Here is a 72,089-nt window from a genome sequence, read left to right as displayed (position 1 = left end):
TAAATGCTTATAGTAGAAAAAATTCTCAAATCAATAATACAAGCCTCTACCTCAAGAAACTAGAAAAGTCAGAAAATTAACCAAAGTAGGCTTAGTGACTAAACAACAGGGCTAAATGAGCGAGATAATAAATATAAGCATGACTTGCAAATGAAATTGAAAACAGAAAAATAACAGAGAAAATCAATGAAATCAAAAACTGGTTTATTGAAAGATAAATAAAAATAACAAACCTCTTACAAACTTGACAAGAAAGAAAAAAAGCCTATATCAGGAATGAAAGAAGAGACAGATAACCTGAATTGTTCTATAACTAACTGCTAAATAAATTGAATTAGTAGTTTAAAACCTTCTGAAAATAATTCTGCAGACCTGGATGGCTTTGCTGGCAAATTCTACCAAATAAAAGATGAAATAATATTGATTCTACCCAATCTTTCTCTGTAAAGAGAAAAGGAGAGACCACTCCTCAATTTACTTTATGAGACTAGCGTCACCTTGATTCTAAAACAAGGCAGAGATAACACAACAAAGAAAACTACAAATCAATATGCTGCTGCTGCTGCTAAGTCGCTTCAGTAGTGTCCGACTCTGTGCGACCCCATAGATGGCAGCTGACCAGGCTCCCCGTCCCTGGGATTCTCCAGGCAAGAACACTGGAGGGGTTGCCATTTCCTTCTCCAATGCATGAAAGTGAAAAGGGAAAGTGAAGTCGCTCAGTCGTGTCCAGTTTTTCATAAATGCAAAAATCCTCAACATAATATTAGCAAGTCAAATTCAGCAATATGTATAAAGGATAATACACCATAACCAAATGAATTTTGTCCTGAGAATGCAAAGTTAGTTCTCTATTGATAAATCAATGTAATCTACCATATAAACAGTTTAAAAAAGAAAAACCATATGATGATACCAATTGATGCAGAAATAGCACTTGAGAAAATTCAACATTCATTCATGAAAAGAAGTCTCAGCAAAATAGGAATATAAGGAAACTTCCTATTCCTGAAGGGCATTTACAAAAACCTACAACTAACATCATACTTAGTGGTGAAAAACTGAAAGCTTTCTCTCCAAGACCAGGAAAAACGCAAAACTCTCACAACACTTATTCAGCATTATATGGAAGTCTTAGCCATTGCAAGAAGGCAAGAAAAAGAAATGAAAAAGTCATATAAATTGGAAAGGAAGAAGTAAAACTGTCACTATTTTCATACAACATGATTATCTATAAAGAAAATCCCAAGAAATACATCCCCAAAATTAACACTCTTAGATCTCACATAAGCTCAGCAAGATCACAGGTACAAGGTCAACACATAAACATCAATCATATTCCTATACACTAGCAATGAAGAATTGGAAATCCTTCCCCCTCAAAAAATTCTTAAATACCATTTGGAATTCCAGTATTCCAAAAAATTGAAATACTTAACAAATTTTTTTGGGACCTGTATACTGAAAACTGCAAAACACTGGGGAAAGAAGTCAAAGCAGACCTAGATAAATGGGGATATACATCACAGTCATGGATCAGAGGACTCGCATTATAAAGATTTAAATTCTACCCCAAGGGATGTTTAGATTTACTGCAATATCAATCAAAAATCCAGCAGGAATTTTTGTAGCTATAGACAAGCTGATTCATAAATGTATATCAAATGGCAAAGAACCAGAACACCAAAACAATTTTGGAAAAGAAAAATCACACTGGAGAAATCTAATTACACAATTTAAAGACTTATTACAGGAATAGAGACAGTGTGGTATTGGAGGAAAGATAGGCATATCAATTAAAGGACAGAATATAAAGTCCAGAAATAGATCTTAACTAATTTTGATAAACGTGCAAAGGCAATTCAATGGAGAAGGGACAGTTTTTTCAACAAATGGTGTAACAATTGGTTAACTGCATGAAAAAAAGTGAGGGGGGGGGACCTTGACCTAAACCTTTATATAAACATTAACTCAAAATGGACCATAATCTAAATGAGATATATAAAATCATACAATTTTTAGAAAGGAATACAGTGGGGAAATAATTGTGACCTGAGAGTAGGCAAATATTTCCTAGACAAAACACCAAAAGTAAGATGCACTTACAAAATAAAAAATTGGATTTCACTGAAATTTCAAAAATTTTGTTTTGTGAAAGCCACTCTCAGAATAATGAAAAGTCAAGCTACAAACTGGTAAAAAAAAAAATTGGCAAGTCACATTTATTACTCAAAAACATAATTTAAAATGGGCAACAAACTTGAACATAAGCATCATTAGAGAGGATACACAAATGGCAAATAAGCACATGAAAAGTCTTTAACATCATCAGCCAGTAGAGAGACACAAATTAAAACTACAGTGAAATACCAACACACATCTAGTAGAATAACTAAAAAATGAAAAAAATCATAAAACCCCAAACAGTAAGAATGGTTTATCTGCTTCTTATAAAATAAATGAAACATCTACCATATGACACAACAATCTCATTCCTAAGTAATTACCCTAGAGAAATAAAAACTCATGTTCACACAAAAACCTATACACGAAAGTTTGTAGCAGCTCTGTTCATAGCCACCAAACATGAGTTTATTCAGTGAATGGGTAAACAATGGTGGTTCACCCACACAGTGGAATTCTACTGAGCAAAACAACTTGGATGAATCATAAGACATTAAGCAGAATGAAAGAAGCCAGTCTCAAAGGTTCCATACTGTATGATTCCATTTATGAGACATTGTGTAAAAGACAAAACTATGGCACGAAGCGCAGATCACTGGTTGCCAGGGATTCAGGGTGGGGTAAAAGTGTGACTACAGTCAAAATACCAACAAGGGCTTGCTTTTAGGTCTGGTAGTTCATTCTAAAGCTCAATAGAAAAATAAACAACCAAGAGTTGTCAAGAACATTCTGAAAATGATGAGTAATAAAGGTGGACTTGCCCTATGAACATGAAAATGCATCATATAACTACAATAATTTGGTGTATATCAGTGAAACACAAGTAAACTGACAAATCATTGAAAAAGTATAGACCATCCTCAAATGGATCCAAATACAATTGGAAATTTAACATATGGCAAAGAGAGGACATGAGCTTCACTGGTGGTTCAGTGGTAAAGAATTCACCTGCAATGGAGCAGACGTGGGTTCAATCACTGGGTTGGGAAGATTCCCTGGAGAAGGAAATGTCAATCCACTCCAATATTCTTGCCTGGGAAATCCCATGGGCATAGGAACCTGGCAGGCTGTAGTCCACGGGGTCATAAAAGAGTCGGACACAACTTGGTGATGAAACGAGAGGACATGTTCATAAACAGGCTAAAAAGATTTATTCAATAAATAGTTTGGGAACACTTGAGTATCTCTCTGGGGAAGAAAAAACTGTATCCACTTCCTCTACATCAATAAATTTCAAATCAATGAATGATTTAAATTAAGAATAAAATGAAACCATTAAAGTTCTAGAATAAGTTTTTTATAATTTTAGAGTGAAAAAGGCATTTTCCACTATGCCATACACATCAGAAGTCATAAAAGAAAAGACTAATATATTGGGCTACTTAAATGTTTTTTGAACTGGTAAAATAAAAAGGTTTTTAATCAAATAAAAATTCAGGAATTACTTAAGATACATATTACAAAAAAGGGGCTAATTTCTGTAATATATAAAGAGCTCCTAACTGATAAGAAAAAGACCAACTATCTAATACAAAATTTTATTAATATGAGAATACACAGTTAATATAAAAAGAAAATATGTTCAACTTTCTTAATAATAAGATAAATGCAAAATAGAACTGTAAGACAACTACTTGTATATGCCAGACCACATGAATAAAATAGTACAATAGTATAATGTTTGGGTAAGAATGTGAGGAAACAGACACTTTCATATGATGTTGCTTGGAATGTAATTTAATTCAGCATTTATCCATCACCAGAGTGTTGATTAAATCAAGTGTGGTTACATTCATTCTGTTGAATACCAGCTCTCGACTCAAGCCTTTTCTTTGCTGTCTTAAAGGAAAACTTCTCTCCTGGAATTCCATAGGGACTTTTGTGCTCCACCAGCTCTTTGCTTATCTATCACTTTCTCAGTGGGTCTTTCCTGGTCTCTCAACTTAACATTGCACCCACTTCCTTGGACACCAAGGAGATAAAATCAGTCAGTCCTAAAGGAAATCAACTCTGAATATTCATTGGAAGAAGCTGAAGCTGAAGCTCCAATACTTTGGCCACCTGATGCAAAGAGCCATCCTATTGGAAAAGAACCTGATGCTGGGAAAGATTGAGGGCAGGAGGAGAAGGGGATGACAGAGGATGAAATGATTGGATGGCATCATCAACTCAATGGACATGAGTTTGAGCAAACTCCAGGAGACAGTGAAGGACCGGAAGCAGCAGGCTTCCGGCATGCAGCAGGCCATCATGTTGCAAAGAGTTGGACACGACTGAGCAACTGAATAACAACCTCTGTAGTTTCTGCTTTGTTTCTCTGAATGGTGCACACCACCACCTGACTTACTATAGATACATTTTTCATAAGTTATTGTCCATGTCTCCTCTCCAGAATCTATCAAAAAGATCTACTCTGTCTTCGGCACCTAGAATGATGCTCAGGCATATAGTAGCTGCTCAGTAAAGCTACTTATTAAGAAGGAGGCAGCTCTGTATGTACTAATAGAAAACAATCCATAAGGTATAGTGTTACACTGAAAAAGTAAGATACAAATATATGAAGTATGCTACATTGCACAAGAGAAAAGAAAGGAAAAAGGGTCCTTCACTGGAAGGATCCATGAGGAATGGTAACATGATGACCTCTGGGGAGCTGATTGGATAAAGGGGGGTGGGAAGTGGGGGAGGTAGATTTCCTTTTTACTGTATAGTTTTTCTACCTTTTCAGTTCTTTATCTTGTGTTACCCCTTCAAAGTTTGCATGATGTATAGTTTAAAAATACATGGCAACTTTATTTTTTTATTTTATTATTTTTTTCAGAGACAAATGAATTTTATTACAGGAAAATTGAGATGTAGTACAGAAAACAAAAATCTAAGTACAACTTCAACTACTGAGAAGTGACTTTCTTAAAATCATAAGCAAAAACATTCTGTAAGGGAAACAGAGTTAAAAGGTGGACATTGATATGACTTCATCTAAATATCAATTCAGTTTCAATGATCTATCTACAATAAAGTGAAAATATTAAAGTCCTCTAACCCTCAATACCAGTTCTAGAAACTTATCCTAAGTACGTAAAAACTGCTCAAGAATTATCATAGAAATATGGATAGGAAAAAATCTGGAAACAACACAGTTACCCAATAGCAGTTTGTTGTTGTTCAGTGCTAAGTCGTGTTTGACTCTTTGCAACCCCATGGACTACAGCATGCCAGGCTCCCTTGTCCTTCACTATCTCCCAGTGAAAGTGAAAGTCACTTAGTTGTGTCCAGCTCTTTGCAACCCCATGGACTATATAGTCCATGGGATTCTCCAGGCCAGAATACTGGATTGGGGAGCCTTTCCCTTCTCCAGGGGAATCTTCCCAGCCCAAGGACTGAACCCAGGTCTCTCGCATTGCAGGTAAATTCTTTGCCAGCTGAGCTACCAGGGAAGTCTTACTATCTCCTAGAGTTTGTTCAAATTCATGTCCATTGAGTCAGTGACACTATCTAACCATCTCTTCCTCTGCCAGCCCCTTCTTCTTTTGCCTTTAATCTTTCCCAGCATCAGGGTCTTTTCTGATAGTGGGTTAAGTCCTTGCACTACTACTGTACAGTTGTTAAAATACATGTATTTGTGCTGATTTAAGGTTCACAGTATTTTCCTGGCTCAAAATGATACTTTTTGAGTGTGCATGAAAATGTGTGAGTGTTCCCTGGATTTAGGGGGGATATTTACTATCTGCACATTTTTGTACTGATAGCATTTTTATAACAAATGCCTTTTGAGACCAAAACAAAGACAATGGGAAAGTCACTTCTTCAACAGAAAATTTTATAAGATAAAACATGCAAAATAAATTATTTCTCTTTATAATTATTTTAACTGTTTCTTTAAATTTCCAAGCTACCAAAAAAAAAAAAAATACTTTCAGGTTACAGAGAAAATACAATGTCTCTAAATACAATGTCTCTTTCATTCAAACCTTGCAGTGTTGAAGGCCATGCTCTTCAACCAAGAAAGAAAGCACTCTTGCCATGATCTCAGCTATTAATTTTGGGCATAAGACAGCAAGAAATCAAGTAATAATGAGTGTGGTTATAATAGTTAACATTTACTGCATGCTTAATTTGTGCCAGGCACTGCTCTAAATTAATGCTTTTATGCACAGGAACTCATAGAATGTCCCCAACAGCACCAAGAGGGAGGCGGGGATACACCCACTCCCCCTCACAGATGAGGAGAATGAGACAGATTTTTCAAAAATCATCCTTAGACCTGCACAGCTTCTGGGTACCCTTCTCCCTGGGTCTCACCCCCTGCACTGCCATTACCTGGTAATCTGTCCATCTCTCTGAACAGGCCATGCAAGTTTTCAAAATCCCAGTTAGCCGTGGATTTCCAGCCTAGCACAGTTCGGAAACACAGCATATGCTATTGAACCTTTGTTTATAGAATCCATCTGAATGACAACCAAAGGAAGAGCTCCCCACCAAGGCAGCCCAGCACCTGAGAGATGCTCCCTGCAGGATTCCCCTTGGAGGAAAGATCCTCAAAAAGGACTCCCAGGAGAGAAGCCCAACCTGCACTCTAACTAGGAAACACTGTGGAACTGTGAAGTTCCCCAGCTCCTCCCAATTTATAGCATATGCATGCAGAATTACAAATCTTAAACCTGCAGATATTAGAGGCGCATATTTCATTACTCTCGGCGTTGCATATTTATAATTTAGCGGTGTGTAAAAATTTATAAAGGCACAACTAGTGGTTGGTTAATGACAGTTACTGTGGCAGCCCATATTTAGTGTATTTTTCACGTCACAGAAATCTGGCCTGGGAACAGAATGCCACATTCATAAAACAGGTGATGAAAACGGGGAGGTAAACGGGCTAGAGGCTTTGTGACAAAACGCTGCTGGACTCACAAAGGCTGCCCCCTCTATTGTCAGTGGGAGGCAAGCTGCTCCAAAAAAGAGACCTGAGGGAAGGTTCAAGGGGGAGTCAGAGGCATCTCTCGATGAGCCAGATGCATGGGAGCCCACTGCCAGCCCGGCTTCAAAAAGAAAAGCTTTCTGATGAAGAATAATTAAAGCGAGAGACCCCCCAAGAGAAAGCGGTCGATGCTATTGCTGTATTGACAAATGCATAATTTTATCCTGGAAAAAGAAATCCCCTGCCTTTCCAAAAGTGAGTCCTGAAATAGCTGCCTTTCAAGGACCAGCGTCCTAATTGAGTTTTTATTCATCAGTGGCTGCAGATGAGCCAGAGCTGGTCCTGGAAGTTTATCCCCAAAACCATGGCTCTGGTCTCACAGCTCATCAGTTCTAGGCATTGGGTGACATGGGGCCAGGCCCAGGGGCCAGGAAAGCCTGCGGCCCAGCCCCATCATGGAGCTCAGAGCAGCTCAGCCCTGGGTGGGGCTGGGAAGGCGGGGGTCTGATGCTGCAGGAGGTAAAAAATGGCTGGGCGGCAATGAAAAAGGGTATGGAAGCTTTGCAGCAGACACCCCAGGAGCATCCCTCCTGCCCCCAGCACCCATCGTCTCTGCCCTGCCCTGTCCCCCAAAGATGATGAAGAGCTTTGGCTTTTCCTGTCCTATCCATACTAGCTTCCTAGATGTCTCAGTGGTAAAGAATCCACCTGCCAAGACAGAAGATGCAGGTCTGATCCCTGGGTCAGGAAGATCCCCTGGAGAAGGAAATGGCAACCCACTCCAGTATTCTTGCCTGGGAAATCCCATGGACAGAGGAGCCTGGTGGGCTATAGTCCATGGGGTCACAAGAGTCAGGCATGACTTAGCAACTCAACAACAACAGAAACAACATCCATACCGTGGGGAAGAGGTGAGGGGACTTTGGGCAGATGTCATTACATTCATCTGTAGCCTAAGCACTGCCAGGCTCTGCTCAGGTCACCCTAGGTTTTCGGGCAGCACTCAAAGTGCTGCCTGTCCAGGCTGAGAGGGATTCACCCCAGGTCCCACCTGGCAAAAACACTATCATTACTGACGAGGGCTGAGAAACCATAAGACCCCCTTGTACTCCCTAATCACAAAGTCAAGGGATTTGATAAACAGATTCATCTACTTTCACTTAGTACAACAATTAAAGCAGATCATATTTTCAAACCATCACCCTTGAACAAGTCAAACCACACTACAAATCAAAAAAGAATAATTAAAACCTACACTTCTCACAATACCGCAGAGTAAGGCAATTACAAGGCACTTCTAATGAGCAATTTATGTAATTTAAAAAGTCAGACCCATAATATGCAAAGAATGCTTGAGTGAATTACTGCTGGTGATTCCATGCCCTTTGATCCTCCTGCCTGGGCTCTGCCCGCTGTGACTTCTCTGTCGTCTTCTGCTGGTATTTCCGGGCGTCTGGATAACGGCCACAGAAGGTTTTCTGCATCAGCTGAGACTGTGCCTCATACTTAGAAAGCACATTTAATATCGAGTTGTATAAAGGATGGTGGGTAATTGCTGCTCGCATCCAATGCGAGTGCTGTATCTCATCTATGATATGCAATTTAGAAGCTATATTCTAGTAAGAGAACTTTATGACTCGCTGTCATGATAAATAAAAGTTTATGGCATAATGGAATTAATATTTACTTTGAGTGCAACACAGACTATTCAAATAAAGTTGTTCTGGAATCACTTTATACCACGAGAGTTGGAAAATGTCGCCAGCCGACAACAGGACTTGAATTCGCTCCCCCTTATCGCCCCGCTGATGACTGACAATCTTTCCGTTTTCTGGTTCAATCTGTTTCTGGACAATTTTGTAAACAATGACTGTAGTTAAAACGTTGGTGTTGGGTATGATGCGTGAGACGTGGAAGGGGGTCTGCTAAGCTGGCAGCACGTGAAGGGGAGGGGCAGGAGGAGAAGGGAAGAAAGAAGCGGGGGAAGTGGGTGGAGCTATGGGAGGGCTGGAGCAGCCTCGGAAGAAGGAAAAGGACGTGTTCTGAGTGAGTCTCTCTAATGCCACTGTTTTCAGAAGGGCCTCTGTGACCCACTGGACATTCAGTCTGTTGCTTTTTTGTGAAGGAAGTGTGTTTAAAAAAGAATACTATCTCACATCTAAATTCTGCAGCGGGTGCTGAATTCTCACATAACAATACAGCAAGCAGTTCTCTTACTTATTCCTAAGTAAATAAGTAAGAAATTACTTATTCCTAAATTATAATCTACCAAAGGTGCAGGAAGCAGTTAGAGCTGCTCTGAAGTGAGTCAGAATCATGGCATGTTTACCATGAAGCTCCTAGCGCCGAAGTTCTAGGACGTCCCCACCACCCCCCAGCCCAGTGTTGCATGGACAGACCCCTTTCAAGATGCCAGGTCTAATTTTATCTCCATTATCTTGAATTTATATAAGACCCCCAATTGTACTAGCTTCACACCCCATTAAATTGGCATCTGCCCCTGATCAGAAATAAACTCACATTTCAAAGCAAAACACAACAAACCCCTAAGAGGAGTGGGAATCCTATCCCAGGGTGGGGCTGGAACCTCTCGGGGTCCTTGGCATGGATGTTCTTGATGACAGGAGTGGGGCTGCTGCCTGAAGGTGATGGGAAGGGAAGGAGAACCAGGGCTTCATCTGAAGGGTCCAGGAGACTAAGACACAAAGGCCAGCTTCTGGCCCAGGGGAGCCGCCGGCTGCCAGGCATGCTGGATGCTCTCCGAGTCTGAGTCATCAGCAGCAGGAGGCAAGTTGCCCAGACTATAAACAAGTGGAGAATTCCAGAGAAAGCAGGAATTAGTGGGGCGGGCCAGAGTCCCCACCCTCTTCCCCTGCCTAGTCCCTATGAGTCACATGTAGGATTGTCGTGATCGAGGAGACTGCTGAGGATGCTGTCACAGGGCCAAGTCTGAAGCTCTTGCTCAGACATCGAGATGATTTTAATAATATGTGGATATAAAAAGTGCCTTTAATATAAAGAAATCAAGTCATGGTTTCATATACTTTTTGCTATGAAGAATAGTTTTACTCTTGGTCTTCTTAAAGACCAATCCATAAACACATAGTGAACTGGGTAAAGATCTGAGTCTTTATGCCTCTAGCTCATTTTTTTTAAATTTTTTTAAAAATAATTTTTTTATGTATTTATGGCTGTACTGGGTCTTTGTTGCCGCAAGGACTTTTCTTCAGTTGCAGTGATCAGGGGCACAATCAGGATAGTATTTAGCTGTGGTGAGTGGGCAGCTCATTGCAGTGGCTTCTCTTGTCTCTGAGCACAGGCTTTAGGGCACCCGGGCTTCAGCAGCTGTGGTTCCCAGGCTCTGGAGCACAGCCTTAGTAGTTGTGGTGCGCAGGTTTAGTTGTTCCAAGGCATGTAGGGTCTTCCCAGACCAGGGATTGAACCCATGATTCCTGCACTGGCAGACAGACTCTTTACCACTGAGCCAGCAGGGAAGCCCCAGTTCATAGTGTGAAATAGAATTTTCAGATATTTTGAAGATGGGGAACCCAGCCCAGAGAGGGGACAGTACTTCTTAAGGGCACACAGCAAGTCGGTAGAGAGAGGCAAGATGCAAACCGGAGGCATCTGACTCTACTACAGTGCTGTTGTTCAGTCGCCCGGTCACACCCGACTCTTTTGGACCCCATGGACTGCCAGGCCTCCCTGTCCCTCACCATCTCCGGGAGTTTGCCCAAGTTCATGTTCATTGCACCGGTGATGCCATCCAGCTGTCTCATCCTCTCACGTCCCCTTCTCCTTCTGTCCTCAATCTTTCCCAGCATCAGGGACTTTTCCAATGAGTCATTTGTTTACATCAGATGACTAAAATACTGGAGCTTCAGCTTCAGCATCAGTCCTTCCAGTGAATATCAGGGTTGATCTCCCTTAAGCCTGACTGGCTTGATCTATTACAGTAGCCCCTTCCTTAAAGCAAGTCCTCTCCTGAGGACACTGCTGGAGAAAGAAGGAGCCAGCTGTGCATTCAGACATCCATGGTTGGCCATGGAGGAAACTGGAATGCTAACTGCTCAGGAATGCCCGTTTTGCATGCTTTGGTGTTTCCATCTCAGCACATGAGTCCAGACTCACCCATCGCTCTGAGATGGTCTCTGAGTACATTTCTGAGGCCCTCAGTCAAGGATTTGCAGATTCCAGAACCTAGCACAATGCCTGGCATATCACAGGTGCTTAATAAAAGTTTGCCAGATAAACAACTTAGTACCTATTAGGTGGCACTAGTGGTAAAGAACATACCAGCAGGTGCAGGAGACATGAGAGATGCAAGTTCAACCCCTGGGTCAGGAAGATCCCCTAGAGGAGAAAATGGCAACCCACTCCAGTATTCTTGACTGGAGAATCCCATGGACAGAGGAGCCTAGTGGGTTACAGTCCACGAGGTCGCAAAGACTTGAACATGACTGAAGCAACTTAGCACAAACACATAGAATGTATTGATACCTCTATAAAAGATTCCTCAGAAGTGATAAAATATACAACAGACTTTTGGTACTCCAGGGCCATTAGGGAACAATGCTCTAGAATTTCCTCTGTAGCAAGTGAGAGGAATTCTGAGCCTGTAGATGAAAAAAGGTACCTGTGTGAACAGACTCCCAGGAGAGAGGGTGGCACGCACTTTCTCAGAGAGAGTTACCAGTCCCATTTCAATTAACAGGCAGAGAAAATTGTCCTCTCAGACTGAAAAAATCTATTCCTGGCAACCCCAGGAGTCCTAGGCAGAACCTGTCTGTGGCCCTTTCTAGAGAAAAAAGCATCTTTGCTACAAGGAAGAGGGGAGCTGTATTGCAGGTGAGCATCTTGGAGTCAGGGGACATGCATCTCTGGGGAAGGCCAGGAAGAAATTTAGCTCCCACAGCTGTGCTCAAGTCCCCTGCCATGTTTCCCTGACTCTTGCTGTGGACCTCCCCCAAAGGAAGCATACCCATTCCTCAGCCCTGGAGCTCTCTGTCCAACCACATCCCATTGAGTCTTCCTTGAGAACTCTCCCCTGTAAGTTCCCTACAGACACCAGCCTAAAAGTGCAACCACGACGTCTTTACAATGGTCTTTGTTTATTTCAGATTCCAATATGTCTGAGTTGATTTTATTTCAATGAAAAGGACTGCTCTGCATCACACTACAGGCACATACAGAACTGTCCCTGATAAAGGTGATGATCTGGTACAGGGGATGGGAGGAAAAGGTAAACATTAAATCAAAGTGACTTGGCTTCCAGCCACGATGAAGTGACTGATGCTGGACCTGCCCTCCCACTGGAAACAAACATAAAACTCGATGAAAATATCTGAGGCTACTCTTTGCAGGCACTGGATGACAGGCAGTTCAGGACTGTGATCCTATAAGAAACAAAACACACAAGGCAAGCCCTACATCGGCCGGATTTCTGGACCATTATGCAGGGAGTTAGGGTCCTAGCTCAGCGTGGCAGCCAACCTAATCAGAAAAGACGAAAATCAGAATTTGGGACTGCTGAAGCAGACAGAATTTGTAGGTCTGAGCCCTGGAGAGAAGGGAGCTGTATAGAAGGAAGTCTGCTTGGAGGTTCCTGGGTGGGAGGGGGTACCGAGTTGAGGGCAGAGCTGCCCATAAGCAGGGCAAGATTCTATTAATAGATACTATAGCCTTGAAAGCTAAACAGTGGTACTGGAGGTCATGCAGGGCTGCGGGGACCTTGAGTTATGAACAAGCCAGATGTGAGAACTGTCACTGGGGACCTGCAACATTCACTGAAGACTCCAGAAAGCCCAGGCTTAAGAGAAAGGACCACCTACTTGCATAAGTGGCAGAACCTTCAATTAGGTGCAAAGCCAAAACAGACCAACCCTAACAAAAGAGTAAAACCAAGTCATCTGTCAGAACAAAAATCAGTATGCTTTACTGAAAACAACACAATCCAGACTCCCTACAACATAAGTTCCATACTATCCAGAGTATACCATGTTCATAGGTTGAAACTGGCCTACAGACTTAATAATCATAATCAAAAACAGCTTTGGGGGCGGGATTGCTTTAACAAAATTAGGATCTTTCGGAATATAGTTTTGCAGTTTCTTTTCCCATTGGTCCAAACCATAATCCCATCAGGCATCTGGCACAGCTAACCACTTCCTCTTCAAAGTTCCTCTCACTTTGCATCCAGGTCATCACACTTTCCTGGTTCTCCTCTCTCATGGGTCCCTTTGTCCCCTTTTCCTGAGCTGGCTCTCCCTATTTCTTCCAGACTACCAAATGTTTTAGATGTCATAGTGTTTCAGGCTTTGGACATTTTCTTTCCTTTGTACTCCTTCTCTGAGTGGTCATCCATGGCTGATGCTTATAAAAGTCTGTATCTCTGGTCTGACTGCTCCCCTAAATCCAGATCATACCGCCAATAGCTTACTCAACATCCACACTTGGATGTTGCATTTAATGTGGTTGAAACATATCTCCTAATTTTCTACCCCAAGCCCTCTCCTCTCTTATGATTCTCTATGTCCACTAATGGCACCATCCTTTGTCCAGTTACTTAGTCTGCAACCTGGGAATCATCTTCATAGGTTTTTTCCCCCTTTATCACACATTCGAGTTATCCACAAGTTCTACCAACACTATCTTCAAAATGTATCCCCTGTCAGCTCACTTCCCATCACCTCCACTGCTGCTAAAGCAACTGAGCCACCGTCTTCTCTCATCTGGAATACTTAAAAGTGGAGCAGTAGTATAATGAGATAGAGGCATGGACACTGAAGTCAAACAGCATGAGGCCAAACACTTGACTTGCCACTCGCAAGCTGCATGAAGTGAAAGTGTTAGTTGTTCAGTTGAGTTTGACTCTTTGTGACCCCATGGACTGTAGCCTGCCAGGCTCTTCTGTCCATGGAATTCTCTAGGCAAGAATACTGGAGTAGGTAGCCATTCCCTTCTCCAAGGGATCTTCCCAACCCAGGGATCAAACCCAGGTCTCCTGCATTGCAAGCAGATTCTTTACCATCTGAGCTACCAGGGAAGCCCCACTCGCTACATAACCTTGGGCAAAATACTTAATCTCTCTCTGGCTCATTTTCTATCAGTAAAGTGGAGATCCTATATAGTACCTACCTCACTCAGAAGACTGGAACAAAAGACTCTGAGTCAAGGGTCCTAAAAGACTCTCTCCCTGTGACTCTTCTCACTTGCTCTGATGAAGCAGGTTGCTGTGTTTTGAGTGTGAGCTACAGAGGTCCACACGGCAGAAAAGTGAGGTGGCATTCAGAAAACAACTAATGAAGAACTGAAGCCCTCAGTCCAACAGCTCGTGAGAAACTGAATCCTCCCAATAACCACATGAATGAACTCAGAAGATCTGGGCCCAGTTGAGATGACTGCAGCCCTGGCTGTTACCTGGACTGCAGCCTTGGGAAGGACCCTGAGCTGAAGGACCCAGCTAAACTGTGCCTGGACCCAACTAAACTGGCTGCTGTAAGTCACTGAGTTTTGGAGTAATTTGTTACACAGAGGTAGGTAACTAATGGGGCTTCCCAGGTGGCACAGTGGTAAAGAATCTACCTGCCAATGCAGGAGATATAAGAGGCACAGGTTCAATTCCTGGGTTGAGAAGATCCCCTGGAGTAGAAAACAGAAACCCACTCCAATATTCTTGCCTAAAAAATTCCATAGGTAGAGGAGCCTGGCGGGCTACAGTCCATAGGGTTGCAAAGAGTTGGGACAGGGCTGAGCACACACACACATAGGTAACTAATATATCCTGCCTTCTTTGAGGCACTGGTCATTGTTTCTGTCCTTTATCAGTCTCCCCTGCTGCCAGTAAGCTATACAAGGGCATGGATACTATCTATTTCACTTCTGAATCCCCAGGAACGAGAACTGTGCCATGGCAAGCACTCAATAAATATTTGTTGAATAGATGAATAAATATCACACAGTGATCACACAGTGGGCCTTTTCCTGTGTGACTGTGTGATGTTGAAATGACAAACACCTGGAAGTAATTTGGAAAAGAAATCTTAATCTACACCCCTGATTCACAGTACCACTAGCCATTCAATCAGCCAGTGTGGATCAGAACTCTGCCAGGCACCACAGTGCAGCCTGGAAAGAAACACGGAGCAAACCTTCCCCTGAAGGAGTTACAGTTTGGTTTAAAGGAAAAAGCTCATGAAAACGTGTAGAGGGGTTTAGTTTTCAGTCCTGGGCTGCTGACAGAAAGATTTTACATGGAGATGCGTGGGTCCTCTGGTGACACTGAGCCACTGGCATCAGCCCTGTGCAAGTGCTGGGCACATGCTGCCCCATGTGTGTAAACCTCCTACCCCCGGAGAGGTAGGTACCACTACGATCCCCGTTTTACAGACAGAAAAACAATGCAGAAAGGAGTTAAACAGCTGCTCGTGGTCACAGGATGGGTAAATACTGAAGCTGGTGCTTTGACTCCTGAAGGCTGACTGTGAGTCCAGGCCATGCCCCGCCCACACACGATGATTGGCCCATGGCACCCCACACACACACGATGATTGGCCAGGCACCCAGGTGGAGGTGGGGTGTGAGCAGAGGAAAGTTGACACCAGAATGACCTTGGAGACCAGGTCAAGTGTGGAGAGAAGTTATGGGGCAAACCTGTGGCCTCAGAGGCCATTAGGGAAAGGACTCTTAGAGTTGCTGCCCAGAGATTTTACCCAGGTCCTCACCTGCAAGTGTGATGGCAGAGTTGGAGAGAGGCTGTCTCCCCTTTAACTGGGTTCACAAGGCACAGGGATAAAATGAAATACTTGCTTATTAACGTCTGACAAGAAATCACTACTCCAGAGACCAGAAAGTTGTATGATTTAGAGCATTCTCTTAGGGACAGCAAAAGAGAACAGGTGGGCTCTGGGCAGACAAGGTCAAGGCAGCCCTTCCTCTGTGGGGCTGGTCTCACCACGGACTATGTATGAGCTGGCTGCCGGCCAAGACTGCCTGTTCCTCTGACAAGCTCTCCTGTCCTATGGACACCTACCATCAGGCGCGGTCCAGTTCTGAGGGCCTAAGACCACTGTCCTTTAAGGTGACTGCACATCTCTGCAGTTTCACAATGATTTTTGAGGTCTATTGAGTTTCCCTTCTTGCTGCTCCCAGGAGAAACTCACTGTAGCCCCAAATGCCTACACTCAGCAGGTGGTCAATGGTATAAACCCCGCTGGGGTGAAACCGGGTTGAACAACACAGCCCCATCCACACACATACAAGGAAGACCCCACCACCTAAGCTCACCTCCACATGCCTCCTCTGCCCACTCCTGAGCACCCCAGTTATTTGTACTTCTAGGGAGAGTTTGTTCAGCAGTGATATGCTCAGGCACCTCCTCTAACAAGCACTCAGGATCAAAACTGGTACCCTCTGTACAGAAATGATAGAAGCTTGGAATACTCTGGGCTTGGGGCTCAACCACTTCCCCTGGGCCATGCCTGCTGATGGTATCTTTGCAGGCTTTAACACGTGGGAAGCATGAGCCTGCTGGCATGGAGCGGAAAAAAGGGATTACAACTGCCAGATACTCAATACTATCAAAATCTCCTGCAACTACCTCTAAAGAGGCCCCAAGGGTGTTTCTGAGTTTTTGGAGAAAGATGAACCTATTTGCAGGGAAGGAATGGAGACACAGATACAGAGAATGGACTAGTGGACACAGTGGGGGAAGGAGAAAGTGGGACGAATGGAGAAAGTAGCATGGACATATATACAATATGGTGTGTAAAACAGATGGTGGGTGAGAAGTTGCTGTATAATACAGGGAGCCCAGCCTACACTCTGTGATGACCTAGGGGGATAGGGAGGCTCAAGAGGGAGGGAATACGCATGGCAGAAACCAATAAAACTTTGTAAAGCAATTTTCCTCCAATTAAAGAATAAAGTTTTAAAAAGAAAGAAGGGTGGGAGGCACGACAGAGCTCAGGACCTTGGACAGCAACATTAGCGCTGATGTTGGCCAGAACACCTGATCTGATCATACTCCTGTCCTCATCCCCAGGGGAAGTCCCAATACTTTGAGGCAACAAGCTGGGGTAATCCATGTCTGAAGTGCTCCAACCAGAGTCCTAAGTGGGATGTGCTCCATTTCCAACCCCCACCTCCACCCCCGCTTCAACAGCATTGAGCAATTTGTTATAACAGATGAAAGCAGACCACCGCATTATGAAAGCTGTAGCGATAGATAAATTTCCTGGTGGATGGTGAGAAAGCAAATGACAAACAAAGCCAAACAGGAAGATGCGCATGGATCACAGAACAACCTGGGCCTTCAGCCACAGCGTTCTGTCTGCTCTATAAATCGGCTCATCATGACTCTTCCGTCTCGCCTGACGAGCAACCAAATGGGCTCTGCTCACAGAGAGCCAGAGAAACGCTGGCCCAGGAATGGCCTCCAGGTGCAGGCAGGGATGGTTCTTGGGGGCTGGCTGCCAGCCAGCACACGTCATCCGGGTTGCAGCGGGTCTCAGAGGCAGCTTCTGGAACTGGAGGCCTCTGGCCACTGGGACAAGCTGCAGCTGCATTCTCCATCCTTTACCAGACCCCCCAGCCCCAGCTCCTCCAGTCCAGGCCTTCCCATGTCTACTGGGAAGCAGCCAATATGTGAGGTGCAGCAGAAATATTACCATGAAAATCAGCTGGGCTTCAGAATGCCCAGCAACCCAGTTGGACCCCACAGCCAAATGTCTGCTGCTTCTTAGGGTGGTTCTTCCCCAGGATTCCCATGAGAACAGGTCAAAGACTGGCTTTCCAGTGGGGAAGGATGTCTGTGTGGGGATGGAGGATGGGCCTAGGGTAGGCCGGTGCTCTGCAGGAACTCCTGTGCAGCTCCCAGAGGGAAGCAGAGCTGCAGAAATCACTTGGCTTTGAACTGGGAGTGCTCTGGAAAGGAGCTCTGGGCAGCATGGCAATCATGCCAACTCATTTGGGCAGAGTGACTGAGTTTCCTGACCTGGCAAATGCACACCAGGCTGTAGGGGCCCCTAACAGGATGGGAAAGAAACAGTAGCCCTCGGTGATTTGTAAGGGCTGGAAGGGGTTTAACTCAGAAGGATTTCAATCAAGGATCAGTTGGGATCCATCAGGGTATATGAGCTTCTTGCCCCTGAGTACAGAGAGTGGGGGACCTGGCATCTAGACTGACCCAAGAAAGAAGCAGTACCATGAGGTATCGTCTTTCAGAAGACAATGCAGTCCTCAGAGTGGATGGCCAGGCTGGGATAGCAGAGGTTGGGCATTTTAACAGCACCCCACCCTCTCCACTGTATTCAAGCTTCCCAGAAAGATCAAAAGGGACGCACATTCACCAGAGTTCAAACCCAAGGTGGCTTCCAGAAAACACAGAATATTGGCCCTGCCTGCCAAATAAGTTCTTTCAAATAACTTTCCCCTTCCCCTCCTTTTCAAACCACTAGCATGTGAGTCATTCAGAATTGGTCCCCAGAGAAGGCTCTGTCCAATAAACTTTGCCTCTAGCTCACATCCCAGGAAGCCTCCGAACAAGCCACAGCTTCAGCAATTTAATCTCCATATATTTTATTTTTAAAATATTTCATTTCTGGCCACCAGTCCTTAGATCTCCAATTTGATTTGGTTTCTATAAATGGATTTTTCATAGTGTTGGTAGAAAGTAGATTTAATTTCAAATTTCTGCAAACTAAAATATTCAATATAAACGTCAGAGTGTGTACGGGCTATCCATCCTCCCTGTGATGCACCCACCAGCTTTGAGATGGGCGTGCGTGCCCTTGGATGGTGTTCTCAGATGTTTCCATTTACAGAGCCCAGTCCAAACAGTGGGGGAAGCTGGCATCTGGTTTTCTTCCCTGCACCACTTTCTGTTTCCAGACAGTTGTTGGAAATGCGCCTCTAGAATTCCAACTAAGAAGCCAAATTTGGGTGATGACCAAAAACGTCTGATGCATTAGCATTACCCGCCAATGGAGCACATCCAGGCTGGCTCCCCTGTCTACCCTGGTCACTGTTCCTGGGGTAAGTTCTCTGTTCTTCCACTTCTGCCAGCACAGAAGAGTGAAGCATAAAGCCAGGCAGGCTGGAGCTGTTCAGGCAGCTGAAATAACCCCAGGAAGCATCCTGCCAACAACCGCTAATTCATCACCAGGAAATAACTTGGGCTACAAGACAAGTAGACCATTCACTAGGCATGGTAGGAGGATGAACTTAAAGGAACCACCAGCCTACCAGGAGGAGGCATCTAACAGACACCTTCCTTCAACAACTCCTAGGAGTTACACAGTATTGATTCTATTTTAGATGAGGACACTGAGGATCAAAGAGGCCCACTGTGGCTGCATAACTCCTCTGTGGCAAAACTGGCTCAGGCTGGCTCCACAGCCCATGTCCTCCTTACCGTAGAGGCATTCTGTCGGACACAGGTCTCGCGAGAGTCCCCAATGCAGCACGAGGGTAGTCCTGCCAAAGGGCAGCTTACCCTGTGTCTCTCTACTGGTTTGAGTCTCCACCTCTCCCAGTCATGGGGCACTGCATCTGCTCCTAGAGCAAAGGCCCATCTGGAGCTTTCAGCGGGTTCACCATGAAGAAACTAGACCTGGCATTGCATACAGCTTCCAGCATCTTCCATGGCCCAGAACAAGTCCATGGCTGATAGCAGACTCAGGAGAACATGAGAGCCCATATCGTGCACTCAGCACCCGAGAGTCAGGAGTCGGTTCCCATCCTGCCTTTGAGAGCTGGGCCACCTTGGGAGAGTCATTTCACCTTGAGGCCCTTGCCTCACCTCCACATCAGGAGAAATTCCAGAACAGTCAAGTCCAAAGGGGCCTCAGAGAACATGCAGGCAAATGCACAAACTGAGAAAAGATTGCAGGTTTCCCAGTGATTGGGACTTTGATTCCTCTGGTCTCTTCAATTGGGAAGGACAAGTGAGAGCCACTGTCCCACCCGAACTGAGGCAACAGCAGAAAGACAGACGGTGATGATGACGACGGGGATGACAGAAAATGGATGAGAAGGATTTCCATTGACTCAAGAAAATATAAGCTGAAGACAGCAGCAGTTTGAATGTGAGGAAAACAGTTAATACAAGCTAGAAGATTTAGGCAGTCAGCACCTTGATGAAGCAAGTTTCAGCACTTCCATTTGGAAATACCGAATGGACTGACAGAGGCCAGGGTTGTTTCTTACGAAAGCCACACACCCCAGTTACCCTCCCAGAAGGAAGGCAGGGCAAGTGCAGTAGCAGGAGCCCTGCCCCACAGCGCCTGCAAACTCTAAAAGTGAAGCAGATGAACTGCGTCTACCGAAGCTGCAAGCAACCAAGAAGGGTTTTATTAAATCACCTAAATCCAGAGAGTCTGCACTTAACTTAGGAGGAAACTGCCAAGTTGAGGGAAAGCATTTTCGAAGGTGGGCACTCTGATGTCCCTCCCATCCACAACTCACCTCGGTGCAGCGCTGCCTGACTTTCCCTCTTGTGATGACTTTCACGAAAACACCACACATTTCCTGGCAAGTGTACATTTCCCACTACTTTCAAAGGCATCTCATGTGTTTGCCACTATATTAACTCCCTGGGGGCTCTGTACAAATGACTGCAAACTGAGGTGAGGTGGGGACTTAGAGCAAAAGAAATGTATCCAGACATCCAAGAGCAAGGTGCTGGTAGGGCCTGTCTCTGTGTCTGTCTTCATGTGATTTCTCTCCCAGTGTCAGAGTCCAAACCTCCCTCTTCTTCTAAGGACACCAGTCACTGGATGAGAGCCTCCCTAAGCTAGTACAAATTCATCTTGACTTGATGAATCTGCAAAGGCCCTGTTCCCAAATAAAGATCACATTCTGAGCTTCCCTTCTGGGGGCAGGGGAGATACTATTTAACCACAGACACCCTAGTAGCTCAAACAGTAAAGAATCCACCTGTAATGCAGGAGATCTGGGCTCAATCCCTGGGTTGGGAAGATCCCCTGGAGAACAGAATGGCAACCCAATCCAGTATTCTTGCCTGGAGAATCCCATGGACAGAGGAGCCTGGTGGGCTACAGTCCACAGTCTCAAAGAGTCAGACAGGACTGAGAGACTAACACTTCCCTTTCCACCCATGGTAACCTTGAGGGGTATAGGGAGAAGTACCCTCCTTTCATGGATAAGGGATCTGGGTCCATATTCCTCTCTTTCACCTGTCTCAGAGAAAAGGTTGTCCTTTCCTCTCCAAGGTCAACCATTCACCTCTGACCATTTTGAAAAATATTTGTTTATTTATTTGGCGGCATTGGGATCCTCAATACCCACTGTGGGATCTTCTGTTGTGGCACATGGAGTCTCTAATTACAGCACACAGGCTTAGCTGCTCTGAGCCATATGGGATCGTAGCTCCCTGAACAGGGATGGAACCCATACCCTTACATTGCAAGGCAGATTCTTAACCACTGGACCACAGGGAAGTCCCCCACCTGTGATCTTAACCGCTTGCTTCCCTGCATCCTCTGGGACTGGCTCTCAAAACCAGCCCTTCCCCTTAAACCTTCACTTTTGCCCCCTCTACTCATGTTCCCTCGCACAGACACACATAGAAGACCTCACCTTGACTTTGATTCTTTTGATACTTCTCCATCTCTTCTGTTAATACCAGATGTCTGACAAGAGGAATCGGTACCCACTGGCTCCACCTCCCACCCCTCTCCACCCAAACCCTGGCACTCTGGCTTCTGTCCATCATGTGCTGTGTTTTATAAGGGCACCAATAACTTCTTGGTACTGTTCTCCCCCAATACTCCTCCCCTCCCTGATTCTGCTGCATGCAACACAATGAACCACCTCCCCTTTCCTAACCCTGGCTTTGCCCTTGGCTTTCCTGCATCTGGTACACTGCCCTTCCTCTGGGTCTTCACCCAACGTCTTCTTGCTTCTTGTCCTGCCCCACCCTTCCATGCTCACAACCCCAAACTCTCTATTGACTTAATGACCTACACCATAGGCACTCCATTCAGCTAGTGTTCACTAAGGACATTGCAGAGATGCATATCCAACACTGATTCTGAATCTTAAAGTTGAATAGAGAAGATAGATTGAATAATCATTGTTGTTCAGTCTCTCAGTCATATCCAACTCTTTGCAACCCCATGGACTACAGCACACCAGGTTTCCTCATCCTTCACCATCTCCCGGAGATTTCTCAAACCATTTTCATTGAGTTGGTGATGCCATCCAACCATCTTGTCCTCTGTCATCCCCTTCTCCTCCTGCCTTCAGTCTTTCCCAGCATCAGGGTCTTTTCCAATGAGTCACTTTGCATCAGGTGGCCAAAGTATTGGAGCTTCCGTTTCAGCAACAGTTCTTCTAATGAATATTTAGGATTGATTTCCTTTAGGACTGACTGGTTTGATCTCCTTACAGTCCAAGGGACTCCCAAGAGTCTTCTCCAACACCACAGTTCAAAAGCAACATTTCTTCGGTGCTCAGTCTTCTTGATGGTACAATTCTCACATCCATACATGACTACTAGAAAAGCCATAGCTTTGACTAGATGGACCTTCTAGTTTTAATAGAGACTAGTAATGTCTCTGCTTTTTAATAATCTGTCTGGGTTTGTCATAGCTTTTCTTCCAAGGAGCAAATGTCTTTTAATTTCATGGTTGCACTCACCATCTGCAGTGATTTTGGAGCCCAAGAAAATAAAGTCTCTCACTGTTTCCATTGTTTCCCCATATATTTGCCATGAAGTGATGGGACCAGATGCCATAATCTTAGTTTTTTGAATGTTGAATTTTAAGCCAGTTTTTTCACTCTCCTTTTTCACCTTCATCAAGGGGTTCTTTGCTTTCTGCCATAAGGGTGGTGTCATCTGCATATCTGAGGTTATTGATATTTCTCTTGGCAATCTTGATTCCAGCTTGTGCTTCATCCAGCCTGGCATTTCGCATGATGTACTCTGCATATAAGTTAAATAAACAGGGTGCCAGTATTCAGCCTTGATGTACTCCTTTCCCAATTTGGAACCAATTCATTGCTCCATATCCAGTTCTACCTGTTTCTTCTTGACCTGCATACAGGTTTTGCAGGAGGCAGGTAATCATAATGTAAAATAAACTAGAGGTAAAGTGTTCTGAGTGTTCTGGACAGAAAGCAACCCTTTCATGTTGGAAGGCACTCTGGGTGTGAAGGTCTGCATGTGGGCTTGTCTGAGTGTGGACCTGAGAGCTATGATTCCTGTTCCTGAAGCTTGACTCTACCACTTACCCACGGAGGTCAGGTAACCTGTCTGTACTACATATTTCTCTCTTACAAATAGGAATAATAGTGGCATTAAATCCATGGGCTTCTTTGGAAAAGGAAGCAAGATAATACAAATGTGGTGGAGATTCGCCAGATGTCCATCAAGGTCATTTCCTTCCCCTGAGCCAAGAAAGACTACATTTCCCACCCTCCCTTGCACTTAGACTGGCAACATGACTAAGCTCTGCCCAACAAAATGAGGCTAAAAGTGATGTATACCACTTCTGGTCCTAGCTCCTTCTCTCTTCCCTGTCCTCAGAGCTGTGAAAGGAAGCCTATGAGATGGTGGAGCCATGCAGTGGAAGGATTGGGATCCCTGAGTCACCAGCTGGAGGAGAGCCACTCTGAAGAGGTATCTGCTCTACCAGGGTTGAGTGTGAACGAGAAGTAAATTCGTATTCAACCACTGGTGTTGCAGGGTTTATTTGTTACACAGCAAAGTCTCAAATATCCTGACCAATACAACATAAAAAAAATATTAACTATGGTGATGACGAAGAAGGAGGGATAAAGGAAGGTGGAGGACCTTGGTTAGAATTGCCCAAGCCAGTCCCAAGAACAGTTTGGTACACACATCTTAGAAATCTCATGAACCCAGGCCTGCTCAGAGATCTTTGCTCCCAGATGACTACCATGCCCCATGTCTGCACCATCACAATGAGATAAGACCAAGCTGGAGTCCTAAAATGAACAAAGACTGATGTCATGTCCAGCCCTTCTCATATCAACATGCATTCTGCAGACACATGGGTGCCCTTGCCCTCTCAGGAACTGCTCACTTTGCTCCAGCTGCTTCCAGTCTTCATCTGGAACATCCCCCTCCCCCAAGTCTGTTCTCCTTCCCAAGTTTTTCATGATTAAAATAACCTACTTTCCCCTCATTTTCTAATCTTCTTTGCCCCTCCGCTGCTGTTTCTCAGGGAAGGCTGATCTCAGCTAGGTAGTATCAGATGGACTGAACTTATACTCATGGAGTAGGTCTCACAGTGACAGTCACAATTGTTCTGAACACTTATAGAAATGAGAACAGGAGTAGCAGTTCCAGCTTCTATTCACTGAAGGCCAATTCATTGAAAAGCCCTGGGCTGAACTCTATACCCACAACCTGAAGTCCTGAGCACACTTCTGCCCTTAGAACCAAAGGAGTAAGCTAAGGCTCAGGAAGTCCACTTAACTCACCTGAGGTCTCACTGCTCTTGAGTATGAGTCTTTCACTCTGACTATCTTCTTTCCACTTAGCCCCAAGAGTCCCTCAAATCTCTAACTTGTAGACTGTTAGACAGAAATATTTGGGGTCACTTAACACTCTTCCCCCTGGACAGTGAGATAAAATCAGTCAATCTTACAGGCAATCAACCCTGAGTACTCATTGGAAGGACTGATACTGAAGCTCCAATACTTTGGCCACCTGATGCAAAGACCTGACTCTTTGGAAAAGACCCTGATGTTGGGAAAGACTGTGGGAAAGAGGAGAAAGGGACGACAGAGGATGAGATGGTTGGATGGCATCACCAACTCAATGGACATGAACTTGGGCAAACTCTAAGACATGGTGAGAGAAAGGGAGGCTAGCATGCTGCAGTCCATGGGGTAGCAAAGAGTTGGAACAGACTGGGCAACTGAACAACAGTAAAAAAGACCCTTCCCACTCGGAGCCTAACATACTTGGAGACTTGAGAGCCTGTCTCTAGCCTGCTGGTCTCTCTAAGAGTCTCCCCTCCCCTCTCAAGAATCACCGCCCCCTAATCACTCAGGCTGCAGGTGCCCTGAGGGCAGAGACCAGGTGGCATTGGTCCTCAGCCTGGTGCAAGGCTTGGGATGCAGGAGGCTCCATCAGAACGGCGGTGGTTCCATCAGCACAGCAGTGGAAGCGTCAGAAGGAGCCACTTGCGAGAACACGTGAGAGAGCAGCAGCCCTTTCCTGGCCTTTCTGCTGTGAATAGAGGACACGTGCGGCCTGTGAATTTTTAAGAGATTTAGAAATGCATATGGTCACCTGCACATGAGTCTCCTGCTGGTCCCAGTCCTGCATGGCAGGGACCCCAGCCAGCAGTGGGGCTGTGACCTGAGGATGCACAACTGCCATAGCTGCCAGGTGCTGTAGTCGCCAAGTGTCACTGTGGGATGGCCTGATCCTTTCGGGACCCTGCTTTCACTGCAGAAGGAGACCTGTGAATCTCTGGTTTAGTAAAAAGGGATGAGGCAGATCTGGCCGTTGGTTCACCTGAGTGCCGGTTTCCCTTCCTGTGATGTTTAGATTAGACAGTTCCCTTGCACCAAATAAAAGAGCTCAGCTCTTCATAAACTGTAGAATTTGTGGCCTGCATTTCGGAAAGAAAAAGAAGCCTTTGGGTGTCTATGTAGAAGGGCTGCCCTGAGATGAGCAGGAAGTAGCACTAAGACAGGACCTGCTTGGAGAGAAACATGGACGATCCTGGAGTCACAAGTCCGTAACCCCACCAGCTAGAAGGTTCCTGCAGAGGCGACACCAGGGCTGGGTTCAGCCCACATATCACAGAGCTTCCCAAGTACGAGTCACCATTATGCACCATGAACTCGGTGTGAATCACAGATTCAGCCAGAAAGTTGCCCCACATTCTCCCCTCAGGGATGTAATTACCTGACAAGGTTCTGTCTGTCTGCTTTCAAATTAAAAGAAAACAAAGAACAGAAAATTGGCCCTTGAGGATTCTCACAATCCATTTTCTCATCAGCAGCTGGGCTGATCAGGGCAGGGGCCACCTGGAAGTGAGTTGCCAGGTGCTCACGTGACTCTCTATGTCCAACTCAGGCTAGACACCTTCTCTCTGGGACTCATGGCCACTGGGACCACCTGGCCATAAAGTGCCTTAGGATAGTGAGTCATCAGGACACTGTGTGGGAGCCTTGAGGAGTACTCTGTTTGCAAGAAACCTGCTAGAGTTATGTCTTTCCCCCATACGTGGGACTGGAAAGCTGAGCTCCAGTCACCAAGTCATCCCTCTTTGGACAAGTTCTACTGATTCTCTAGGAAGAAGGACCCAACATCAGGGAGATGTGGCCTGATCAGTGAGACCTGGAGGTAGCATTAAGCCAAGACCTGAGAATACATATTAGGAGAAGAGGAGAGGGAGTATTCCAGGCAAGAAGAAGAAGGTGTGCAGAGGTACTTGACGGGCAGGCATTGGGGAGCACAAAGAACTCAAGAAGCATGTAGATCATGGGGATAGCAGCAGCATACGGCACAGAATGAGGCTGGAAGGACCATAACAACTGCCAACAGCAACCAAAGGCTTACTCTATGGCCCTTATAGCATGCCTGTAAACATTTTGCCCATGTTGACGTGTGACAGATAACAACAGCAAATGCTGAAGTAGCCTTTTTATCAGCCTTCCCAGTGCTGACCTAGGACCACAGACTGTGATCAGTTCACCCAATCCTCAGAGAAGACAAGAAAACCACAACACAGAAAGGGAACAAGGACTCAACCCCAAGCAAGCTCGCTCCAGAGTCCCCATTTCCAACCAGATAGTTCTACGTCCCCTTCTGAGAACTGAGGAAGGACCCAAGGGGCTTGCACTCTGGGAAGAACTTTAGTATGGAGGATCGGTTGAGGGTGAGAACAGACCCAGGTGGACCACTCAGAAGGATGGCGCTAAGTCCAGTGGTGGCAGCTTGGGCAGTGTCATGGCCAAGGGGATGGTGGGGAAGGGATGGATTTGTGAGCTTCGGGAGGTAGATGGATTGGAGTTTATCTGGATCAGGGACTGACAGAGATGAATGTGTCAAGAACTTCTCTGGTTCTTGGTTTGCATAACTGGATGGATGGTGCTGCCTTTCCCTGAAATATAGGCATGTGAAGATGAAGGGTATGAGTCTGGTCTCAACCTGCTGAGTCTAACAGGAGAAGTCAAGGGGACAGTTGACTAACCACCTGGAGCCCAGAGACGAGGTCTGGAGAGGGGGGCAGGATAGAGAAGTTCAGGTCACCTACCCATCAGCAGGTACTGATGGAGGGGTAGGCACAGATGACATGGCCTCAGAGCAAGTGGAGATCAGGAACAGAGGGTCTCTGTCCAAACGTGGAAGAGCCCTGTACCGCAGAACAACTCAGAATTGCAAAATGTATTGAAGGACATGAGAAGCCACTTATGACACAGTAGCAAGTAGAAAAGCTGATCAAATAGAATGCCTAGTAGTGTCTGGATGGTAGTGTACGCAGTGTACCTTGTGTGGAAGGTGGTGGAGAGATAAACACACAAACATTAAAAGTGATGTTGGGGGATAGAATTAGAGATGATTTACTTTCTTTTTTGCTCTTCTTATACTCTTCTACATAATCATCTATTCAACAAATATTTGAGCACCCTGATTTATTTAACTGGTTCCTTGTTGTCGGAAATTTAGGCTTTTCCAAACTCCCTCTGTCATCAATACTGCAGTAATGGACATCATCACGTAAATCTCATGGACATATGTCTTATTTCTGTCCTGTTCAAAATCTTCACTTGTTCACTACAGCCCAAGTCAACAGAATCAAACCTCTCTGTACCCAGGATACCTACTTGCCAGCCCAATCTTCCTTTCCTATGCTTCCTTCTTTAATCAGCCTTCAAATAGAGTCACTCCCAAGGCTGAGGCCAAAACCTAAACAAAGAGAAGTGGTGAGATAGAGATCACCAAGCCCCAGATCTCTGGGCCAAGGACGAAAACGAAAAGGAGGCTCAAGGAGGACGGGATGGACTGTTATCAAAGGCGGCTGAGGGCTAGCCATCAATTCTTAAAGAAGGAAACAGCCCCAAAGAAATCCCAATTTACATGTCTGATTCTGTATCTAAGAGAAATATATTTGTAATGATTCATACTTTCTGGGAAAGACAGAAAATGACTATCATAAATGCTTATGAAGCAGATGTTTAAGATTACACACAAAAAGAGTATTCCTTGGATCTAGACATATGGGGCTTCCCAGGCAGCACTAGCAGTAAAGAACCCACCTGCCAAAGCAGGAGACATAAGAGATGTGATTCTATCCCTGGGTTGGGAAGATCTCCTGGAGGAGAGCACGGCAACCCACTTCAATATTCTTGCCAGGAGAATCACATGGACAGAGGAGTCTGGTGAGCTACAGTCCATGGGGTCTCAGAGAATCGGACATGACTAAAGCGACTTAGCACATGCATACCTAGAAACATAGCTAATTGTTTCAAAACCTGAAGAAAATTAAATTGTACAATATCTAAATGAAAAAAAAATGGCTGAGGGTCCAGTGGTTGAGACTTCACACTTCCAGTCTAGGGATGTGGGTTCGATCCCTCGTCCAGGAACTAAGACCCCAAATGCCATGCGGCATGGGCAAAAAAAAACACACTAAAAGATAAAAGCCACGGAGAATGCATGTGGGCTGAGGAATGAACAGTCTCTCTCTGAGCAGAATGGAGATCACTGGTCACCGCTGGCCTAGTAGTTCTCGTCTGAGGGCTAGTATCAGAGAGGCAGGAGTCAGGGGGAACCAGGAAGAGGTTTCATGGGGGCAAAAGAAGGTTGGATTGGGCGCCCAAGGTTGGATTGGGCGAGAGCAATGGGATGTGCAGAGCAGAGCAGCCTCAGAGGAATGGAGAGCCAGAAATCTGCTGTGTCAGGAGGTGAAGGGGCTCAGGACCACAGGATCCTTGTAAAGTGCTCCGGACAACAACCATCTGAAGTTCCTCTCCAGAGTGCTGGTGCTTTTATTGCCCTGCTGCTGCTGCTAAGTCACTTCAGTCCTGTCTGACTCTGTGAGACCCCATAGACGGCAGCCCACCAGGCTACTCCAGCCCTGGGACTCTCCAGGCAAGAACACTGGAGTGGGTTGCCATTTCCTTCTCCAATGCATGAGAGTGAAAAGTGAAAGTGAAGTCGCTCAGTCATGTCCGACACTTCTCGACCCCATGCGCTGTAGCCTACCAGGCTCCTCCATCCATGGGATTTTCCAGGCAAGAGTACTGGAGTGGGTTGCCATTTCCTTTTCCTTTATTGCCCTAGGTGAGCCAGAAAATTCACAATGAATAAGCCTCCTGAAAAGCCCCTTTGTGCCTTGATTGCACAGTGAAGGGTTAACCGGGATGTCTCTAAGGTCTCTCTGCTCCTAGAATCTCCGCTGGAACTGCCCTGTTTCTTGTTAAACTTATCATTTTGTTAGGAGAAGCACATACTGAAACTGTCCACCCTGGCCAGTAACCCTTTGCATGAGTTGTTTCACCACAGGCAGTCCTGGTAAGGAACACGGAACTAGTAAGCCACCATTCGACCACCTCCCAGAATCCTTCTCACTGGCATCCATCTTGGCTGAACAAGGCGTGCACCACCAGGAAGGGCTCTGAGTTAGAACGACTGGCTAAAGACAACCAGGAAACTAATCACCATAAAACCCGAGACCGTGAGCCATGTGGCAGAGCAGTTCTTCTGGGTCTCCTTACCCTGCTGTTCTCACGGTAAGGTGCCCTTTCCCAATAAAATCTCTTGCTTTGTCAGCACATGAGTCTCCTCGAACAATTCATTTCTGAGTGTTAGACAAGAGCCCAGTTTTGGGCCCTGAAAGGGGTCCCCCTTCCTGCAACAGTTTCTCGGGAAAACACAGAGAGCTCCTGACCTGGAGAAATGCTGATTCCTGGCACCATTGGCAAGAAGGACTGCTTCTCATCTATTCTACAAAGTAGGAATTTTAATGTAGACTCATCAAACACACACACATGTATTTCTCTTACTCTTTCCGTAAACAATAATAACAAAAACTACACGCATTTAGAAGACTGCAATGACAATTTAAAAGTCACTTAATACTCCATGAAATTCAAGCTGGTAAACTGAATGGACAGTGATATTAAAATATTTCATTAGATGCTTTTTATGCCAAATTAAGCTGCTGCAATTATATTGATATTCACAGTCTGCATTAATCTAAAACTATTTTAATACTTTTTCTAATTTAGCGTGATTAATTCTTTCACTTAAGAACACACTCATTTTCAAGTTTTTGATTGTTTTCCTACTTTGCTGCTTTGACTTCGCTTTGCTGGAATATTTAATTCACAGGGATTCGTACTCAAGGGAACAGAATCCAATTTTTCAGGGCATTTACTTACCCAGGAAAAAGGTTTTACTCTTGTTTCTCCAACGGTTATTTTCTCAGTGTGGCGAACCAGGCCTTTGACACATTAACTGGAAAGCACTTCAATTTATTAAATATATATCTACAACCTTGAAGCCCAGAAGGCCATTTTTTAAAGAGATTCCTGAATTGGTTTGCAAGATTAATATTCTGCCTAGTTATAAATTTAAAAGTTGCGAGTCTGTGTTTTAAAAACTGAACTAATGTCTTTAATATAATTTTGGCTGCCAGCAGGGGGCTAAAAACAGTGTTCAGGTGGAAAAACAACTGATGGGGAGAAGTAAGAAGAGAACATCTCCATGTTGGCCAGCACGGATAATTTTTCACTGGAAAGTTCATCAGTGGAATCATTAATTCTGTGTTTGTGGAGAATTCGGCTCTTTAAGTCAAAACAAACAGGTCACATTTTGGATTCTTGTTTACAAATAGTTGTTTTTGCATTTTAGCAGTCATCTCATTTCACTTTAATAATAATTTAAAAAAGGGTACAAGTTACAGTGCCAATTTCTTTCTCCAAGATGAACCATGCCATTGTTGTATCAATTATGCAGACAATTCCAATCTATCCAGATGCTAATGTCATTAGCCTATGGAGAACCTTCCGAAATCATTTACACAGAAACTGCCTTTCCATGCTAAATGAAAAATACGCAGCTGTAGTCAGTGGAATTTGAATTACAATCCCACCCCGTGCAGGTTGGTTTTATTCCTGCTATTTATTAAGCTGGAAGAAGGTGACGCAGTCGATTACAAAGCTATTACCTGAGCAGTTACTGCAAACTTGTGCCAGCTGACAACTAAGATGCTGCCTCCCTGAGAAGAGCTTACCCTTAATCCCTCTCCTCCATGCCTGCCTGGCACCCCGAGCCCACCTGCCCTCTGTGTGCTCCCACCAAGTGTCCAGAGACAGGCTGCTTCTGCAGAAGCCCTTTTTAAAATAATTTTATTTATTTATTTTTAACTATGCTGGGTCTTTGTTGCTATGAGGGCCTTTATCTAGCTGCGGTGAGGAGGAACTACTCTCTAGTCGCAGTGAGTGGGGACTATTCTCCATGTGCAGTGCATGGGCTTCTCATTGTGGTGGCATCTCCTGTTGCACGGGCTCTAGAGCACAGGATCAACAGTTACGATGCACGGGCTTAGTTGCTTCTGAACATGTGGGATCTTCCCAGAATAGGGATTGAAACCCTGTCTCCTGCATTGGCAGGTGGATTCTCTACCACTGAGCCACCAAGGAAGCCCTAGAAGGTCCCTCATAAAGTCAGTCTTTGCTGTCCCCAGTACTTTTATCCCTAAAAGTAGGGAGACTTGGAATCATGCCAGCATCCCTCAGATGAACCAAGGGGAAGCTATTTAGATGAATCCTTCCATTTTCTTCCTGGTGGGGACCATTCAGAAAACCAGACGGCTTCCAGTGACCTGCCAGCCATGCAGGGCAGAAGAAATTAGCATGAGGCCAGGCACCCAGGTGGGCAAGAGGCTTGGCTATGCATGAGGCTAGGAAGATCATTCATGGTCACTGTTTTTTTTTTTTTTTTTTAAGGCCAGGCATTTCTGACATTTACAGGAATAAAAGCATCCAAGGAGGGCTGAGTGGCCTTGGCAGGTGCTGCGAGCGAGGTTTCTGCAGCAACCGAGGGCTCCTTCTCTGATGCAGGGCATGTTCTCCCCTCTGGGCCTGCCTGACATGGCATGAAGGGTACTTCCTGCCCTCCCTTCCTACCTGGGGGCCTCTGGGATGATAAGGAGCCCACTGGGCAAGTCCTTTCTCTCTGAGCTGGGGCCCTGCGTCAGTGGTTGTGACATTGTCTGACACAACAGAGGCTGTGGTTCAGCCTCCTCTTGTTCCTGAGAACAGACACAGCGATTCCTGCTCCTACCTTGGCAGGGCATTTTAGCCTGCAGGCTCCACAGCATCCCAGAGCCCCGCATCAAGGGTTTTGGAAGTACCAAAAACAGATGCTGGAAGAGAAAGCCTGGCCCGCGGCAGGGGAAGGACGGGGGTGGAGGCCAGGAGGTTATCTCTGCAGAAACCTGATCGTTTTGTTTATGGTGTTCTGACAACGCTCAGAGCCTCTCTGAGCAGCTGCTCTGCGTACCCAGCTGCTTGACATTCTGCCGGGAAGGTAGCTGCGGCTCTGGAAGGATGACTTGTGTGACATGTGACAGCTTTAGGGGCCGCCAGTCCCCTGGTTTCGCCGCTCTAAGACCCAAGCCATCTGTAGCCTCTCAGTTCTGAAGCCGGGGCCCAGAATGGTAAAACAGAAGGGAGAAGAAAGGAAGCAAAACAGAAAAAGAAGAAAGGAAAAGAGCAGGAGCCAGACCACCTGTTTTGAACAATAAAAAGAGAAATCCCTCTGATGTGAAGCCTCATTCTGCCCCAGGCAATCCTCTATATAGCAGCCAAAGCGATGTTTTTTTAAAACAATAAAAGGAGGACTTCCCTGGTAATCAATGCAGGAGGCAAGAGAGATGTGGGTTTGATCCCTGGGTCAGGAAGATACCTGGAGGAGGAAATGGCAACCCACTCCAGTATTCTTGCCTGAAGAATCTAATGGACTGAGGAGCCTGGCAGGCTACAGTTCATAGGGTCACAAAGAGTCGAATACGACTGAAGTGATTTAGCCAGTGATAAAGGCATTGAGCTTCCAATGCAGGGGGTGAAGTTTTGATCCCTGGTGGGAGAATTAGGATCCCACATGTCATGCAGCATCATCAAAAAAAAAATTTTTTTAAGCAATAATGGCTGTCGTCTACGGGGTCGCACAGAGTCGGACACGACAGCAGCAGCAATGCCACTCATGCAAAACATATCAGTGGTTCCTGCTGCTCCAATGCTAAATTCTAAAGGCCTTACCACAGTCCTTCTGTGCTCTGTGCTCCATGTGTGCTAACTGGCCTTCAAGCCTGACCTCCAGCTCCCATCCTTCCTCATGCCTCAGGCCTTTGCGAGGCACTCTCTCTGCAGGAATGCACTGCCGCTTCTCATTGCCCTCCCCACTGCCAATCTCAGTGAGACATCACTTCTTCCCTGATTTTCAGATCAGATCAGATCCTCCTGATCTAAGATCTCAGCATTCCTCTACTTTTCCTTTACAGCCCTAGTAATAGTTCTTTTCACACACTTGAGTAATGAAATCTGTCTCCTCTTCAGCAGACTAGCTATGGTTTTACCAGTGGTCATGTATGCATGTGAGAACTGGACCATAAGGAAGGCTGAGTGCCAAAGAATCGATGCTTTCAAATTGTGGTGTTGGAGAAGACTCTTGAGAATCCCTTGGACTGCAAGGAGGTCAAACCAGTCAATACTTAAGGAAATCAACCCTGAATATTCATTGGAAGGACTGATGCTGATGCTGAAGCCTCAATACTTTGTTTATTATCATTTTTTATGTTAATATGCTGAATTATACTGATTGATCTTCAAATGTTAAACCAAACCTGCATACCAGCAATTGACCCCATTGATCACAGTGTATTATCCTTTTTACATACAACTGCATTCAATTTGCTAACAGTCTATTAAGGATTTGTACATCTATGTTTATGAGATATTGGTCTGTGGTTTTCTTTTCTTGTAATATCTTTATCTAGTTTTTTTTGTGTCAGACAATGCTGGTCTCATAAAATTAACACAAGTGTTCCACCATCCTATATTTTCTGAAAATGTTTGGTAAGATGAGCAGTATCTGTGTTTTTAAATGCTTAATAGAATTCACTATGAAATAGTCTTCTTTATGGAAAGATTTTTAAATAAATTCAATTTAATAAATATAAAGCTATTCAGATTTTCTATTGTTGTTGTATAAATTTTACTTGTCTTTCAAGAAATCTGTCCATTTCATCTAAATTGCCAAACTTATTGCTGTAAAGTTGTTCATAGTGCCTTCTTATTTTACCTTTAATGTGTATAGCATCTGTAGTGATGCCTCCTTTTTTATTTACAATATTTTGTGTTTTCTCTCATTTGTTTCTCAGTCCAACTAACTATAGGTTTATCATTTTATTGATCTGTGCAGAGAGGCAGCTTTTATTTTGTTTGAATATTTACAAATTGTTTTTCTATTCATTGTTTCATTGATTTCACATTTATCTTTACTATCACTTTTTTCTACTTTGGTTTTCATTGGCTCTGTTTTCTCTGAGTTTCTTAACGTGAAAGTTTAGATCATTTCTAAACCTTTGTTGATATGAATTACATTTATTGATTTTAAATGTAAATATCACATAAGCAATTAACGAAAGCATTTAAAACTGTAAATTTTCTTCTATGGTTTGCTTCAGCACCATCACACAAATTTTGTTATGTTTTCATTTCATTCATTTAAAAATATTTTTTAGTTTCCTGTGTGATTTTTAGAGTTTTACACTTAGAAGCATGTTAATTTCCAAATATTAACTGAAATTCTAAATTAATCCAAATTACTAAATCTAAAGTACTGTCAGAGAAACAATAACCTTTTAAGTTCAATGAAACTGAGACTTGTTTTCTAGTCTTAAGGTCTAGATTAGTAACTGTTCTAGGTGCAATTGAAAAAGTGTATTTTTCTATTGTTATTTTGTTTCAAAAGGTCAATAAGATCAAGTTGGTTGATAGTGTTATTCAAGTTTTCCATGTCTACTGATTTTCTGTCTGTTTTATTCAGTACTGAGAAAGGAATATTAATGAGTTCCACTATAATTGTGAATTTATCCATTTCTCCTTTCAGTTCTATCACTTTGGCATGTATTTCAAAGCTATATAATTAGGTATACATGCATTTAGAACTGTTATGTCTTCCTGACAGACTAACCTTCTATTATGAAAAGTCTTGCCTTGACTTTTAGTGATTGTCTTTGTCCTGAAGTCTACTTTGCTTGAAAATATAATCATTTTCATTGTCTTATGGTTAGTGCTTACACACTATATCTTTTTTCTCTTTTTACTTGTAAGTTTTCTGTGCCTTTATTATTAAAGAGTGTTTCTTATAGAAAGCATGTAGTTAGGTTTTGCTTTTTTTGTCCAGTCAGATAACCTCTAACTTTTCACTGAACTGTTTTAGCCAATTATGGTTAATGTAATTATTTATATAATTGGGTTATCTCTATTATCTAGCTACTTGTTTTCTATTTGTCCTGTTTCATTTTCCTCTTTTTCTTGACTTTTTTTTTTTTTGCATATTCCACTTTATCTCCACTATTGGTTTGTTGACCATTTCTCTTAGCTTTTAGTGGTTGTTCTCAGATAGTTTGGCCACCTGATGCAAAGAGCCGACTCATTGGAAAAGACCTTGATGCTGGGAAAGATTGATGGCAAAAGGATAATAGAGTGGCAAAGGATGAGATGGTTACACTCAATGGACATGAATTTGAGCAAACTTCGGGAGGTAGTGGAGGATAGAGGAGCCTGGTGCGCTACAGTCCATGGGGTTGCAAAGAATTGGACAGGACTTAGTGACTGAACAACAACAACTAGGATTTACAGTGTGTATTTTTAATCATAGTATTCTATCTTCAAATAATTATAGCACTTCATCAATAATTTAAAACTTTTCAACAATATACTTCCATGTCCCCCATGCTCTCCTTTGTAGTACTGTTGTACTGGAGTTTGAGCAAGCTCTGGGAGTTGGTGACAGACAGGGAAACCTGGCATGCTGCAGTCCATGGGGTCACAAAGAATCAGATACAACTGAGAGACTGAACTGAACTGTTGTCATACATTTTGCTATTATATATTATTATTTGGGGGCTTCCCAGGTGGTGCTAGTGGTAAAGAACATGTCTGCCAATGCAGAAGACATAAGAGATGTGGATTTGATCCCTGGATAGGGAAGACCCCCTGGAGTAGGGCATGGCAGAACTGAAAAGAGAAATGGATAAATTCTCCAGTATTCTTGCCTAGAGAATCCCATGGACAGAGCCTGGCAGGCTACGGTCCATAAGGTCACAAAGAGTTGGACACCAGTGAAACTGCTTAGCACATAGAATTACTTTTGCTTTAGACAATCACCTTTAAAAATAATTGGGGTATAGTTGCTTTATAATGTTGTGCTAGTTTCTGCTGTACAACAAAGTGAATCCGCTAAATGTATATCCCCCCTCTCTTGGGCCTCCCTCCCCTCTCAGTCATCTTATTGATATAAAATTCACACATCATACAGTTCACTCATGTAAAGTGTGCACTCAACATTTTTAGTATATTCACAGCCTTGTGCAACAGTCACCATAATCTAATTCTGGAACATTTTTATCAGCTACTGTATTCCCAGTAGCTGTCGATCCCCATTCAACACACACCTCTTCAGCCCTAGGCAGCTAGTAATCTACTTTTTACCTCTATAGACTGCCCTATTCTGGGCATTTCACATAAACTATATCATACAATATGTGGTCTTTTGTGACTGGTTTCTTTCACTTAGAATAATGCTTTGTAGTTTATCTGTAGTATCCATTGGTACTTCATTCCTTTTTGTTACCATTTCCTTGTATGAATAAACCACATTTCATTTATCAGTTCTTCAGTCAAGCAACATTTGAGTTGCTTCCACTTAATGGCTATTATGAATAATACTGCTATGAACATCTATGAATAAGTTTTTCCATAAATATGTGTTTTTATTTCTCCTGTGTATATACATATCTAGGAGTGAAATTTTGGGGTCATATAGTAACCCTATGTTTAACATGTGAGGAACTGATAAACTGTTATCTATAGCGGCAGCACTATTTTACAACCCCATCAGCAATGTCTGCGCGTTTCAACTTCTCTGCATCTGTGCCAACACTTATTATTATCTGTCTTTTTAACAAATTATAGCTATCTTAGAGAGTGTGAAGTGGTATCTCACTGTGGCTTTGACATCCCTGAGGATTAATGATAGTGTTAAACATCTTTCCATGTGCTTATTGGACATTCATATATCTTCTTGAGGGAAATTTCTATTCAAATTCTTTTTCCACTGTAACTATTTTCCTTTATATTATTAAGTTAAAATAATTCTTTATACATTTGAGACACAAGTCTTTCATAAGTTCTATAATTTGCAAATGTTTTCTCCTAGGTTGTAGGTCACGTTTTGACTTCCTTGACAGCATCTTTTGAAGAACAAAAGCTTTTAATTTCAGTGAAGTCCAGCCTCTCAGTCTTCTTTTTAATCAGCTGTGCTTTTGGTGTCATAAAAGAAATCATTCCGCAGCCTAAAATTACTAAGATTTATTTCTATCTTCTTCTAAGATTTATATTTTTAGCTCTTATATTTAGCTCTGTGCTCTACTTTGAGTTAATTTTTGTGTATGATATAAGGCAGGGCCCTAAATTCTCTTTTATGCATGTTGTTTATCCAGTTGTCCCAGAACCCCTTGCTAAAAAGACTATTCTATCCTGATAATATTTTCTTGGCCCTTTTGGAGAAAATCAATTGACCATAAATACTGAGGTTCATTTCTGAACTCAATTTTACTTCATTGATCTATTGTTGTTGTTCAGCTGCTTAGTTATGTCTGACTCTTTGAAACCCCAGGGACTGCAGCACAACAGGCTGCTCTGTCCTCCACTATCTCCCGGAGTTTGTTCAAATTCACGTCCAATGAGTCAGTGATGCTGTCTAGCCATATCATCCTCTGCCACCCCCTTCTCCTTTTGCCTTCAATCTTTCCAAGCACCAGGGTCTTTTCCAATGAGTCAGCTCTTTGCATCAAGTGGCCAAAGTATTACAAATAAAATCCTGTCACTGCTTCTACTTTTTCCCCTTCTATTTGCCAAGACGGGATGAGACTGGATGCCATGATCTTAGTGTTTTATTTTTTTAATGTTGAGTTTTAAACCAGCTTTTTCACTCTCTTCTTTCACTGCATTGATCCATATGTCTATCTTTATTGCCAATACTGCACTATCATGATAACCGTAGCTTTATATTAATGTAAGTAAGAAATTGAAATTTTTGAGTCTTTGAACTTTGTTCTTCTTTTTCAAAATTATTTTGACTCTTCTAGGTCCCTTGCATTCCCAAATTATCTTTATGTTCAGCTTATCTATTTCTGCAGAGACATCAGCTGAGATTTTGATATGGATTGCATTGAATCTGTCGGTCAGTTGGGGGACTATTTCCATCTTAATATTAAATCTTCTGACCCATCAGCAAGCGGTGCCTTTCCATTCATCTAGAACTTCTTAAATTTCTTTCAACAACATTTGGTAGTGCCCAGTTTATAAGTCTTTACTTCTTGTCAAAATTGTATTACTAAGTATTTTATTCTTCTTGATGTTATTATAACTAAAATTGTTTTCTTATTTGATTTTCAAATTGTTTATTGCTAGTGCATTGAGATATAACTGAAGTGCCTTGAAGTGCTCCCTCCTCTTCTACCTTCTGAAATATGTTGTCAATGATTTATGTTAACTATTTTTTAAATGTTTTTTTTAGTATTCACCAACAAATCTCTCTGATCCTTGGCCTTTCTCTGTCAGAAGATTTTTAAACTATCTTTCCTTCTCTATTCAGATTTTCTTTCTTCTTGGGTCAATTACAGTAACTGATTCTTTCTAGGAATTTGTCCATTTCAGCTAAGTTATCTATTTGTTGGCATACACTTGTTCATCATACTCCTTTATAATCCTTTTTATTTCTATAAAGTCAGTAGTGATGTTTCCTCTTTTATTACTGATTGTAGTTATTTGGGTCTTCTTTCTATGTATCTATCTATCTATCACTGTCTATCACCTATCTATCTGTCTATCTGTCTATCTATCATCTCTCCATCAGGTCAGATAAAGGTACATCACTTGTTGATCATTTGCAAGAAACAACTTTTAGGTTCACCAATATTCTCTGTTATTCTTTTATTCTCTATTTCATTTAAGTTGACCTTCATTATTTCCTTCTTTCTACACACTTTGATGTTAGTTTGCCTCTCTTTTTCTAACTTTCTGAGTTGGAAATCTAGATTATTATTTAAGATCTTCCTTCTTTTCTTGATATAGCCATTAAGAGCAATACCTTTCTAAGTTGAGGTCAATTATTTTTAAAGAAAATTTTAAAAACAAGAAGAGCATTTTATATCTATCTACATATTTATCACTCCAAGTGCTCTTTATTCCTTTGTATAAATATGAGTTTTCATCTACTAACATTTTCCTTCAGCCTGAAGAACTTCCTTTAATATATTTTGTATTTTTGTCTAAAAAGGTTTTCATCTTCATTTTGAAGAATATGCTTATTGAATATAGAATTCTTGGTTGAAGGTTTATTTTATTTAGCAATTTAAAGATGTTTTGTCTTCTAGCTTGCCATGTTTATGATGAGAAATCAGTAAAAGCTCTTAATTTTGTGATGTGCCTTTTTTCCCTGCCTAATTAAAAGATTTCCCCTTTGTTGCTGGTTTTTAGCAATTTGATTATAATACTTCTTGATGTGCTTTTATTTATATTTATCCTATTTCAAGTTCAAGTTCATTAAACTTATTGGACCTGTGATTTGTATAGTTTTCATCACATTTGGGAAAATCCTGGCCTCTGTTCCTTCAAATGTTTCCTTCTGACCCTGGCCTTCCCCCAACCATGGTCTGGGTCTCCACTTGGTATTGTTCACCGAGTCTCTGTTATTTTTTTCTTACCCTTTCTTTTCTGGTGCTTTAGTTTGAATAGTTTCTACTGGTATATCTTCAGGTTCACTGATCTTTTTTCTACTGTGTCTAATCTACTATTAAGCCCATTGTGATAGCTAGACTCTAAAATGGTCCCAACAACCTCAACTTCCTGTTATCCATCCCCTTGTATAATCCCCACCTCCTCTTTGCGGGCATGTTAGTAATTTGCTTCTAATCAAACAGATACATCAAAAGGGATGGGATGTCACTCCTACGGTTAGATTACCATAGCCGGTGACTCCTGTCTTTCTAGTAAACTTTCTCTATTGTCTTTTCAGCTCACATCCTTTTGCAGAAACAAGCTTCTGTTTTTGAGAGGCCCAAATGGTAAAGAACTGAAGGTGGCCTCTGGCTAAAAGCCAGTTAGAAACTGAAGCCCTCAGTCCAACATCCACCGAGGAACTGAATTCTTGCATCAGCTAAGATGGGTACATATAGATCCTCCTTGAAAAGGGAACTCTCCTACCTGTTGACAGGAATGTAAGCTGGTGCAGCCTATGTGGAAAACAGTATGGAGATTCCTCAGAAAACTAAAAATAGAATTACTATATGATCCAGCAATCCTACACCTGGGCATATATCCACACAAAACTAACCCAAGAAGATGCATGCACCTCTGTGTTCATAGCAGCACTACTCATAATAGCCAAGACATGGAAATAACCTAAGTGTTAAGTGTCCAAAAACAAATGAATGGATAAAGAAGATGTGATACCTATACACAATGAAATAATGCCATTTGCAACAACATGAATGCAACTAGAGATTATCATATTAAGTGCAGTATGTCAGAAAGAGAAAGACAAATGCCATATGATATCACTTTCATATAGAATCTAAATTAGGGAACAAATGAATCTATCTAGGAAACAGAAACAGAATCACAGATATAGAGAACAGACTGGTGGTTACCAAGGGAAAGCAGACTAGGGGAGGGATGGAGTGGGAGGTTGGGGTTAAAAGATGTAAGCTTTTATATATAGAATGAATACACAAGGTCCTATTGTATAGCATACAGAACCATATTCATTATTCTAGGATAAACCAGGATGGAAAAGAATATTTTAAACCAGAATGTGTTTAAAATACACATACAAAATGGAATCACTTTGCTTTACAGCAGTATTTAACACGACATTGTAAATCAACTTCAATTTTAAAAACAGAAGTAGACTCTCCTCAGTTGAGCCTCCAGATGAGACCTCAGCCCTGACTGGCACATTGATTGCAGCCTATGAGAGACCCTGATACAGCAGACTCAGCTGAATCACTTCTAGAGTCTCAACCCTCAGAAACTGAGAATCAACCTGTCATTTTAAGTTGCTATGTTTGTGGTCATTTTTAATACATCAATATTTAGCTAATACACTCATCTGGTGACCTTTCCCTTTAGATATTATATTTTCCAATTCTAAAAATTCTACTCAGTTTTTTTTTTTTCTATCTTATGGTTCTCTCCTCACACGGTTCATCTTGTCCTTTAAATCACTGAGGATATTTATAATAACTGTTTTAAAGTTTTTGTCATCTGGAGAATTCCCTGGTGCTCCAGTGGTTAAGAATGCACCTTTCAATGCAGGGGACATGGGTTCGATCTCTGGTTGGGGAAATAAGATCCCATATGACGCAGAGCAACTAAGCTCACATGCCACAACTATTGAGCTTACACACCACAACTAGAGAGCCTGCATGCCCCAACTAAGACCTGATGTAGCCAAATAAGTAAATATTGAAAAAATAAACTCCTTGTCTTCTAATTCCATATCTGTGCTACTTGAGGTTTCATTTCCATTGATTTTTATCCTGAACATGGGTCATATTTTCCGATTTCCTAACCTGTTTAATAATTTTTGATCAAATGCAAGGCATTGGGGATGAGTGTGTAATTTGCTGTCTAACTTTAAAGAACATTGACTTTTCTTATGTAAGGCACTTGCATTACATGCAGGTCAACCTGTTCATTTTGAAGTTTGGTTTTATGCTTTGCTGGGGTGCATCTAGAGCAGTCTTTACTCCCAGGGGAGCTTACGCCCTATTATTAAGTTGTGAGCCTCTGGGGTTTCTATTGAAGGCCCCAAGTGTTCAATAACATCTCTTCACACAGCCTCTTCCAAAAGTGAACATTTCCCAGTTCTATATGAGCTTTGAGAATTTTTAGCTTACAGCTTTCAGTGGTTGTTTGTGGACCAACCTCACAAAGTTTCACCTTATACACACTCAGCTTAATATTTAGCCAAAGACGGGGGGCGGGGGGCCTGCTTTACAGATTTCTGACCTCTTTCTCTGTTTATCTCTCCTCTTTCCAGTACTCTGCTCTACAAATTCCAGCTCCCTTGACCTCCCAAGCTCTGAGGTCCATCTCCTCAACTCAGCTCATCCACCATGTTCTGCTTGGCCACCCACTCCCATCCCCATGCTACTGGAAACAGCTCCATCCAGGAAGCTAGAGTTCTTATCTGTATGGTCCCCTCAGGTATCCCAGTCCTGCACTGTCTGTTTTCCAGTGTTTGACAACCATTGTTTCCCATTTTTTGTCCAGGGTTGTAGTTGGTTTTGTTGAGGTGGGAAGTTTGCTGTTAATCTTTATCATTTCCATTAGAGCTCTCTGGGTATTTTTAGAAATGAACAAGAGGAAATAGGATTGCCATTTGGCTCCATCCTTGGGTTCTTAAACATTTTACAGACACTCGGCTGGCTTACTCATGTTGGGGAGGGGAGAGGGGAGGCAGATGTATCAGAAATGCTCCTCACTGGCTGGGTCATAACCCCTAAATCCCAAATCCTCATTAGCAGCACTCCTGAAAACCCATTCCTATGCCCTCTCAGCAAATAACTTGCCAGTGTGAGACCAAAAAACCTCAGTCCACCATGGATTTATTTATTCTGTGGGTTGCATCAGATTCCCTTTGTATAAAGTGATGTGATTATAATTTCTGAACCAAGACCCTTGATCTGATGGTAGGTCTAGATATTTGAACACAGGAGGGGGTGGTCCCAGGAGACCTTGTGCATCTTAGGCATCTGGCCATAGGGACCATCTTTGTCCCCTCTTAGAGGCCCAAACCTCACTGGATCTCCAAACAGGCTGATATGTGGAGTCAATCGCCTGGGAAGCTTTTAAAAATTACAAATGCCCAGGTCCCATCCCAGACGACAAATGAGAACCTTGGCAGCCCGTGGTGATTCTGATGCAAAGCCAAGGATCACCCTGTCTTCTTGTATCTTATGAAGCCAAAGGACTCTCAGACAGGGAAGCTGATGGAAATGTTGGCAAGTCATCCAGAATCAGTCCTGGGGGCATGAAGGTCACTCAGCTTCAAGATGGGAAAGACTGAGCTCTCTGAATCACAGCAATTTGAAGCAGAACAGAAACTTCCTATTTGGAGAAGGTTCGGGCCAACTTCCTCCTCCTCCCTCAGCCTTTCCATTTTGTAGATAAAGAGACCAACCCCCAAGGGATTAAGTGACATGCCCAGGATCCCTCAGCCCAGGGCCAAGACACCCAACAACTTCCCTTAATGCCTCCCAGACCCTCCCAAAATCCCATGAGTGGCCTCTTATGGCTCTTAGAACAGAATCCAGGATTCTTACCACAGCTGAACCTCCATGCAACCCGGCTCCAGGCCCCACTAGCCACACCTCACACCACCCTCTCCCTGTCCACCACCCCCGAGCACACAGGTCCTCTTCTGTCAGAGAAAACCAAGGTCCTTTCCAGCCTTTGGGCATCATGCTGTTCCATCTGAGAATTCCCTGCCCAGCTCTTCACAGCAATGGCCCTCCATGCTGAAAGTCATGGGTTGACTGTTCCTAATTCGTTTGGGCCCCTGGACCGCCGAAGGCCAGGCATGCAGTCATGTCCAACTCTTTGCAACCCTATGGACCATAGCCCACCAAGCTCCTCTTTTCAGGGGATTCTCCAGGCAAGAATACTGGAGTGGGTTGCTATGCCCTTCTTCAGGGGATCTTCCCAGCACAGGGATCAAACTTGTGTCTCCTGCATTGCAGGCAGATTCTTTACCACTGGGCTGATCCCAAAGGCCAGGGCCTGGCCTTTCTCTGGGGTTTGTCGCCCTCACCCCTTGCCAGGGGGGTTCTGAGGTACTTACTGCTTACCCCCACCATGTCTGTCCAACCCCACTAAGTTGGGGGCTTCAAGAGGGCAGAAAACGTACATGATTTCTACATCACTGTGTCTCCAATGCCCAGCCAAGTGCCTGGCATAGCGGGTTTATCATAATGTTTCTTGGATGGATAGATGGATGGATGGATGGAAGAATTATGCAATTAATCAACAACTAATAAGTGACCAAAATCACTTTGTGTCTAAACTTCCAAATGCTAGGAAGGCAAAGAGCTTCACTTGGACCTGGCAGGAGAGTGCCTGGGATTTAGGGTCTCAGGCTCCATCTGTGGTGAACCCTAGAGTGGCATCAGCTGGAAGACTGGCCAGCATGAGGTTATGGTCTGAACACACTGATGCCAAAAGGCCAGACACCCTGGTGCCTGGCAGGGCCCCGGGTTCCCGAGTGAAGCGGTATCCATCCTTCCCTCTGCTGGCAAGTGTGTGTCCATTCTGCAGACCTGCTGTGGGGCAGGCCTTTTCTCTCGTCCTTCTGATGGGTCTGCATGAGCAAGAGAGAAGTTCAGATTCACCAGTTTCCACTCTGAAACAGTGTGGGAGCTGGGCTCCTCCACCCATGGGCAAAGGCTTTAATATTTGAGCTAGAAGCATCACCAAGCACTGCTGAATGAAAAGAGCTCAGTTTTCTTTTATTTTTCTCCCACATGCCCCTCGAATCCCCAGCCACACCATCAGACAAGACCTACCCCCGCTACTGCATCACCTTGTAAGTTCCCATTTATGAGGCAGAGCCTGCTGTGGGGCCAGCAGAAGAACAGAAGCAGAGTCTAAATAATGAGCATGCTTATTAACAGCCATCGAGGGCCCAGCCTCTTGGTTAGCACAGGACAGTCCTAACACTGTCCAGCAGAGATACAGTATAAGCCACATTTTAAATTTCCTAGTAGCAATGGTAAAGCAGTAAAAAGAAACTGGTGAAGCTAATTTTAATGATGTATTTTATTTGGCAAATATATTTAAAACATCATTTCAACATGTAATCAATAGAAACAGGAACGGGTTATTTAACATGACTTTTTTTTTCATGCTACATCTCAGAAACACAATGTGTGTTTTATACATCTAGCATGTTGCAGTTAGGAGAACTGGTGCTCAGGGACAGTCCAGGTGCTCAGGGGTGACACGCGGGTCCTGGGGGGACTGCACCAGGAAGAGTTCAGCTGCTCACAGGTGGCGACTCTGGCACCCAACCCAAGCTGCCTGAGAAGGTACCGACACAGAGAACAAGAAAGAGGCTTGGAAGCCTGGCTCCCTGGTCCGCGCAGCCCCCTTCCTGCCCTGCAGGTGCGGGTGCCATGTTGGTAATCAGGCAAACCCAGCAGAGGAAGCCACACTGCTGCTCGGGGCTCCCTTGGAATACTTGGATTAATTCACTTGTATTTATTTGCTTTTTATAAACAAAAGTCAGACTTAATGCATTCCATTCATCATGAGGAAAGGGCAGTAATCCTAAGGGGATCTGTCAAACAGACGCTCTTTCTGTTAACAAATAAAAAGGTGACTGTGCAGGAAAGGAAAATTACACTGAACTGAAATCTGGCAATTATTTTTTTTTTTTGCCCCTTTTAGATCCATAAGCCAAAATATTGCTAAGGCTTTTTATAAACAAAGATAATGAGTTGTATAATTTATGTAAATTAAGTAATGCTGCTGCATTTTCTAGAAGTAACATAAACTGCATTATTTATTTGACGTGCCTTTTGGAGTAAAAATAATTATAATTGGATATTATACCTAACAGGTTTCTCCCACTGTTTCCTTATTAGTATTTGTGGTTTTGAATATAAAACACAGAATCACTGAGTTCACTGAAGGTATGACTTTCCTTTTGTATGTATAAAGCCAAGGATGAGCTTTTGAAAAGACAGGAGTCAGATCAGGGCTCTTGACCACAGCTTTTGTGCCCAGAGGAAACTGCCCTGAGGCCTGGGCATGGCTCTGTCAGCAGGTATTTTCAACTAGCAGGGGGTAACAGTTTTTCAGCAGCCTGTGGGATACAGCTGATGTCATTTTCATTGCCTGACATCTTCCCATCTTCGCTATTCAAAGTATGATTTATGACCAGCAGCATCAGCACCACCTGGGAGCTTGCTCTGAATGCAGCATCTCGAGGCCCCACCAAGACCAGTGGAATCAGTATTCCCCGGGGACCTGTATGCACATTAAAGTTTGAGAAAACCTTTCTACATCACTTGCAGAAAAGACTCAGTTCCTCCCCCACCCTAGTTGCAGGAGACAGACCTGCCCTCAGGAAGGCACAGGGCCGGGTACCCCAAGTCCGACTGTTCCCGGCATCCACCCACATCTTCCCTTGCATCTCGCATATATTGTAATCAGCAGTACATAATCACACCCTGCAATTCTTAATATTATCATATTAGGAGCATTAAAAATGCAAGGAAGGATAATTAAGCAAAATAAATTAAACAAGGATCTTGAAATACGCAGCCTTGGAAATACTTTCACTGCCTAAATGCTTGCTAACATCTGTTAGCCTCTATCACGCTTGCTAGCCTTTTTCTGATAGTCAAAGCACAAAATACGATAAAATACCAAATGTAAATAGGTCTGATTCCTAACCTTATTTATGCAGCAAAAGATGGCCCTAAGGAAGAGGCAAGAACTCTATTGAAAACCCATTGATCTTTGGAAGGACTGTATTGTTTGGGAACAGAGGTCGGGGTTCCTGCTCCCCCCGCTGCCCATCCTCCCACTCCTTCAATACCAGGGGCAGAGGAAAACAAAGCAAAAGCATCACAGCCCGAAAAGGAACGGAGGGTAATTTACTGAATTTATTTCATCTCATCTCCCTTAATCATGTAAAAACAAAACCCAAAAATGTTCTACATTCTGGTTTGTGTCCAACACAATGTGCAAACTAATTGAGTGTAAAAAGCGTTCCTTTGCATTATATCAGTTAAAGTAAGTGTAACAATTGCTCTTCCTACCCCCAAGCTCTGTTTCATTCCTGTTTTTGTTATAATTCAGTCCATTCACAATATGTCATTGCAAACACTATTTGCAAAAGAAAGTATAAAAAACAGATTCTTTATTTCTTAGTGCATTTATTTTCATTTCCCTTCTCCAGCTCTCCACATTTATCCCAGGCTTCCATCTGGAGGGCTTAAAAAAGTTATAGATGAAGTTACTATACATAATGAGGCGCATGCTCATCTGGTATTTAGCCCAAAAATTTTTATTGCCAGGTGTTGTGAAAGGAAAAAAATGTATATGTATGGCCAAAATGCCATGCTGCTTTGCATTTCCAAAGATTTCATATCATGTCTGAAGGTGTTCATTCATTTGGGAGCAGGGCAACTTGCACGGGCTTCCCAGGTGGAGCTCGTGGTAAAGAACCCGTCTACCAATGCAGGAGACATATGACACTCAGGTTCAATCCCTGTTTTGGGAAGATCCCCCGGAGGAGGGCATGGCAATGCACTCCAGTATTCTTGCTTGGAGAATCCCACGGACAGAGGAGCCTGGAGGGCTACAATCCATGGGGATGCAGAGTCAGATACAACTGAAGTGACTTAGCTCGCAAAGTGTGAAAGCATCCATCACCCCTTACTTGCATGAGATTTACATAACCCCCTCTGGGGAAAAGGCAAATGTGATGGTTCTTCAAGCCAGCAGGAGGCTGCCGCACTTAAACCACACTCCGTGGGAATGTCGGGCTTGGATCAATCACCAGGCAGACCACCGCTCCCACTGGGAACCTGAAATTGATGGGTTAGCTCCCCTCCACATTCACCTCCGTCGTTTGGGAAATATAAAAGGAGTCCCCATAGTGCTCGGTGCTAGGGAGATAGAAGCTGATCCACAGACAGAGAATCCAGAGCAGCGTCCAAACCACCTTCCTCTTCAGAGCAGCCCTGAGGATGTAGGCTCCAGGGGCAGAGAATCTGATGAGAGCAGAGTAACCCAACCCTGCCCTGCTGTAAAGAGCCGGAGGAAGCCTCATTATACCTACCCTTAGGTGGGGGCTAGTATTTAAGACTCTTTCAAGTATTTCCCAGCAATTAAGGAATTAAAGGTCAGCAACAAGCTCCTTTCCTCCTGGACTGATTAGCCCGGTGGAAAGTCAAGCAGATCCTGTTTGTGAGAAATAACTGCTGAGCAGTTCGGGGTGGATTCTTTGGGGAAACTGAACTTAATATGGCATCATACTGACAATTAGGTCTAATTCCATGTATAAAAACACACAGCAAAATGAGGGAGGTTAAATAAAATTTCAGAGTTGGGGCGTCACACCAGAGAAAGTGCTAAGCATGTGTTTCGGCTGCACTGCAGTGCTCGGAAGGAATTGGGGAAAGACGGGCATCTTGGGGTTTCCCAATTTCATCTCCCACAGTCTCCTATGGAAAAGATTATGGTATTTAACCATCTGTCTATTATTTTGGAAAGAGAAAGAGGTCATGGAGTATTCTGAAACTCAAGCTATCAGACAATGCTAATACCTTTGAAATGTCACCATAAGGCAGGCAGATTTGTCATCCTTGCTATGCGTCACTTGGGAGCTCCTTTTGCCTGGTCTGTCCTGCACTGACTGCTGGATGGTCACACCTATGCTGCCTTCAGCAGTGCCTGCTAACCCTCCCTGGCTCCTCATCACCTGAGAAGGGGTGGAGTCCCAGGGCTTCCCACCTGCTGTCCTCTGCACAGATGCCGCCCACTAGATAAGCCTGGCTGCCCAATAGCTTCTGAGAGAACGGGGTCAGGGTAGCACCCTAAATTACAATGGAGCTCTGAGGTCTCATAGCTCTGAGGCATCCATAGTCCCCTCCAAGATTTATCAAACCACTGAGGAAATTTCAAGCAAAGGGGGTGGTACTCTGGTCTTCACCAGCATCTTGTGTGCTAGAATACTTAGACCTCAGCTGAGCTTTTCAGCATTAAGAATTAGAAATGGATGGACTTCTCTGGTGGTCCAGTGATTAAGTATCTGCCTTGCAATGCAGGGGACACAGGTTCGATCCTGATCAGGGGACTAAGATCCCACATGGCACGGAGCTACTGAGCCCAAGAGCCACAAGTAGAGAATCTGAGTGCCCCAACTAAAGATCCCACGTGCCTCAACTAAAGCCGGATGCAGCCAAATAAATAAATATCATTTTAAAAAAAGAATTAGAAGTGGGAAGACAAAGATGTGGAGATTAAAGGATTGTAAACTCTAGACACTGAGGAATAAAAGCAGATCATCCGTAAGGAAAGGATGGAAGGAAGCAAAGGGAGGGGAAAAAAACACAGCCACTTGGTTAGAATTTATGTTTCCGTAAGTGAAACATTAGGATTCTTGTACGAAGAAGAAATTATTGATACGTGTGTTCCCTTAAGGAAGCCTTCTCAGGAGGCCCATTCCAGATTTAATAATAATCCATATTCTTCCCCTGAAATGGCAAACCGAGTCTCTGATTTCCTTATCACCTCTGCGGATACATGAATCATTAGGCTGCAAACCAGCAGTGGTTCCGTTTATCACATGCCACCTCGAATATTTAATAAAATAAATTCTAGATAATCAATTCGGGAAGAGTCAACATTTCTTACACTTTTGTAATAAATGTCTGCCTCTCACATTCATCAGAAACCTGGACGTAAATCGCGGCAGTCGAGATGAAAGAGAAAGAGCCCGGTTTTCTCGTGCTGTCATGTAAACACTTAAACATGGACAAACAGCATCTGCACCCTCCCCACGGCCTCTGTTCCGGGGGCATGCTGGCACATCAAACACGTGCAGGCTGCTTTCACGGCACTTCAAGCCCAAGGATGCAGGCAGCAGCACCTTTCCCTCTTCTGTCAGATCCTTCCTCTAACCCACCTGGTCTCAGCAAGGCCACACACCTTTGGCTTAGCTGTCAGCACATCACCAGGACTTGCCCACCCTTCTCAGCAGTACCATGGAGCAGAGCCTTGGGCTCATGGGAGAGACAGGACTGGTTCCCAGTTTTCACCTCAAGCTCCCCTTTGCAGGAGGCTCTTCCTAGTTTCTTTGGATGAAAGACAATTACCCTATGTCACATGGAATAAGCGAAATTGTCAATAAAAGTCAAGAGAAAGGAGAGACCCTAGTTTCACCAAGACAAATACAACTAACAATACTGGCATGTTGTGCAGGAAAGTGTTAATTACTTGCAGAATTATAAGCCAAGTAGCAGAGACATTAGTTTGCTGATGAAGGTCCATCTAGTCGAAGCTATGGTTTTTCCAGTAGTCATGTATGGATGTGAGAGTTGGACTATAAAGAAAGCTGAGTGCTGAAGAATTGATGCTTTTGAACTGTGGTGTTGGAGAAGACTCCTGAGAGTCCCTTGGACTGAAAAGAGATCAAACCAGTTAATCCTAAAGGAAACCAGTCCTGAATATTCATTGGAAGGATTGATGTTGAAGCTGAAACTCCAATACTTTGGCCACCTGATGCAAAGAACTGACTCATTGGAAAAGACCCTAATGCTGGGAAAGACTGAAGGTGGGAGGAGAAGGGGACGACAGAGGATGAGATGGTTGGACAGCATCACCGACACAATGGACATGAGTTTGAGCCAGCTCCAGGAGTTGGTGATGGACAGGGAGGCCTGGCATGCCACAGTCCGTGGGATCACAAAAAGTCGGACAAGACTGAGCGACTGAACTGAACCGTGAATACCATCAGGTCACAAACATGAATCCTAGGATGCACCAGTGATCGAATTTAAGTCTGTAAGAGGATTTGTGGCAAGTCCTTCATCATTCCTCGCCCATCTCTCACAAGTGTCCACAGCCCCTCCTATTTCTTTTAGAACCTGCTGCTGTAACCTTGAACAGAAGTCTAGAAGTACATCCACTGTCCAAATCCAGCCCTCAGCCTGCCTTTATAGATAAAGTCTTATTGGAACACAGTCACGTCCATTCCTTAACTATGTAACCTATGGCTGCTTTCACATTACAATAGTTGCCATGGAGACCTCTGAACTGCAAAACCAAAACTATTTACAGGTTTCCATGCTATCCAAAAGGAAAGTATTTCTATGTAACCTTTTGTAAGTTGAAACAGTGTAAAGCAAAGAAGCAATTACCTTAGGACACATCTAGCTAACAAAGACACAAAATAAATGGAGATAAAGCACAGGTGCTCAGACCCAGGTCACAGCTCTGGCAGCTGAATCCTGAGAAGCTGTATGTGGTTCTGGGGGAAGGAGTTTGTGGCACCATGCCCATCACTCAGGGTATAGCTTTCTCTACAATGGCATCTGCGAAACCAACGCTGAATGCTATTTTTGCCTTTTTTTCCTAAAAGTGAAAATTGTCTGGATTTCTTTTGGCTAATGAAAATAGGTGCTAACGTAGGTCTTTCGTAAAAGTGATGCAGCATAAATTGAACTTCTGAAAAGCAGGGAATTCCTGTACTGTCCAGCTCTTCACAAAAGAAATGCATGCATGTTGTCCATTCATTCCAAAAATGTGTACTGACCACCAACTGTTTACCAGGTACCACGCCAAGCCCTGGACCACAGGGGGGACATTGGATCAGTGCAAGAATGGGCTACGTCACCTGGAGGAGAGAGGTCGGGGCTGCTGCTCGGCCATCGGCAGCCGCTCAGTGCACTCTGTGTCCAGAGATCCTCTGTCTACCCACTTAATGGCCAAGGGCAGAATAAGGACTAATAGGCTCAAACATCAGAGATTTCAGTGAGATATCTATAAAGGATGTTTAGAGTCAAGTAATGAATTACCAGATGAACTTGTAAAATCTTCCTTTGGACACTTTTCTTAAGATTTTTAAAACTATCTGCCTAGGACTGAGTCACCCGGGGAGGATCCCACCAACAGCAAGAGGATGGCACATGTCAATCTTTTTCCAAACCCACATGCCTCTGAATCATGGTGGGTAAGGGGTTCATGCATGCATGCTAAGTTACTTCAGTCACGTCTGACTCTGTGCAACCCTATGGACTCCAACCAGGCTCCTCTGTCCATGGGATTCCCCTACAAGATATGGGAGTGGGTTGCCACTCCCTTCTCCAGGGCATCTTCCCCACCCAAGGATGGAACCTGCATCTCTTATGTCTCCTGCATTGACAGGTGGATACTTTATCACACCAAAGGCAGATTTGGATTCAACAGAACTTGGGGCAGGACCTGAAATTCTCCCCTTCTAAAGGGCTCCAGGTGGCCTGATATCACTGACCACGTGTGTTGACCTCATGTGAAAACATAGGTGTCTCTGCTGGTCTTGGCCTTTGTAGGAGTTGTTTTGCAACAAGAAGGAAAGGCAAACCCTGAAGGACACACAGCACTACAAGGTGTTAGAATTAAGAAGAACAAAGAGGAAATGCAAGGACATTTCATCTGTCTGGAAGAAAACCTTCAGAACAGAAAAGGGCACTTTTGTGAGATTGCCTGCTTTATGGTTCTAACCTTGGGTCCAGGGAGGATAAATGTAGAGCAGTTTAGCAGCCACAAACTCCAACAAACGCACACAAGAAACCAGGCAACCAGAGCCAGCCACCATTGGAGCAGCCCCCACCCTCCATTGCAGAAGCCGTGCGAACAGCTCCTCTGTTTCTCATTTATGCAGTGATGCTTCTCTCTGCCCCACTACTGGCAGCATAAGAGCCCTTCACCTCATCTTTACTTCCCCATGGTTTTTGCTGGCCTGTGGGAAGTGGGCAGACAGAGCAATGGGGACCCAATTACTCTGCAAGCCACATACCTTCTTCCCTTTGACAGTTTCAACTAAAGAGGGGCCAGGTGTGACTCTTCTAGGACAAGGCTGGTGATTCATGCTTTCCAAGCACCAAGAGGACTGTCCCACTGGAGACAAGCCGCAGTCACCGATGACAGAAGTAAATTTGCCCAGCAATGTGAGTGAATTGAAAGATGTGCAGAAGATCAATAATTTACTATTCAGTCAAGTGAAGGCCAGAGATATCCTTTACCCAACGCAAACAACCAAATCTGGTCACTTACTGAGGGGGGTAGCAGTTAGGATATATATCATGTGCTTAAAAGGCACCCCCAGCCACCAGACAAGGCCATAAACTATGCTTACAAATCAAGGCTGTGTGGCCTGGGTAACGTCTAACTTTATGCCTGCCGAACGTGGAGGCCCAAACAGAGGAAGGCCCTGGGTGAATTTTGACAGTGGTATTCAAGGGTTTCTGTTGTAATTGAATATGCTAAAATTTCCATTCATGTCCTTGTGGGCTAATCTGCAATGATATTAAGGGACTGTTATGATAATAATTAAATACAAGCTCGGCATACCAAGTTGGCAATCTGCAGCTCCACCTTCTCGGGGAGTTTCTAGTTCAATAAGGCTGTGATCAACTTTAAAAAGGGAATTGCAAAATATTTTACATGTTGTCATCTACCAGAGATATGAGGAAGGCAAAAACTATAAACGTGTTCCTTCAAAATCTTCCTGGCACCTTTTTCGCTAACAAGTTGCTTTCTAAACACTGCTGGCAGGAGGCCTGCCTTCCTCCAGGCAGTGGTCTGTAAGGGCACGGAACTCAGGCTTCCGCAGACCTCCTGGGAGAGGAGGCACCTAGGACTCACTTCTCAGAGAAGGCAGGAGGGGCCCCAGGCTAGCAGCATGTGGATTCATCAGCTAACTGCCAGGAAGTTCTTATTTCCTAAGCCAGGGCCACTGTCTATTCTTCTTTTTCTGGTTCCTGTATTAATGATGTGTCTGGAGAGAAACCAACCCAATTCCTCAAGTCTTCAATGAGACTGATACCCAAGCAGCCAAATCTCTGTCTGCAAAGATGCCCAGGAAACTGCTCTGATGGCGAAAGGGTAGCCAGACAAAATACAGGACTACATGTGAGTTTCAGAGACACACCAGATAACTTTTCAGTATAAGATACTTCCCTGGTGATATAGTGGGTGGGAATCCGCCTGCCAGTGCAGACGCCACAAGTTTGAGCCCTGGTCCTGGAAGATTCCACATGCCGTGAAGTAACTTAGCCCGTGTGCCACAGCTATTGAGCCTGCACTCTAGCGCCTGGGAGGGAAGCCACAAACTACTGAAGCCCAAGCACCCTAGAGCCTGTGATCCACAAGAAACGCCACCACAATCAGTAACCCGCGCACTGCAATAGAGCAGCCCCCGGACTGCAACTAGAGAAGGCCGGAGCACAGCAAAGAAGACTCAGCACAACCAAAAATAAACAATTAGTAAAAAGCTTTAGTATAAGTATGTCCCAAATATTGCAAGGAACATACTTGCATTAAAAAATCAATTTTTGTTTAACTCAAGTTCAAATGGGACTGAGCATCTATATTTCATCTATGTGTATGTATGTGTGTGTGTGTGTGTGTGTGTGTGTGTGTGTGTGTGTGTGTGTGTGTACACTAAATCTGGCAACCCTACATGGGGAGAGTAAGCACACAGACCCTTATCACCATGGTGAGAATATCCTGTAGCTTCAGGAGTAATAGAAATGGGCAGTTCATCCCAGGAACAGATAAATATAACATGGAAATATAAGAGGCTCCTAAAAGACTTGGCTGAAACCAGAGCTAAGACAGGTCGTGCAGGGTATTCAGAGTGTTGAGGACAAACTCCCAACCTTGGAAGTAGATGACATCCAGGTCTTCTGCAGCTCGTGGTGGTTTCCCCTTGACTGGTTGGAGTTACGAGGAAGGCCTGACCAGTGACCAAAAAGGGGCCCATCACTTCTCCGAAAGGCTTTCCTGATCCCCAGTCTTGACTTTGACCCAGGCTTGTGTGCTCAGTACTATATCTTAATCTTTTCATTCCCAGGATTCTGTGGACCAAGAACACATCTTCTGGGGATCCAGGTACTTTGGAAGTCAATGAAGTATAATGATGAGGAAACTGGGAATTTGAAAGACAATTTCCCAGACAGACCTGGGATGGTATGGTATCTTGACTCTGATATTAATCAGCTAGTGTATCCTTCGATACATTTCTTTGTGTGCTCAGTAGCTCAGTCAAGTCTGACTCTGTGACTCCGTGGACTGTAGCCTGCCAGGCTCCTCTGCACATGGAATTTTCCAGGCAAGAATACTGGAGTGGGTTGTTGTTTCCTACTCTAGGGGATCGTCCTGACCCAGGAATTGAGCCCATGTCTCCTGAATTGGCAAGGGGATTCTTTACCACCCTATCAGTCACCTGGGAAACCTCCATTTACTTACCTCCAGAAAATTAATTACTTTGTCAAAAATGAAGATCATGGGACTTCCCTAGTGCTCCAATGGTTTTAAGAATCTGCATGCCAATGCAAGAGTCACGGGTTCAAACCCTGGTCCGGGAACATTCCACATACTATAGAACAACTAAACCCATTTGCTGCAACTACTGAGCCCACGCTCACTAGAGCCTGTGCTCTGCAACAAGGGATGCCATCACAAGATGCCCGTGCACCATAACAAAGAGCAGACCCTACTTGCCACAACCAGAGAAAGCCCACACATGACAACAAAGATCCAGGAGAGCCATACATACATAAATACAAACGTGGATCATGGCAGTACCTACCCATGCTGGGCAGGGATGCTGCCAAGTCACTGAATGAGATGGTACTTGCCAAGTGCTCGGTACAGGAGCAGGTATTCAACAGATGTTCGCTAAATGACGCACAGCATCCTTGCTGTTGCGTCACTGGCTGGCTGTGGTCAGGGAGGAGGGAGCCCCAAGAAGAGAATTAGAACCAGCACCCTGGTCAGGCCTCCGTGAGCTGGCAGACTGTGAACAGAAAGGGTGCTCTGGCCGCTTTAAAATGTATCTGGTCTATGTTATTTATTAGTTAAAAATTTAATTATATGAATTGGGTAGGGACGTGCCACCAGGGATGCTAAGAAATTAAGGAAAGACTATGGATTTGTGTTCCTGAATTGATTCCACCAAAACACACCCAGGTGACAGGAAATTAAGTCTAATGTGTGCACGTGCCAGCAAACGTGGCACAAAAATTCAGATGATTAGAAGGCAGAAGAGAGTGCCGGGAGGCTCGCCCAGCTGCCATTTGACAGGCTGGCTCCTGGGGCTTCCCTGGTGCTCAGTGGTAAAGAATCCACCCACGAAGGCAGGAGACACGGGTTCAGTCCCTGGTCTGGGAAGACCCAACATGCCGTGAGACAACTAAGCCCATGAGCTGCAACTGCTGAAACCAACATACCCTGCAGCTTGTGCTCTGCAACAAGAGAAGCCACCGCAGTGAGAAGCCCTTGAACTGCAACTAGAGAAAGCCTGTGTGCAGTGATGAAGACCCAGCACAGTCACATGTAAATAAATAAATCTTCAAAAAAAAAGGGTGGGGGGACTGGCTCCCTGAACTGGAGACAGTCATGAGACCAGACACCTTGATCACAGCTCTCAGAATCAGATGGGAAGGGTGGGCGAGACTGGACATCCAAGACCTGGGTTCGACTCTCAGACATGTGACTAGCTGGGATAAAAATACCTGCTGTGACTGAATGGCAGGGCTGGGGTGAGGCTCAGAGGAGGAGGTATCTGTGAAGGCGGGTGGTCCTTCAGCACATGCCCCTGCTCAGAGCAAGTCTCCGTGGGTGACTGAGGAGAACCTCTCCTCAGACAGAGAAACAAGTTTGTCCCCAAACCATTTCTCCATGGCAACAATCACCACTGGCTTCAAGCTTCTGAAGGTTCCCCAGTAGGATCCTCTGTCTTACTTGCTTCTCTATCCTCTCCGAATCACCTGGTATCTAGACACCAGGTAGCAGCATTAAGTATCTAGAAAATCTGTTGTTTAGTCACTAAGCTGTGTCCCACTCTTTGCGACCCCATGGACCACATCAGACTCCTCTGTCCATGGGATTTTTCACAGCAAGAATACTAAAGCAGGTTGCCATTTCCTTCTCCAGGGGATCTTCCTGACCCAGGGGTCAAACCTGTGTCTCCTGCATTGGCAGGTAAATTCTCTACCACTGAGTCACCAGGGAAGCCCAGTCTAGAAAATATACTTAATATATGTTTATTGAACTGGACAGGACTCATATAGACTCACAGTGAACACTTCCTCAAGGGAGGTGCAGATGGAGCACTATAGCAATTAAAAACAGGGGATAATTTCTTCTGGCTATAGAAGATCAGAGAAGGTACCTTGGAAAGTTCGGAAGTTATTAATACAAGGCTGGCTAACACAGTCAATGCAGACATGGAAAAAAGAGGTTCTGAGCAAGGAACTCTTTATACAATGTAGACCAGTGGGTGCATGGCAAGTCTGAAGAGGAATGGGATGAGATAATACATCCACAGACCAAAGCCACACGATCATTTACAGAAAGCAAAAAAAAAAAAAAAAATCTGCATTCTTTTTAAAAACACAGAGTGCCAACACAGACTCATTTGCCCCTTCCTGAGCTTCTGCCACTCAGCTGTTTCATCAGTCAAATCACTTCCTCCTTATCTATTCATTGCCATTTCCCAAACCTGATTTGGGCACCATACATGTTTGTGGCTGGCTATTTTAAATATTTCCCATCAGCTGCAAGCAAGATACCTATTTATCTTATTGCTGCAAGCAGAGCTGAAATGATCTGGAATCGCCACGAGGCAGACAGTTATTTCATGCCCTGCTAATTCCTAATGTGGTAACTACAATATTGCTCCTACTTTTAAAAGAGGTGCCTTTTTTTTTCCTTCTTAATATGTGGCCTAAGTGTCCAAATAAAGAACCCCACTTTAATAAGGCCAAGTCCAAAAACATAACCTTGCCAACCGCTGCCATGTTCCAAATGGGGCATTGAGTTTTTAGGCATTCAGTTGAGAAGTCAAAGCAGTTTTCCATTCTTTCAGACAGCACAAACAGGTCAGCAAAACAAAACTCTCTTTACTGCTGAAAATTCCAATCAGAGGCAATGGCGGGCCTTTCTGCCGGGTGGATGGCTCAGACGAGGGGGTTCCTTTCCACCTGGAACAGGCTCAGGAGGGAGGATGTGTTTGTGCTACCCACGGGCAAGTCAACCACCTCTGGTTCAAGTCAACAGCCCACTGGTTCTAAAGGCAGGGTGTCTATGGCAAGGAACATGACCAGAGCAGAGAGCGCCTTGTCCCCAGGGGATGAGCGTCTGGTGTGCAAAGGGCTGGAAGAGATGCTGACATGTTGTAAGTCTGGGCACCTGTTGCTTTAAATCATCTTAGCTATTTTTCAACAGCCTCTGTCTCTGTCCACTGGTATTCCCCATCCCTACCTTGCCACTGTCTGGCTCCTCCAGCACCTAGTGCCCCATGTCTATGTCTTAAGACCAAGTCTGCCTTAGGCACCTATGTGTCCTCCTATCCCAGCCCTCAGGAACCCCCAGTTGTGAGCTTAATTTTTTTTTTTTTTGTCCCCATGAGATGGGGAGTGTTCTTGATGACATTACCACATCTTCAGTACCTTTCCCAGTGATGGTGGGTAGAAAGTATTCGACAGCAGGCTGATGAACAAAGGGCAGGTGCTGGACTTGACCCAAAACCCTGCCAGAATGCCGAGGGCAAGTGCTCACATGGTGGAGCCAGGTGGGTCTTGGCTCAAGTCCCAGCTCCACAATGATTCAGGGCGGGATGTGGAGCAAGGAAGCCCTCTCAGGGCGCCATCACTTCATCTATGAAGTGGGTGTAACAGTATGTATCTGGCATGGATGGTTTGAGAAGGGTTGAGTGAGATAGTATACCTGGCATATAGGAGATTCACAAGCCTGCAGCCAGGTGTGGCTCCTGGTATGACAGCAGTCCCCAAACTTTTTGGCACCAGGGACCGATTTTGTGGAAGACGGTGTTTCCACAGGCCGGGGAGTGGGGTGGGGATGATTCAAGCACATTATACTTACTGTGTACTTTATTTCTACTATTATTACATCAGCTCCGCCTCAGATCATCAGGCATTAGATCCCGGAGGCTGGGGATCCCTGTGTGATGGGACCCCCTGTGTGATGGGACCCCAGCAGTAAGGGTGTTGGGAGGTCGACAGCCTGGATTCTGAGAAACTTGGCACTTTCAGGAGAGAGGGGTGCAGACAGGGCTGAAGACAGCCAGAGAAGAGCACCATGAACTTGAAAAGAGCTCTTCTAGCTCAGCTCGAAGAACATCTCCCTGGGCTGACTTCACCCAGAGCATCCCAGCCGTGGTGGGGCGATCCCAGGGGCACGGGGTCACGAGATGAACCTCTCTGCTTTCCAGGAATACACCCCACCTCCCTGCCAACAACAGCTCGTCTCCCGGACCCAGGCCCCAGGTAAGCAGGCATCAATCTACCTGGTGAGCAGGACCCATTTCAGGCCTGCTGAGATTTCATCTCACGAAACACTGACACCACAACCACCTTCTTTTTTCCTCCCTGCCAACCTCGGTCATCTCTAGAAACCTTATCGAACCGGCTTCTCCTTGGCTTACAGACAAGACAACTAATCACGGACCTAAGAGCTCAACAGCCTCCAAAGCAGCTGCCCCCATCCTGGGCCAGGATGAGAAAATCAATGTGCCTCTGAATTGCTGTCTGTGCCGAGGGCCCCAGCCTCTGAGAACAAAAGCAGCCAGGCCTCAAGCAGTTCTGTGAACAGGGCTGGAAGTTCTCCTGGCCTGAGGGAAGGCTTACAGCAAGTGATGTGTTAAACGGTGGATCCAAATATCTTTATCATGCCCTTGAACAGAGGAAACTGGGTGGGTGGTAGAAAAATCACAGCCCCAAGACCCAGGCAGGGCTGTCTGCCTCATCCAGCAGTAGGGGTAGCTGGCGGGTGCCGTGTCTGGCATGATAGAGGTACTCAGTCAACAGAAAACACTGGATTGACTCCAGTGAAGAAGAAAGTAAAAGTGTTAGTCGCTCAGTCCTGTCCGACTCTTTGTGACTCCACAGACTGTAGCCCGCCAGGCACCTCTGTCCATGGAATTCTCCAGGCAGGAATACTGGAGTAGGGTGCCATTCCCTTCTCCAAGGGATCTTCCCGACCCAGGGATCGAACCTGGGTCTTCTGCACTGCAGGCAGATTTACCATCTGAGCCAGCAAGGAGGACTGAAAAAGGAAGAAGGGCCCAAACTGGGAAGCCCCTCCCCTTGTGAGATTCAAAACCCACCTATGCTCACGTGGCAGTTCCCACCTGCCTACTGTCCCTGGAAGGACCACTGGGCTTCATCACTGCTCTAGCTCAGAGCAAAGCCAGGAGAAATGCCACTGACAAGTGGGACTTGTCTTGCCAGAGGAGCCTTCCTTTGGGACAGTTTACAAATCCTGCCCAGGGTAGACAATCCACAGCAGAGGACTTCCATGAACACCAGAATGAACAAGCTAATCCCCACGAGTAACTGAGAACAACCCCAATTCACACTGAACAGGGTACCTTCTTTCACCTAGCAGCAACTAGAGGCAGAGAAGAAACGGCCATTCCCAGTGCTAGTGGGAGGGCGGTTGGCACAACCACTTGTGAGCAATTTGGCCATATCCAGTAAGATTGAGGGGCTTCCCAGGTGGCACTGGGCACCTGCCTGCCAATGCAGGAGATGCAAGAGACGTGGGTTCGATCCCTGGGTCAGGAAGATCCCCTAGAGGAGGAAATGGCAACCCACTCCAGTATTCTTGCCTGGAGAAATCCCATGGACAGAGGAGCCTGGCAGGCTACAGTCCATGGGGTTGCAAAGAGTCAGACATGACTGAGCAACTGAGTAAGACTGAAAATTCTCAGACCCTACACCCAGCAACGCCAAGTCTTGCACAAGCAGGCAAGGATCGTAACATTGACGCAAACATCATAATGCTGGAAAACTGGAAAGAATTCAGTCCACCCACCAAGGAAGGTCTCAAATGCTCCTAAGTTGAATACTCCAGAACAGTTCAAAGGGATGAGGGACTCTCAGAATCACATGGCTAAATGAGACATGTAAGCCAGGAAACACTATGGAAGTTAAGACACACAGTCCCACCCAACTGTAAGATCTTAGCTTACAGGAAGCTTCTTCTCACCCAGGAAGCTTCTCTGATTATCCCAGGCCACTCTGAACCCCCAGGACATGCCTCTTTAAAGCTCAGCCTTCCATACTGCTCAGCACTGTTAGTGACTTTTAGGTACATACATGGCTACCTCCTCAATTTGAAGGCGAGTTCTTGGAACACAGAACACTGCTCTTATTTTCTCAGTAGACACCACACGGCCCTCCCTGCACAGGGTAGTGCCACAGGTAGGTGTTTGCTGATCGACTCAATGGGACAGCTCCCCAAACTCATTGGGATCAGCCACCACATCTCATTGGGTGAGAGCCTCACTCTCACTGTGGGGTCTCACTGGGGGCCTTACTCTCCAAGAACCTCAAGACACACCCCTTGTGATGCTGCCAAGGCCCCTCCAAGCCTGCCTCCCATTACTTCCTCCCCACCACCACTCATGCCCGGAAAGTCATGGAAACCCGCCACCACCTTGTCCATCCATCCCCTTCCTCAGTGGTCTGAGGGTCCAATCCACCTCTTCTCCATGTCTACACATTAGCCTGCAGGTAAGGGAGCCACAAATAACTCCAAACATAAATGTGGCCTAAAAATACCCATAAATCATTCTGATTCCACCCAGTGACGATTCTAATTTACAACACGAAGGAAGAAAATGAACACTGGGGCTTTTTTTCCCCCTGAGCTTTGGCTGCTGCCCAGCCAGAATCCCACCCCACTGTTATTAACACTTAAAACCAGAAGTTCCAGAGTTACACAGCATGGAGATGAAATCTACCAGATGCCTGTGGGCACAGGGGCTGAGGGCCACGGTTTGGGTGTGAATTCCCACAGCCTGAGTGGCCCTTCATTAGGGGCTCCACCCACACTTGTCACTTTCTACCTATCGTTCATCAGGGGAGATCAGAGCAAAGTCCCGCCTTTCTCTGGTCTCCTAACAATGGCTAATCTGTTTGCACAATCACCAGCTACAGTCCAGGGGCTGGGTCTGGAGCAGCCCGTTGAGGCAATCTGCATTTGAATGTTCTCTGCAGTCGCTTCTTTCTGGGCTGTGCAAGCAATGAACCCAGGAGAACAGAGGAAACTGGGGTTTCTCCTACCCCAGCTTTTTCTTTGTTCATCATCATAAAGCATTGTTATTAGGTGTTTTTTTTAAAAAAAAATGCAAAAGCATAAAACAAAAGTTATCTCTCTCTGTGGGGCAATATAATAAAAGCCATTGGATGCTATTTTTAACAGCCATAAAAGCACATGATTAATATAGAAGTCGTAATGACAAAGTGCGTCACAAAGAGCATCAGCGTGGAGGGTGAGCCGTTGAACTCAAGTGGGTCCCGGCCATCAATCCTGATACACTGGAGGACCCAAAGTGCCAGTGGACTCCGGGAGGCCCCTTTCTGGCCACTGTGAAATCCCAGGTGGATTGTGGCCAGCTTCTGGTCCTGATCCAAGACAGGAGCTGCCAGACTCCCTGGGAAGATCCTTTACGAGGATCAGCAAGAAAAGCAGAGAAGTGGGTGCTCTCACTAACTTGCAGGCCAAGACGCACCACGATTCAAGTTCTCTCTCTCCTGCTATGACACGTGGCTTGGCCCCCTCAAACAATGGAAAAGAGGAACCAGAGGACTGTCTCCGTGGCTCCCTAAGGGTGAGAGCAGGTGGGGTCAGGATGATACCAAGGAAACCAGACCATACCCTGTCTTCCCGCAGGCCCCAAACTGAAGTTGGGCACAACATTCTGAGATGTTCTGTGCAGCGCCCACCTCTGTCCCAGCCCTGCAACACACCTTGTTAGCCCATCTAATGATCTTCAACATCTGCGAGCTCCCTGAGGCTGCAACACCCAGAGGGAAACAGAAGGATCTGTCAGTAGAGGAAGGGAAGACAGGTTCTGGTTGGGGGCCACCGGTTCCCAGGGGACCTACTCAACTGAGCACCACCTGGAGAGGAAGATGCCACACACAGCTCCCCATTCCCTCACAAACTCTCAAGGCACTGGTGGCTCCTTGGGATCTGCAGGAACCTTGCAGATCCCAATGTATATGCCAAGGACTCTCAAGAATCAGAAACACCCTAGTTAAATCCGATTTCATGGAAATAGTAAATGGAGACTATTAGGGTAAGAAGGTAGGAGAAAAGAGAAACAACAAACGGGGTCTTGGCAAACAAAAATGCCTTTGAACAAGAGGGGGCTGGCATCAAATGACCCCAGAGCAATTCCATCCTCTTGCAGCCTGGAATTGACATTCATGGAACAAGAGAGCTTTTCTGTTCTTTACCTCCACTCCCTGGACCTTCAGTTTCATGTGGTCCTCTCTGGTCGTTTTGCCATCTTTCCTCTTTTTCCAGCAATACCCATCTTTCCTGTATTTCACTTTCTTCCTGTTGTAGAGGATCATGGAGCCATTCTGGGGTCTGGAAACAATAAATGGTTAAGTTACCAAGAGAACCAAGCAAGAAAAAAATTTATGAAGAAAGATATCATAGACCAGTAAAAGTCTCTACAGAAAAGCAATATTCCACATTTGCTGGAACGTAATTTTTCACCTTTTATTGCAGTTCCCTGGATTAACCGTGTTTTACGGCCAGCCAAAATTTGCTTGTGGATTTGGTACCTAATGAATTAAATGTGTCAATGATAGGCTTAAAAAACATCCCCTTAGTAATATCCACTGTCTAATCAGGATATATGATGTGGGGGCCTGAGCTCTGCCCTGAAAAGCAGGAAAAAGACAGAAAGCAAAAAAGAGCCGAGGGTGTTGTCGCAGCCTGCAATATCTTATCTCTTGTGGAAAGATTTTCTGCACATCTTTTAATCCATCACCCTACATTAGGAAATAAATAAGTTTAACGCAGACACTAGATGACTATGTTAAACGCAGACCAGTGGAAGAACTAGACGCCGAGGCCAGATGCTCTGATTCATTGCCTGCATTTAGATTCCTGCTGGATGGGGAAGAGCCCTACAGCACTTCTTCCCAAGCAAGCTAAGTACCTGATTTTTTCCCATTTGGGCTTCAGCTGTCAAAGGGCTCAGTTCAGCCAGGTAATCTGTCTATTCTGTCCATGACCATAGTAAGCTAGAAAAATAGTTACCCACATGCTCATGCTAAGAGCGGGAGGGCTATTCTCTGTGCCACTTAAAAAGAACAAAGAGAATTTTCCTGAAAGCCCTCAAGTGTCAACCTCAGAGAGCAAAAGATGTTTACACTCATCCTCATAGCCATGAAGAAAGTGAAAGTGTTAGTCACTCAGTCATGTCCCTCCAGGCTCCTCTGCCCATGGGATTTCCCAGGCAAGAATACTGGAGTGAGTTGCTCTTTTTTTTCTCCAGGGGATCTTCCCAACCCAGGGTTTGAACCCAGGTCTCCTGCATTGTAAGCAGATTCTTTACCATCTGAGCCACCAGGGAAACCCCTCATAGCCGGCACCTTGACATATTTTAGTTTGGAGACATCAAGGAAACAAAGAACTAAACTCTCCTGGCAGCTGAGGGCAGGTGCTGTTGCAAACCTTCCAGAATAAAGTCAGTAGCTGTAGCCTGGAACATCCTTCAAGGAAGATGCCCCTGAAAGCTACAGCACATGGTACACCCACCCTTGTCAGCTCAGTGTCCCTCTCCACCTGAAGAATCAGCACAGGGAAAGGGAAGGCCAGTGATCTGAGCACACAGGGGACCACACAGGTCTTCTAGCTCCCTCCTAGCCAGTGTGAGACAGCTCCTGACACAAACAGGGCAAAGCAAAGGCTTTCCTCTTTTTTTAATTTAATTTAATTTTTATTCCTTAGCTGCAACACGTAGCATGTTGGATCTTAGTTCCCTGACCAAGGATCAAACCCACACCCCCTGCAGTGAAAGTGTGGAGTCTTAACCACTGGACTGCCAGGGAAGTCTTTTTTTTTTTAATCAATATATTTTTTATTGAAGTATAGTTGATTTGCAATATTGTGCTAACTTCAGCTGCACAGCAAAATGATTTAAGTATACATACAAATACCCTGATGCTAGGAAAGATTGAAGGCTAAAGGAGAAGAGGGTGGCAGACGATGAGATGGTCAGATAGCATCACCAACTCAACGGCCATGAATCTGAGCAAACTCCAGGAGACAGTGAAAGACAGGAAAGCTTAGTGTGCTGTAGTCCATGGGGTTGCAGAATTGGACAGAACTTAGCGACTGAACAACATATATGTATGTATATATAAACATATACATATATATAAACACACTTACATTTTGGGGGGGCCTCCATGGTGGCTCAATGGGTAAAGAATCACCTGCAATGCAGGAGATGCAAGAGATGCAGGAAGGTCCCTGGAGGAGCACATGGCAATCCAGTCCAGTATCCCTGCCTGGAGAATCCCACGGACAGAGGAGCCTGGCGGTCTACAATCCACGGGGTCTCAGAGAGCCAGACGCGACTGAACATGCATGCACACATTTTTAAAAATACTCTTTGCCATTATGGTTTATCATGGGATATTGAATATAGTTTCCTGTGCTATATAGTAGGATCTTGTTTATTCACTCTCTCTATATAAAAGCTTACATCTGCTAACTCCAACCTCGCACTCCATCCCTCCCCCAACCCCTCTCCCTTGGCAGCCACCAGTCTGTTCTCTGTGCCCAGGATTCTGTTTCTTAGATTCCTTCTGATGCAAGCTGGCTGCTGTTTCTGTGCTGCAGTAGAGGTGAGGAAGTAGGCAACCAGGCTTCCCTGGGGCCCAGGGCAAAAGCCTCCATCCCATTCTTTTCTTTTCTTTTGAACTATGGGCCATTTCACAATTGGGCACAGACCACTGATTATTGATCTCTTACTATTCCATTGTCTGTAGGGAAAAAAAAATCACTCTAGGGTGACAGCGGCTAATTGTAGTTCCCACCCAGCCGGGTGGTGTCGTTCAGCGGCCAGGTGATGACTAACCAGCGATTCCATTGGAAATTATAGACTTTCAGCAGTGACTCCCAGCACCTCACTGTTTGCTGATCACCGTGCAATTGGTTTGTGTCAGTGCTGGTTTCCTCCCTGAAGTCTGCACTGACTAAAACAATCTGGAAACAGCTCGGCACGCTTGTCACAACCTGTCAGCTGATGATATCTGTCTTGCTCTTACCAGTCTGTATTGAAAACCTTACAGTTCTCTTTCATTTCTGAATGTCAGGAAAGCTGGAATCCAGGCCCCACTGTGCCAGGCCCTTTCCACTGCAGCCCTGTTCTCATATTCAGAGAGCCAGCTCCCTAAAAGACCCATTAGAAGGACCCTGAAGTCCAACAGCTGCACTTACCCACTTCCTAAGGAATAAGCAAAGAAGACATCCCATTAAATAGATGGGTGCTGCTTGTCTTGTCCCCTCCAAAGAAGAACAAAGACACCCACGAGAGTGTTTCAGGGACCCTCTCTATCCCAGAAAACTCATCTATTGGAGAAGATATGACATTAATCCTATCGGCTTCTCGTGAGCTAAGACAGGATTTGTGATTTGTTCTGTCCTCTTGGTCTTCCTAAACATGGTCAATGACCCTCTGCAGTGTCTTCAGGCCAACTGTCCCCAGATCATAAATGCTATGACCCAGAGAGAGTGGGCATTTGCAGACACCATCACGTTCACAGTCAGAACCACAATAGCACCCACTGAGGAAATCTGCCTTCTTCTGGTGACCATCCTTTGCTTTCTGGAAGGGCAAGGGACCCTGCCATCCAACCCTTCTGGCAGGACATAATCCCACAGGGAACCTAAGTGTCCAACTTAAATGGCCTTAATAAATGGAATCATCATTTTAACTCGCAATAATGAGCAACCTAATAGTGTTTAATCCACCACTCTGATTTTATTAGAACTTGCTCTGCTCTGCGTGATGGGGAAGGTCCCTCCGCCCACAGTTCACAGGTCCTGAGGAAAAGAGAGTGAAAGCCAGAGGGCTGCAGTGGGGCCCATGTGCCCCCCCCCCCGCCGCCAGTGCAAAGGGAGTGGGGCTGCTCTGCCTCCCAGAGAACACTCAGGAGTAAAAGAGAGCCAGGGGAAGATCCAAGGAAGGGGTGGAGGCTGGGGCACTACTCTAGGGGGAAGGAGAGGTGGGCTAGACCCCATGAGAGGGGTCCCATCAAGGGAGAACTTTAGTAAGTTTCATTTCTGCCTAAAAGGGAGCACCCACGTGAGAAGAGCAAAGAAGTGGGAATGGATTTGAGGACAGAGGGTGATACAACTGCAAGGAAGCGGCACAGAAAAATCGATCCGTTTTGTCTTTTATGTTGCCAGCTCCCAGTGAGCACCAGCTCTAGGGGGAGCACGCCATGTGTGGTCTAGGTTTGCTTCTATTTCTACATCTACAATGCATCTGTGCTCAAGTCACTCAGCCATGTCCAACTCTTTGCAACCCTGTGGACCGTAGCCCACCAGGCTCTAGGTTCCATGGAATTTTCCAGGCAAGAATACTGGAGTCAGTAGCCATTTCCTATATCTGCATCTGTATCCATGTCTATAGCCACATCTGTCTCTCCATCCCTGTCTACATCTATACCTATATCTATGTCTACACCTATGTCTGTATCTGAATCTATGTCTACGTCTCTATCTGTATCTGCATATACTTCTTTATCTATGTCATTTTTTTTCATCCTCATGGCAACCCTATGAGGTAGCTACTATCACCATCCCCAACATAAAGATGAGGAAATTAACTCTTGCCTGGAAAATCTCATGGACGGAGGAGCCTGGTAGGCTGCAGTCCATGGGGTCGCTAAGAGTCGGACAAGACTGAGTGACTTCACTTTCACTTTTCACTTTCATGCATTGGAGAAGGAAATGGCAACCCACTCCAGTATTCTTGCCTGGAGAATCCCAGGGATGGGGGAGCCTGGTGGGCTGCTGTCTATGGGGTCGCACAGAGTCGGACACGACTGAAGCCACTTGGCAGCAGCAGCAGCAGCAGCCAGAAGATGACCGAGCAGGAGTCCCTTGAAATCACTGTGACTCCAGAGCTTCCTCTGAGGCATAGACTGAGGGGCCAGTCCAGGTTGGAATCCTAGTTCTGCCCTACTGGCTGGGGGAAACCCTGATGCCCTGAAAGCACCCCTCATCCAGCAGATGAGGACTTGGGGGTTTCCTTCCAGGCTTCCTCGCTTCCTTTCTGGGTGGAATAATATGGAAGCCATCCAGACCTCCTTATAAGCTCCAGTCGCTCACAGTGGTGACTTACTGGGGAAAAGTATCCTTTTTTTTTTTTTTGGTATGCCTCCCCTTCCTCTCTCACGTTCAGACTCCTCCTCCAGGGTTTCCTGGGACCACCTCCCAAATCAACTGCCTGTACTGATATCCCATCTCAGGAGCCCCAGCTGAGAGAAACTGAACTAACAGCGACAGTCTAGTCTCGGAAAAACAATCCAAGTCCTCCATGGCAGCAGGGAGGGGAACATTAAAGGAAGAAAGGTGAACATCCAGGAGCTTCATTCTCACCAGGGAGGTTTCTAGGCAAGAAACCTTTCAGTCGGATAAACCTATCTAAAGGGCAGTAACAGAGCTACAGACATAGAGAACAAACTTGTGGACACAGTGGGGGAGAAAGAAGATGGGATGATTTGAGACAGCAGAACTGAAACATATACATTGCTGTATGTAAAGTAGATCGCCAGTGGGAACTGGCTGTATGATGCAGGGAACACAAAGGCAGTGCTCTGTGACAACCTAGAGGGGTGGGAGGCGGGAAGGAGGTTTAAGAGGGAGGGGACATAGGTACACCTATGGCTGATTCATGTTGCTGTATGGCAGAAACCATCACAATATCATAAAGTAATTATTCTCTAATTAAAAATAAAATTAAATTAAGAAAGAAACATTTTAATCTAAGAAACTAATAGTTAGCAAAGCCAATAATGCTCTGTGCAATATAGTAAAAAGATTATGAGATCAGTGGAAAAACTATTGCAGATCATCAAAGTAAAGAAGTAGGTCTAAAATTAAGATATATAATCAGTAAAGTAGATATATGCTTATATAATAGCTTATGTGTGTGGATGTGTCATATACACGTACCCACATGTGTGCACACACACAAATAAGATGGAATGTCGAAGTCTCCATTAATTGAGAGAAAAAGAAAATTAAATACCTAGGCATACATTTAATAAGAAATTCCCAAAACCTAAGGAGAAAAACTATAAATATCAAAAAGACACAAAAGTAGTTTTCAATAAATGAAGAAGAGTAACATGTTCTTGGTTAGGAAAGGTGAGGATCATAAAAATGTCAATCTTCCCAAAGTTAATTTATCAATGTAATGTAATGGAAACAAGAATCCCAACAGAGTACTTTTTCTGTGTCTAGAACAATGTATTATCAAATTCATCAGGAGGGGAAAGAAATATCAAAGATAGCCAGAAAAACTTCAATAAGGAGGACTAAGGTATAGAGGCCCATCCTAACAGCTATTAACACATTCTGTAAAAATTTAAAAAGTATGGAATCATCATACAAATAAATAGCCAACAGAACAGAACAGAAACTCCAGAAATAGTCTCACTTATACACATAAATTTAATATATAATAAAGGAGGCATCTCAAGTCAGTGCGGGAGGGAGACTGACTTTTTAATAAGTGATGTTGGCATGTGGAAAAAGATAAAACTGAATGGATCCTTCACACCTTACAGTGGCATAAATTCCAAATGGACTAGAGATTTAAATGCAATAAATATAACCATACCTAACTCTAGAAGAAAATGCAGGTGAATTTCTCTAACCTGAAAGTGGAGAAAACTTTCCTAAACATGATTTTTAAAAATCTAGTAACAGTATGTGAAAGGTGTATCTGATCACATAAAAATAAAACTGCCAGACTGTTTTCCAAAGCAATTGCTTTGGAATTTTACAATTTTACATTCCCATGAGAAAAATATGAGAGTTCCAAAGTCTCCCCACCTTCCCCAACAGTTGGCATTGTCTGTCTTTTAGATTATAGCCATCTTAGTGGGTGTGTGGTAGGGTTTTAATTTGCATTTCCTTAATGACTAATGATGTTGAGCATCTTTTCATGTCCTTATTAGCAATTCATGTAATTTCTTTGATAAAATGTCTATTTGAATCCTTTGCCCATTTTTAATTTAGTTGTTTGTCTTCTTCTTTTTGAGTTGTAAGGGTTATTTACATAAAATCTGGTTACAAGTCCTCCATCAGATATGTGATTTGCAAATATTTTCTCCCAATCTATGATTCTTCTTTTTAAAAAAATGTTTCTTTTAAGGAGCAAAGGATTTCAATTTTGATGGAGTCGAACTTATCAATTTTTTCTTGTATGAATCATGCTTTTAATGTCATGGGGTTTCCCTGGTGGCTCAGACAGTGAAGAATCTGCCTGCAATGCAAGAGACCTGGGTTCAATCCCTGGGTCAGGAAGATCCCCTGGAGAAGGGAATGGCTACCCACTCCAGTATTCTTGCCTGGGAAATCCCACGGACAGAGGAAACTGGCAGGCTACAGTCCTTGGGGTCACAAAGAGTCAGACATGACTAAGCAACTAACATTTTCACTTTAGTGTCATACCTAAGACTATTTTGCCTGACCCAAGGTTGCATTTTCTTCTAAGAGTTTCATACTTTTACCTCTTACATTAAAGTCAATGATGTGTTTGAGTTCATTTTTGTGTATGGTGTGAGATAAAGGCCTAAATTGGTTTTGGGCACATGCATATTCAATTGTCCCAGTACGCCGATTTTTTTTTTTTAAAGGATTCTCTTTTCCCCCACTGAATTGCTTTTGTACCTTTGTTGAAAATAAATTGACCATAAACATAATGTTTTATTTCTGGACTTCATATTCTATTCTACTTTTTACCTTTATGTCAATACTATAATGTCTTGATTGTTGCAACTTTATAGTAAGTTTTAAAGTCAGGATATAGTCCTCAAACTTTGTTCTTATTTTTCAAAATTGTTTTGGCTATTCTAGTTTCTTAATATTTCTGTATACATTTTAAGATTAGTTTTTTTCTTTCCATTTTGTCAATGAAAAGAAATCTTGAAATATATACAGAAATACAACAAACCTAGAATAGCTAAAAATTTTTTGAAAAATAAGAACAAAGTTGGAGGACTTATAGTAAAAAATATTTGCAAATTATATGACCAATGAAGGGTTAATATCCAGCATATAGAAATAGCTCACACAACTCAACATCAAAAATTTAAAAAACCGAATTTAAAAATGGGCAGATGACCTGAATAGACATTTTCCAAAGGAGAAATGCAGATGGGCAATGGGCACATGAACAGATCTCAATATCACTAATCATAAGGAAAATGCAAATCAAAACCACAGTGAGATAGCACATCACACCAGTAAGAATGACCATCATCAAAAAGAACACAAATAACAAACGGTGGCGAGGATGTGGAGAAAAGGGAACCCTTGTATACTCTTGATGGGAATGTAAATTGATGCAGCCACCGTGGAAAACAGTATGGAGATTTCTCAAAACACGAAAAATAGAACTGTTGTATGACCCAGCAGTTCCACTCCTGGATATATAACTGACAGAAAACAAAAATACAAATTCAGGAAGATACATGAACCCCAATGTTCACAGCAGTATTATTTACAATAGTCAAGATATGGAAACAACCTAAGTGCCCATCACAGATAGATTAAAAAGATGTTGACTCACATATATATATCCGTCACAAAAAGAATGAAATTTTGCCATTTGCAGGAACATATGTGGACTTGAAAAGCATTACACTAAGTGAAATATCAGACAAAGACAAATACTGTATGACATCACTTATACATCAAATCTAGAAAATACAACAAGCTACTGAACACAATAAAAAAGAAGCAGACTCACAGATACAGAGGAGTACTTTTAGTGGTTACCAGTGGGAAGAGGGAAGGGGCAAAAGCCAATATAGGGTAAGGA

This window comes from Oryx dammah, unplaced genomic scaffold (assembly GCF_014754425.2).
Source record: "Oryx dammah isolate SB20612 unplaced genomic scaffold, SCBI_Odam_1.1 HiC_scaffold_21, whole genome shotgun sequence".
Taxonomy (NCBI): domain Eukaryota; kingdom Metazoa; phylum Chordata; class Mammalia; order Artiodactyla; family Bovidae; genus Oryx; species Oryx dammah.
The sequence above is the reverse complement of the archived record's forward strand: the minus strand, read 5'-3'. Positions refer to the sequence as shown.